Source organism: Phaseolus vulgaris, unplaced genomic scaffold, assembly GCF_000499845.2.
Source record: "Phaseolus vulgaris cultivar G19833 unplaced genomic scaffold, P. vulgaris v2.0 scaffold_12, whole genome shotgun sequence".
NCBI classification, from domain to species: domain Eukaryota; kingdom Viridiplantae; phylum Streptophyta; class Magnoliopsida; order Fabales; family Fabaceae; genus Phaseolus; species Phaseolus vulgaris.
Window position 1 is genome coordinate 497,426 of NW_027174081.1, and position 72,089 is coordinate 569,514.

General features: G+C 40.3%; 1 protein-coding gene across 3 annotated transcripts; it reads right to left on the reverse strand.

Annotated features, from left to right (window-relative positions):
• Nucleotides 1–27,527: 27,527 nt before the first annotated feature.
• LOC137816880 (protein neprosin-like) lies at nucleotides 27,528–32,086 on the reverse strand. 3 transcript variants are annotated; one of them, XM_068620041.1, is made up of 8 exons: nucleotides 31,916–32,086; nucleotides 31,198–31,830; nucleotides 30,954–31,040; nucleotides 30,537–30,809; nucleotides 30,246–30,416; nucleotides 29,966–30,019; nucleotides 28,216–28,362; nucleotides 27,528–28,076 (listed from the first exon to the last, which is right to left on the reverse strand). In XM_068620041.1, the coding sequence occupies exons 2-8, from the start codon at nucleotides 31,423–31,425 to the stop codon at nucleotides 27,696–27,698; spliced, it is 1,341 nt and encodes a 446-aa protein (XP_068476142.1). In that variant the 5' UTR covers nucleotides 31,426–31,830; nucleotides 31,916–32,086; the 3' UTR covers nucleotides 27,528–27,695. The 3 variants fall into 3 exon arrangements, with proteins under 3 accessions (XP_068476142.1, XP_068476144.1, XP_068476143.1); XM_068620043.1 differs by having other exon boundaries at nucleotides 31,934–32,073; XM_068620042.1 differs by lacking the exon at nucleotides 31,916–32,086 and having other exon boundaries at nucleotides 31,198–31,906.
• Between the last annotated feature and the right edge of the window lie 40,003 nt (nucleotides 32,087–72,089).

Consider the following 72,089-nt stretch of genomic DNA (forward strand, 5'->3'; position numbering starts at 1 on the left):
ATATGTTAACATTTGCTCATCAACTCGTTTCTGATGGAGCAACTCAGTCTAAATTGTCAATAACCATAAGGCTTTTAGGTGCTAGAACCAATTGGACACAACTGAAAAGTGTTTAGATTATTTCATTGAAATGTTACTTGATGTAGCTCCAACAGAGAATTGGACCCTAGACTTATTATGAAGCAAAAAAAAGTTGTCTCTACTCTCGGCATGTTGTATTACATGTTGATATCAGTGTCCAATGCACTGTATATGTGACATGTGAACTTTATTGTTTAAACTTAATATGTAAATATTTTAAACATACTAATTCATGTAATTAATTATCAGTGTTAGTATAAGAATTTTGTATTTGTAAATCCTAAACGAATAAGATACAATAATGTTCCAGCTAAATATAATACAATAATTCATACATTGAAATTAATTATCGTGTTAGTGTAAAATTTTTGTATTTGTAAATCCTAGACGAATAAGATATAATAATAATCGAGCTAAATATAATACAATAATTCATAGATCATCATTCATACATCGAAATTTAAGTTAACGCGTACATATAAATATCATAATTTCATTTAACGCATACATATAAACACCATAACTCATACATCATAATTTCATTTAACGTGTAGGTATGAACACTAAAAGTCATGCATCATAATACATACATTCTGATTACATTTAATGTGTACAAATAAATACCGTAATTCATAAATCGTAATTCATAGATCATAATTTTATTTAACAAGTACGTATAAAAATTAATGAAAAACATGAGCCCATTATGCCGCCCATGACTTTTAGCCTATGGCGCCCATCATCTCTTTTATTCTATGTAGCCCCTATTTAATTTATACAACCCCACATCACTATTTGTAACATTTTCTTGAAAAACATTGTCTCATTCTGCTGCCCTTTACTTTTATTCTATGAAGCCCCTATTTAGTTTATACACCCCCACATCACTACTTGCAACATATTAATGAAAAACATGGGCCCTTCTGTTACCCATGACTTTTAGTCTATGCTGCCATCACTTTACCTATACAGTCCCTTTTTAATTTATACACCCCCACATCACTATTTGTACCATTTTCTTGAAAAACATGAGCCCATTCTGCTGCCCAAAACTTTTACTCTATGCAACCCCTATTTGTTTTCAACACCATCAATTTACTATTTGCAACATATTAGTGAAAAACATGGCCCATTCTGCTGCCTATCACTTTTACTAGTCCCTATTTAGTTTATACACCCCCACATTACTATTTGTAACATTTTCGTGAAAAACATGGCCTTATTACAACATAACCATTAATTAAAACATAATCAATGGAAAAAATAAAAAAAAACTTCTAAATATACAATGTAGTTAATTATTACAAGATAATCAATAAAAGAAATTAAAAACGCAATTTCCTAATTCATTAATAAGTTTATTGCCTTCTCAAATATCACTTCTCTTACTAATTACCTTTCCTTATTTTATTAATTACCTTTCCTTTTATTCTTATTTCCATTTTTTTATAAGAAAACTTTAACCTTCACATCCTATTAAATCAATTTTAGTCAAATTGAAATGATAAATTCTATTAAACCAGTTTTAGTAAAATTGAAATGAGCGTTTTGTAGATCAATTTTGTACACGCACAACAAATTTCTTCTTCCTTATTTTCATGCACATAAGCTTTCAAGATGTTCCATTACAATTTTTTATTTTTTTAACTTCAAAACAAAATTATGTTTAAGTAAAATCATTCAGATAAACTCAACAACAGTCACATACATTCACATAAACAATAGTAATCATAAAATAAAATAAAAAACTCATAAATTTTAAAAATTTACCTCAGAATAATCGCGTTGGAGCAGCGACGATGAAGCCACTAGGAGTTGAACGTGGTGGAGCAGGAAGTGGAGTCGGACTTGGTGGAATACGATGGTGAAGGCAAGTTGGAGCAGCAATGAAGAACAACAAAAAAATTTAAGAAAAATCATAACATACAGAGAAGAGAATAGAAAAGGAGAAAGAAGACAATCGACGATGATGGAGGCGAGATTGGGCATCAGAGGGCACTGAAAGGCGACAATGGAGGCAGTGAGGGTCGCAGTGGACTTCGAGCTGAAATGGAGAAGAGGAACAAAATATTACGAAGTGGACTTTAAGCCTAACTCAACCCCATAAAACTGGCTCAATGAGGTGAGGTTTGCACCCACTTATATACTATGAAAGGCTCTAATCTCTAGTCGATGTGGGATCTCCAACACACCCCCCTCACGCCGAGGCTACTAACTCGTGCGTGGAGATATATATTATGGGTGGTCCGATAACGACCCGATAGCGGGTGGCCTGCTAAACCCAACAAATACTCGCTAGGATAAGCTCAAAATTGCTCTGATACCATATTACGAAGTGGACTTTAAGCCTAACTCAACCCCATAAAACCGGCTCAATGAGGTGAGGTTTGCACCCACTTATATACTATGAAAGGCTCTAATCTCTAGTCGATGTGGGATCTCCAACACAAAATAAAGAACAAAATGTTAACAAAATAAAAGGAGAGAAGACAACCGGAGAAGAAAGAGCACACCGACGGTGAAGGATGTCAGAGCAGTGACGATAAGGTGGTGAAGAATGCTAGAGCAGTCACGACAAGACGGAGGACACTACAAGGCGAAGACTGAGGAAAAGAAATTAGGTTTCTCAATTTGGGGAAAGAGGAAAACTAAGGACGGGACAACAAAGCGAATTTTGCGTCGGCTGGCTGACGCTAACCCTACATATATAAAAAAGTTAATTCACCATTTTAAATTCAAGACATAATTAACAAATATTACTTATAAATTTATATTTTTATAAATTCTTTCAAAAATACATAAATCACTAAATTTAATAGCTATTTAATTAACCGTTTTCGTAATATTTTAAACATTTAATTAAATCTTAATAAACTTAAATAAAGCTTTAAAAAAATTAATTTAATTTATACAACAAAAAATTAATTTAATTTACAAAACAAAAATAAATAAATAATTTAATTAAACTTTGGTTTGGAAAACTATTTATCTTTACAAGTGTTGTTTTTATCTACTATTATCTAAAAATAATCAATTTATTATTGTCTGGACGAAACCAAAAAATAACTCTCAAGGTGCAATATGAAAAAAGGTTCCCTTTCTGATGATACAAGTCTATCGAATTAAGTATAATTGTATGTATGATAGCATGTACTACCACGAATATCAATGAATTATTGAAATTGCTTAGGATACCCATTTTTAGCCTTTACAATCTATTTCTTAGTTCAACTCTTACCTTACTAACTGCAATAAAAAAATTAGTACATATGCTCCACTCAAAATGGCAATAGGCTAGGGTTGGTTCGCCCATTCTCAAGAGCTACATCAAATTTCAACTCACACCAAGTGGTTTCCACTAAAAACAAAATTCCTTTACAAGAAATACAACAAACTGTTCTTGAACACTACAAGAACAAAAATACACACTGCAAAACGTTTTCTTGTTCATGTATGGATTTGCTACTTCAGATTGAATGGCTCTACTCTTGCTTTGCTATGGTATCTCATCTTGATATCCACCTCGTCCTTATCCACCTCTTCGAACTCGAGCACACCCTCTGTATTGTCTTATTCCTTGGTTATCATGTTTGGCTTGGTGTATAAATAAATTGAGAGCTATCGACCTTACAATCTCTACTATGAGGTCTTTTTCCTTGAAACACTCCTTTGTGGCATGACCTTGGTTTTGATGGTAGCTACAATGCTTTGCCATGTCACTAGAGGGATTGTTAGGAGTCAAGGATGGCAGTCAGATAAGCTCGAGGTTATAAGCTTCTCTGAGTACCACCTTCTGAGCTGTGTTGAGGGGAATGTAATTGTAAAACTTCTCAGAACATATTTGTTAGAATATATGGCCTTAAACAAGAGGGAGGGTGAATTGTTTAAGAAAGATTTTCTCAAACTTTGAAGGTATAGTGAAAGCAAATGAAGAATCACAACCAAGGAAACTAAGGAAAGCAAAGCACAAAGTTGCTTTAGTTGATTTCCAGAAAATCAACCGGTTGTTTTTGCGATTCAACCGATTGTTTTTATCAATAGTTAATAAAAACAACTTAAAATAGATATATGTGAGATCAGGAAAAGAGAGAATCACACAAACAGATGTATACTGGTTCACTCTTACATCAAGAGCTACATCCAATCCCCAGAAATCACTGGGTATTCCACTATGCAATCAAAACCAGATTTGAAACACCACACACCAAAGTAGTGACCTTGAACCCCTCAAGAAACACACTACCTTTGGCAAACCACACCAAGAGTGTTGATCTTGAACACCTCAAGAACACACAACACTCATTGCCAACACAAATACAAAAATACAGTAATCAAGGAAGAAGGGAATAAAATGCACCTGGGTATTACAAAGCTTAAAGTTCAGAATTACAACCCAATCTTATTCCACATACTTAAGAATGATCCAAAGCTCTTTCAAATATTGGAAAAACTGTTTTTGATAAACTTTTTTTCTTACTCCAAGATTAGGAGCATAAAACCACCTTTATATAGACCAACGAAGTGGTCAAAAACATTTAATAAAGGAGCCAAGGTAGTTAGGATAATTTCAAACATATTAAAACCACTTAACAAAATTCTGTTAAGGTTTTCAGGAAAAACAATCAATTGATTTGTCGAAACAATTGATTGGATTGGCTTGACAGCAAAGTCAAGCTTTTCAAAACCTTTTTAAAAAACTACTAAGGTAAAACAACCTGTTGTTTCAAAATTTCAACTTGTTGAAATTTCAACAGCTTTTTAGAAAACCCATCTTTTCAAAAGGTTAAAGATTCAAATGAACTTGGATCATCTTAAGGAGTGAATTAACAAGTTTCAAACAACTAGACAACACACACACACCCAACAACAAGGTTTTCAAGCTCAACCTCCCATGAAAGACAAGAGCCAAGCCAAGAGCGTCTAGAGCTAAGTCGTGAGCATCCAAAGGCAAACCAAGAGGGTCTAGGGCAAAGGGAAGAGCGTCTAGGACCAATTACTAGGTCCATGGCCAAGAGAATCCATGAAGACTTGGACCAAGCTACAGATGGAAGAGAGAGCTATTTGTATATGCTACATGAAGGCCCATCAAGAGTAGCTTAGTATTAGTTATGGTGTAAATAGCACAAACTTGATTCCATGAGGATTTGACCTAGATTTGCTAGATTTGCTACATTTCTAGAAGGTCTCCTTATCTAGGGCCGGCCATGTGCCATGAGTTCCTTGTGATGTCATTTGGGTTTCATTTGGATTGCATTTGTTTATCATTAGGGTTAACCTTTATGGTCTTCCTTGGCCTATAAAAGGAGGAGCCAACAACATGTATTTTTAAGATTGAATAGAGTATTGTTATGCTGCTAAATTTGTGCCATACACTACTCATTGCCTAGCATCTAGGTTTTAATCTTCACTTCATCACTTTCAAAGGGGCTGGCCGAACCTCCCCAATTCCCCACTCTCATGCACCTTCAAGGCACCCATACTTCCTAGGAAGGCCTTGCTTCATCTCCTCCACTAGCTTCCGCAAATTCATCACCAAAACGCAAAGAAGAGCTCATAGGAATGCCATCATTTGGTATCTAGAGCTATGGTTCTTCAAAGATGAGTATCTCTTTGCATTTTTCTTTTTGAGTTCTTCTTTCTCCAAGTTGTTCATCTTTATTCCAAGTTGTCTTGCTGTTTTTGTGTTTTAATATGATTTGAATGCTTGTTTATTCATTTCAATCGGTGGGTTTTGTTTAAAATTGTGCTTGAACATCCATTTTCAATTTTGTGTAGGATTCTTGATATCTTTGTGTTGCTGTTTTTTTTATTTATTTTTAGGTATTTGAGTCTTGCTTCAAAGTTCATTTGGGTCATATGATGTTCTTGAGTCTTTTCATTTTATGAATCCATAAGTTTGTCTAAGTCACGTGTTTCCATATTTGTCAACAAATCCTAGTAGTACTCTTCTTGATTTATTTGTTTCTTATTTTGTTTGTTTGGATGCTTGATCTGAAATCTATATTGTTTTGATCCTTTGGTGCATTTTTCTTTTAGTTTGAGTTCATATTTGTGTGTTAGATCCACACAAATTCCATTACTCTAATTCCATTGTGTTTTTGTTGGTATATCATTCTGTTTTTGTTTCCAGATTTCAGAATCCCCTGTTTTCACAAATTTGTTTTGGCTGTTTTGCTTCATGAAAATTAAATACTTCATAAGAAAATTCTGAGCCTCTGGATTTCACTAGATTGAGGTGTTATCAAAAGAACAAAAAAAGAATCAGTTGAAAAAAAGAAATAGAAAAAAAGATAAATCTTACAAAAAAAAGTGTGCAATCCTGACGTTACATCTGGCGGTTATGAGCACTGATTTTAAAAAATTATTAAAATTAATTGGTGCATGCGTTTGGAGTGAAACCAATGCCAAAAGTTTGTTAAGATCTTGATTTGTTTGTGTATCAATTTTCAGAAGCAAATATCAAAGAGCCAGCTCAGCATAAATCTGTAAAAGTCACGCATTCTGGACCACAACATTTTGTTTCAGTGGTGTTGTTTTTGGTTTTTAAATCAAATCTAGTGCTATTCCATAGGTTCCTTTTTGTGTGCCATCCATTTCTTTGAGTGCCTTTTTATTTGTTTGTCTAATTTCATTTGAACTCTTTCTAAGTTGTGTCACATTTAATTCCATTTGTGGGGTACTGTTTTTTTCAAATTAATTTGTTTCTTGCTTTATTTCTTTGACCTCTAAGTTTGGTGGTGGATTAATATCAATTGGTACTTGTTGAGTGGGAATTGACTTGAGGGGAGTCTAGTTTTGCTTAATAGGTGCTGGATTGAAGAATTTAATTACCTAATCCCAAGAGGATCAAAGGCAAGGGGCAGCAACAAACACATACTAAATACACCACACACCTTGGAAGGCCCAACAAAGAAGAAACAACAAAACGGAGTGCAATTAGAAAAACAACAAAGGGAGTGCCATTTGATTTCTTTGCAATTTAACTCTTGTTAATTACTTGTTAATCACGCAATTAGACGGTGAGTGTGTCTTCAAGGGCTCCAAGTGTCCAAGAAGCCTCACCTAGGGCCAACTAGCTTAAACTTTCTAGCTTAGCATTTGTTAATTGCTTTAATTACACCAATTGCCTTTAGTTAGCCACGCTTAATTGCTTTTGTTTTTGTCTTGTTTAAAACTTTGATAATTTGCTAGATAGCTTGCATTGTTTTGTTCCTAAAAATTTGATTTCTACATCCTCATTGTGATTTAATTGATTTACCTAAAGAAAGGTTTGTGTGAAGATCTTGAGGGATAGTTTTTGGTTAAGGCAAGACTTGGTATTTAAGTAGTCCATTGTGACTCACCTCTCTTACCTGGAAAACTACCTTCATTAGCTTCCCTCATTTTTCTTAAAGTAAAACATTTCTATACACAAAGTTCTAGTCATGTCTTCTCATTCTGCAAAGTCTATGGAAAGTGATGTGAAATCCCTCAAATCCCTTTTGAAACAACTTGCAAAGGATGTTCAATTAATTTCCTATAGACAATTGGAGAATGAGTCAAAAATCAATGAACTAACTAGAGCAAAGGAAGAGAAATCTCAAAATTCCAAAAAAACACACACTCATGCATCTCACTCTAAAGATAATGAGTCTCTAGGGGAGGAAAGCCTTAGAATCAATGATTACTACCAACCACCCCTAGAAGAACTAGGCAAAGAAAGCAAGAGAATCCAAGGGAGGTTAGGGTAGACCTACCTCATTTCCATGGTAAAGAAAACGTTGAAATTTATCTAGATTGGGAAATGAAAGTAGAGCAACTCTTTGCTTGCCATAGGGTGAGTGAAGAAAGAAAGGTGCCCTTAGCCACCCTTAGTTTCCAAGGAAATGCCATGTATTGGTGGACCTCTCTAGAGAGAGAAAGACGTCTTCATAGGGAGCCTCCCATTGAATATTGGAATGACCTTAGGGGAGCCCTAAGACGTCGACATATACCCTCCTACTACCATAGGGAGTTAATGGACAAGCTCCAAAGATTCCAACAAAAGAGTGTGAGTGTAGAGGAGTATAGGCAGAAAATGAAGCTCTACATGATGAGAGCATCTATTAGAGAAGAAGAGGACACCACCATAGCAAGATTCCTTAGTGACCTCTCTCTTGAGATAAGAGATAGGGTTGAACTCTTTCCCTACCAAGACTTGAATGACTTGGTTCAACTTTGCATTAAAGTTGAACAACAAAATTTGCGCAAAACTTCAAGTCAAAGGGTGGGTTCATACTCCAACTTTTATCCCAAGAAAGACTATAAAAGGGAAGGTAGCACATCTAGAGAAAAACCAAAGGAAACTACCAAGCCCTTAGCAAAAGATGCCTCCACCCCACCCATCCGAACTAGGGACGTCAAGTGCTTTAAGTGCTTTGGGAGAGGGCATGTGCAAGCACAATGCCCAAACCAATGATCTTTGTTCTTAAAAGGTGTAGACGAGTACACTAGTGGTGAGGATGAGCCAAGTGAGAGAGAGGAAGGGGGAGAGGATGAGAGGGTAGCTCCATTAGAGGGAGAATTGTTAATGATTAGGAGAACCCTCAACAATCAACCTAGCACATCCATGGAAACACAAAGGGAGAACATCTTTCATACAAGATGTAATGTTTTAGAAAATATATGTTCCCTCATTGTGGATAGTGGATCTAGTTGCAATTGTTGTAGTGCTAGGATGGTTGATAAGCTCAATCTACAAGTAGTTCCTCATCCCAAACCTTACAAACTACAATGGATCAATGAAAATGGGGAACTAAGTGTAGATAAGCAAGTGGAAAACAAGTTTTCCATAGGAAACTACAAAGACAAGGTTTTATGTGATGTAGTACCTATGGAAGCTTACCATATCTTATTAGGGAGACCATGGAAATTTGATAAGAAAACCTTGCATGATGGTCTCACTAACGAGATTTCCTTCACCCATAAGCATAGGAAGTTTGTACTTAGTCCTTTACCACATTCTCAAGTGGTAAAATACCAAGTACAAATGAAACATAAGAGGGATGAGGAAAACAAAAAAAAAGAGCGCTAGAAAAAGAGAAAATCCTTAGGGATAGAAAGGCGTGGGAAAAGAGTGTTCCTTCCCACAAGGTTACTCAACAAGAAAAGCCTTTTGAAAACATCTTGGAAAATTTGCTTCTTGTTGAACAACCTAGCCTAATCTTTTGTAAGGGAACACTTGCATGCACTGCCACAAGTAATGAACCCATGAGTCTACCTCCTCAAGTAGAAAATCTTTTGAGTGAATTTAAAGATATATTCTCTAATGAGGGACCCAATGGACTCCCTCCCATTAAAGGTATATAGAACATCAAATTGACTTAATTCCGGGGGCAAGCCTACCAAATAGGCCCGCTTATAGAACTAACCCCGAGGAAACCAAGGAGATAGACTCACAAGTTCAAGACTTGTTGGAGAAGGGTTGGGTTCAAAAGAGCCTAAGCCCTTGTGTTGTACCGGTCTTGTTGGTGCCAAAAAAAAGATGGAAAATGACGTATGTGTTGTGATTGTAGAGTAATCAACAACATCACCATCAAGTATAGGCATCCAATCCCAAGGCTTGATGACATGCTTGATGAGTTACATGGGTCAACTATATTTTCCAAAATTGACCTTAAAAGTGGGTATCACCAAATTCGAATCAAAGAGGGTGATGAATGGAAAACCGCTTTTAAGACCAAGTTTGGATTATATGAGTGGTTGGTGATGCCATTTGGGCTCACTAATGCCCCTAGTAAATTCATGAGGCTCATGAATCATACCTTGAGGGATTGTATAGGTAAATACGTAGTAGTTTACTTTGATGATATCTTAGTGTATAGCAAAACCCTAGAAGACCATCTAAGTCACCTTAGGGAAGTTCTTCTAGTGCTTAGGAAAAATAGTTTATTTGCCAATAGTGATAAATGTACCTTTTGTGTAGATAGCATAGTTTTCCTAGGTTTCATAGTTAACAAAGGGGGGGGGGGGTGCATGTTGACCCCGAGAAAATCAAAGCCATCCGAGAGTGGCCAACTCCGCAAAGTGTAAGTGATGTAAGAAGCTTCCATGGGCTAGCTAGCTTTTATAGACGTTTTGTACCTAATTTTTCAAGCTTAGCTTCCCCTCTCAATGAACTTGTCAAAAAAGATGTTGCATTTTGTTGGAGTGATAAGCATGAGCAAGCCTTTCAAAGGCTAAAGGCTCAACTCACCAATGCACCAATTCTAGCTCTCCCAAATTTTTCTAAAACTTTTGAGATAGAATGTGATGCATCGGGAGTGGGCATAGGTGCGGTATTGTTACAAGGTGGACACCCCATTGCGTATTTTAGCGAAAAACTCCATGGTGCCACCCTTAACTACCCCACCTATAACAAAGAGCTTTATGCTCTTGTGCGAACCTTAAAGACTTGGGAACACTACCTTGTGTCCAAAGAATTTGTAATCCATAGTGATCACGAGTCTTTAAAGTATTTAAAAGGCCAGCACAAGCTCAATAAGAGACATGCTAAATGGATGGAGTTTCTTGAGCAATTTCCTTATGTAATCAAATACAAGAAAGGAAGCACAAACATAGTGGCAGATGCTCTCTCAAGGAGGTATGTGCTCTTTTCAAAATTAGGTGCCCAAATTCTTGGATTTGATCACATAAGAGAGCTTTATGAAGAAAATCAAGAATTTTCATCCATCTATGCTCAATGTCAACATAGAGCACAAGGAGGTTACTATGTGGCCGAGGGATATCTTTTTAAGGAAGGAAAACTTTGTATTCCCCAAGGCACACATAGGAAGCTCCTTGTAAAGGAATCACATGAAGGGGGTCTCATGGGCCATTTTGGAGTTGATAAGACTCTAGATCTTTTAAAAGAAAAATTTTATTGGCCATACATGAGAAAGGATGTCCAAAGACATTGCTCTAGATGCGTATCATGTTTAAAAGCAAAGTCTAGAACAATGCCTCATGGACTCTACACCCCCTTGCCGATTGCAAATGCTCATTGGGAAGACATTAGCATGGACTTCATTTTAGGACTTCCTAGGACTGGAAGAGGCCATGACTCTATCTTTGTGGTAGTGGACCGTTTTAGCAAAATGTCCCATTTTATTCCTTGCCACAAGGTAGACGATGCTCAAAATATTTCTAGGCTCTTCTTTAGAGAAGTGGTGAGACTCCATGGTATACCTAGAAGTATAGTATCCGATAGAGATCCCAAGTTCATAAGCCACTTTTAGAAAACTCTTTGGGGCAAACTTGGAACAAGACTACAATTTTCAACATCTTGTCATCCTCAAACGGATGGCCAAACCGAAGTAGTCAATAGATCTCTTGGAACTATGCTTAGGGCTATCATGAAAGGAAACCACAAATCTTGGGATGAGTACCTTCCCCACATTGAGTTTGCTTACAATAGAGTAGTCCACAAGACTATTAATGCTTCTCCTTTTGAAGTTGTATATGGATTTAATCCTCTCACACCTATGGATTTGTTACCTCTTCCTAACCCACAAGAATTTGTGCATAAGGAAGGAGTAATCAAAGCCGATTTTGTTAAGAAAATTCATGAGAAGGTTAAACTCCAAATACAACAAAATGAAAAGTATGCAAAATACAACAATAAAGGTGATCCTGCCTGTTGACCAGGACGCGAGAGCCTTGCCTCGTCAATTATGGATCGACTTTGCACCGTGTTAGCTTCCGTCCTTCGCCTTGATTCACCTCAAGAACTTGCAAAAGACAGAACGGCGCCGACGCCCAAGTCAGCGACTGAACCACCAAAATACTAAGAGAAAACTAAGAACTTCAGGAACCGTGCAAAATTCTCTCTCAGCGTACTCAAGTTCTCGCAAGCGTAAAAGAAGTATTCTAAAACGCGCGTACCTCAGAAGTTCGTTAGAATCTCTTATATACCTGTGCACTTTCTCTCTCCTGACAGTTACACATCTGGACACGTGGCTCGCATCCAGCTGTACACGTGTCACCATCTGGAGCATCCTTGACTTGGGCGTCACCTCTTACTCTTCAGGCTTTCGGCTAAGTCATTTATGCAGGAAACAACTCAGCGCATAACTGCCTTGGAGTATGATCTCTTCTGCGTGGCGAGTACGGGTGTCATCATACACACCTTCCCTGTGGTCTCGCCGGCCGCCATCATGATCTACTTCACTTGCTTCATCGTACATGCCCGGGTAAGCTGTTCCCTGACCTCGACCTCTGGCTAGCTAGGGAATGACCATCTGACGACTTCATCCTCTGCTTCGAAAGCCTGGAACAAGCTTCCCTGATCCCTCGGCGATGTCCTCCTTTCGGCGATCTCTGACCACTTGGTCGTCTGGGTTCGCATCCGGCGACTTCATCACAAACCTGGTGATCGCCGGTTTAGGTATGCTAGAGATCAGAGCACGCCAACTTAATGACTGGCGACTACACGAGCCCCCCGACTTCCTTCCCTTCTGCCAGCCAGGTACCCCGTTCAACACGCCTATATAATAGCTTGCTGCCACGTCATCACTTCCGACTACCTGGGCGGTACACAAGCCCCCCAGTCTTAAGCGAAGACTTGTCCAGCGAAAAGACTAAGAGGTCACGTCACTGCCGATCTACGTGGCGCTGGCAAAAAATTCCAAACGCTCGTACCCTCTGCTTTTCTGACGCTCCACCAAACACCTTTTTCCAATCGCTCGACACGTGGCTTCATCAACGGTCATCTTCAGCTGTCATTTGCGCTTCCAAAAACGTTTGAAAAACCCTTAAACCCCTTCATTTCTACTGTTTCATCATCTCTCTACATTCTCAAAACACTCTGAGTTTTCTCTGCAAACCCACAGCGCTTCTCAGCTCCCACAATCTTCAACTCCCTTCAACGCTAATCCGATCATCGAAAGGTACCTCTTTGATCTCTTCTGTTGATACTTGCTGCATTTTAACTGATTCGCATCATCCATTATCTGTCTGGTGCATACGCTGTGGGTTGTTTCCTCTTCTTCTTCCTTCTCGTAACTTAGAGCTTCGTCTTCCATTACATTCATCACAACGAACCTCCGTTCGTTCGTTCTCCATTCTTCGTCCACAATCGAGTCGATCTTTGTAACCTTTTGTTCACCCTTCTTCCTCTTTCCTTTGCAGTTCCCGTGATGGCTCGCCTGAAAACCACCGCGAATCCTCCTCCTTCATCACGAAACCCTCCATCCCAAGCGCATAACCTACCACGAGCATCTGGTGCTCCTTCCTCCCAGGTTGAGAGGCCTGCAACCTCTCGTCCCAACCTCGCTCAGGCAACTCCACCAGTCGCCGGAGGAGCCTCCATTCCCACACAAGACTATAAGAAACTCTACCCGTGGGCCACCCCAACTTTGCTGAAGGAGACCTCTTCAGTAAACTCTGCGTTGGCGGTGCTACGGTTGAAGAAGGGGGACGAACCCAACCTCTCGTTCCACAAGGAGCATGACGACAAACTAATGGTGCTGCCTTGCCCTCCTGACGTGCCAATCTGCGCAGATGACAAGGGGAACAACGACGAGTTGTTCTGCTTCGTTTACACTACCCTTTTCAAGAAGGTGAAACTCAGGCTTCCCTTCACCCGTTTTGAACGGGAACTATTAACCGAGCTTAACATTGCCGCTGCCCAGCTCCATCCCAACAGCTGGGCATTCGTGCGGGCATTTCAAATCATGTGCGCGCACTTGGGACTACCGGCCTCGATAGACGTCTTCCTTTTCTTGTTCGAGGCCAAGAATCCTGGAGACCGCCCCTGGGTGAGCTTAAACGGGATTGCTGGGAGGTCGATCCTCTCTATCTTCCAGCAATCTTACAAAGATTGGAAAGGAAAGTTCGTCCAAGTGCGCCAAAACGATCAAGACCCCTCGCTGCTCGATGGCTTTCCCTTGTACTGGGTAAACAAGGGAAGTAAGGACTCCAAAGAAAGCTTCAGAAGGCCAAGAAGTCCTGACAACATGGGCAAGTTGGACAAGGATCTATGCCTCTTCTGGAAGGGAGTAGCAGCCGCCAACATCACCTTTCCCACCTCCGCAATAATCTCCTTCGAGTTCCTCGAGGGCCAACTCGAAGCTCACATAGGTCAGCACTTACCTCGACATTTAGGTTTTCGTCTTGTGTTGGAGTTGATTGCACATCTCTGTTATCTATTATTGGGCGCCCTGCTTGTTGCGCACTGGACTTGGTTCTTAATTCATGCACCATTGGTTTGCATCATTCGCACACGTACTCGTATATTTCTCCTTTGCCTTTGCGCTTATTTTGTATATTTTTACCCTGCGCAGATCTCATGTTGGGCAAAGGCAAATTGGCTGAGCTGAGGGCGCTCGCCCGAACCCACAAGTTGGCGTCGGGTTCTCAAACCGTGCCCAACTCGGTGGTGGAGATCGCCGCTGCCCAGGGCAGATCGCCCCCTCAAGGCCCAGCTCCTCCAGAGGCACTGCCCGCCCCTCAACGAAAGAAGCTCATCTTAAGGAAACCAAAGAGGAAAACTCCTCAAGTGGTTCAAGAAGATGAAGATGAGGATGATGAGGCGACTGAGGATGACCTTGTCACCAAAAGGAAAAGGGTGGCACCTTCTTCACCACCCGCTCTTCCAACACCAATGCCGCCCTCTCCCCCAGCTCCAACACCGCCCTCTCCCCCAGCTCCAACACCGCCGGTCCAAGCAATACCCTTGGCAGCTGTGCTTCCTGCGGTTGAAGGCAACGAGCCCAACTTCATGGAGAACCCTCCTAGCGCCTCCACGCCATTCGTATCTGCTGGAGAGGGTCCTCCTTCAACTGCCTCAATCGCTGAAGCTGCACCAGGTGGGGATGAAGGCGCTCACAACTCACCAATACTCATAACCGAGTCCCCCACTTCACCACCACGCCAGGAAGCCCAACTTCATCAACCAATTCAAGAGGGTGGTGGTGAGAGTCAGCACCAGGCTCCTTCAGCGCCTCCATCAACAGCGGCTGCAAGCCTTCCCCCCGCGGTCAAAGAAATCTGGGGGCCCTTCACAGCTAAACTCAAAATGATGGCAGAGGACCTCCCCTCAATCATAACAAAGGCTGTGAAGAGCTCCAACAAAAAACTTCAAGACGAGATCTCCACACTCCAGGAGGAGAATCGCCTGATAAGAATCGAGGCGGAGAAGTTGTCTTGCAACCTGATGATGGCGGAGATCGACCACTCAAGGGTGGAGGACGCCATGAGTGCCGAGCTGAGGGTTGCACGCAAGGAGGCCTCCGATCTACGCCAGAAACTGCACCTCCTAGCTCAAGAGAAAATCGAGCTGGAGAGTAAGCTGGTTCCCTACAGGCTCAAGGTGGCTGACTTGGAGGCATCAATAAAAGCGGATGCAGCCAAGGTAGAGAACCTTGAAAAAAGGTCGGTTGATTGGGAGGTTTTCCTTGGAAAGGTCGAAAAGGAGAGGGATGATGTCGTGGCTGAGCTCGCCGAAGCTAGAGAGGAAAACAAGAGAACTGTTGCAGAGCTGGCCCAGGCGCGGGAGGAAAGCAAAAAGGTTGCTGAAGACCTCGTTCTAGCTCGTGGGAAAACTGAAGAACTGAAGAAACGAGCTGACGAGCTGAAACAGCAAACCGAGGGGCTCAAACAACAAAACGAAGAGCTCGAACTAAGCTTCGCCCAAGTCCTCGCCGCTGGGTTCGACGCCGCCCTGGAGCAAGTCGCTTGCCAGTACCCCGAGCTCGACCTCTCCATGGTGTCAATATGTAATGAAGTGGTGGATGGGAAGATCGTTCCTTCTGAAGATTAGTCGTCTCCCTCCATTACTTATTCACTGGGACCCCATGCTTATTTCCTTTTGTACAAACTTTACCTGTAATTTTCTTTCCTTTGTATTCGAACTGATACATGGTTTCACAATTTATTATAACTTTTTCTGCTTCCGCATATGATCTCTCTGTTTACTTTGCTTTTCCTAGCAGAAACCGCTTAAACAAATTAACTTAGCGATTCTGAGGGCTCAACCGTTTACTTACTGCTTCAAACTCGAGCAAACTATCAATCTTACATCAAGTCATCAACTGTTAACTCAAAGTAAAAACTTGAACAACTCATTAACCTTCAAGCGACGACATTTAGCATAACTTGCAAACTTTAAGGCAATTAGCTACTTACCAGGCAACAGGTTTTAACTTAAACTGGTATTACAATACAGTTTACCTGATCTGCCTGGCAAGGTTAGCCTTTACTCCTGTCATCGCCTGGAATTCTTCTGATCGCCCTAGGGTCCCGGCGATGTAAGCTTCCTTTTACCTTCATAACTGGGCTATTGTTCCCTCATTTGGGGGTAGAGGCGCCTTTCGGATCCTTCTCTACCTCCCTGAGTTTCAAAACAATTAGCCGGATAACTAGGCGTTCTCTTTGAACCTACCTTAGCCATCCTTTAAACTTCTTCCACCCTCTACACCATACCTGAACTCGTTCAAGACGAGAAGGATTTTATCTTGCCTGAACTCGCTCGACGGCGAGAAGGTCTTTATCTTGCCTGAACTCGTTCGACGGTGAGAAGGTCTTTATCTTGCCTCAACTCACTCGACGGTGAAAAGGTCTTTATCTTGCCTGAACTCGCTCGACGGCGAGAAGGTCTTTATCTGGTGCCTCTACTTTGCCCAGGGATTACATCTCCTCTTCCCTGGATGCACTGAGGACTTTTGACTCGTTCTCGCCTGCACTCGCACAAAGTCGAGGAGGACTTTAATCTCTTTCTCGCCTCAGAACGCGCGAGGGCGTTGAGGTCTTTTAAACGTTGCTGGTGCCTCCGATCGCCGAAAGACGATGAGGACTTTTAACTTTAACTGATGCCGCCAATCGCCGAAAAGCGATGGGGACTTTAAAACTTTTTAGAAAGCATGCAGCATATCTTCAAACTTGCCTTAAATCACATACGAGTGACAAGGTCTTTTCTAAAACTTTCGAAACGACGAGCATGCAATCTTAGAAACTTTAATCTTAAAAAACTCTTCTTTATTGGGTGGCCTCATTAAAAACTCTCCTTAGGGAAAAAAGAGTGCCCCCTTCAAACTGTTTTAACAGAAAGTTTGCAAAACTCTTCGTGTTTGTTTTTACTTACAAAGCTTCAACTGTAATATAACTTGAGGTGCGTGGCGTTCCAAGTGCGAGGAATCGCCCCTCCTTCCAATGTTTCTAAGCGGTAAGCGCCGTTCCCGAGCGCCTCGGTTATTTTGAACGGTCCCGTCCACTTAGGCGACAACTTGTTCTCCATCTCGTACTGGTGGGCCTTCCTCATCACCAGGTCGCCTTCTTTAAACTGCCTTGGCATCACCTTCGAGTTATACCTTCGTTCAATCCTTCTTTTCACTGCCTCGGCTTTTACTCTCGCCTCCTCCCTGAACTCATCCAGCAAATCCAGATTCAACCTTCTTTCCTCATTCGAGTCTTCCGCTACAAAGTTCTGGAATCTCGGCGAGCTCTCCTGGATTTCTACTGGAATCATTGCGTCGCATCCATAAACCAAGCTAAACAGGGTCTCATGGGTTCCTGACTGCTCGGTGGTGTGGTACGCCCAAACTATGCGGGGTACCTCCTCAGCCCATGATCCCTTGGCTTTCTCTAGCCTTCTCTTCAAGCCTCTTAGCAATACCCGATTGGCGGACTCTACTTGGCCATTTGTCTGGGGGTGCTCGACGGATGCAAATACTTGTTGAATTCCCACCTCTTTGCACAGCTTCTTCAACAGGTGACTTGCAAACTGAGTCCCGTTGTCTGACACCAGGCGCTTAGGCACACCAAAACGGCACACGATGTTCTTCCACACAAAGCTCTCGATCTTGTGTGCGGTGATCTGGGCTACTGGTTCTGCTTCGATCCACTTGGTGAAATATTCAATTGCCACCACCAAGTACTTCATCTGCCTGATCGCCAATGGGAAAGGTCCCAGAATGTCGATCCCCCACGTATGAAACGGCCAAGGGCTGTAAATCGACTTTAATTTTTCGGGAGGCGCCTTGTGCCAATCGGCGTGCTGCTGACATTGCTTGCAACACTATGCATACTTCTTGCAGTCCTCCCTCATTGTTGGCCAGTAGTAACCTGCACGGAGGGTTCTTGCGGCCAGAGCTCGACCCCTGACGTGACTTCCGCATATCCCTTCATGGAGCTCGGCCATAATTCTTGTACATTTCTCTCCGTGCACACATTCCAGGAGTGGGTGTGTGAACCCAAACCTATACAACTCGCCATCAATCATTGTGAACTTGCTGGAGTTCTTCTTTATCTTCCTGGCCTCCGTCGGATCCAGCGGGAGAAGGCCATCTGCCAGGCATCGCTTGTACTGTGTTATCCACGTGTCTGGCTCATGCGTAGCGCAGACCTGCGTCATGTTCACCCTCTCCCCCCGACATGCTCTTATTCTCGGCGATCTCAAGGTTTCCTAAGTCAAAGACCTGGACTCCTCGCCGCTTTCTCCGTCGACTTGCTTATCTGAAGGACCAGGTGGTCTGCCAAAAATGCTCTAGGCGTCTTCAGAGTTTCTTGGATCACCGTCCTCTGCCTACCCCTATTGCCCGAACTGGCGAGCTTAGCTAGCAAGTCTGCTCGGGCATTCTGCTCTCTGGGCACATGCACCACTTCAAAGGAGGCAAAGGAACTCTTCAACTCCTGCACATACTCCAGGTAAGCCGCCATTTGTGGATCCTTGGCCTGGAACTCGCCTGTTACTTGTCCCATGACCAACAGCGAGTCACTCTTAGCCATCAGCACCCTAGCTCCCATCTCCTTGGCCAGCAAGATTCCGGCGATCAGCGCCTCATATTCTGCTTGATTGTTGCTGTCTTTGAAGGCAAACCTCAAGGACTGTTCAATCAGTACACCGTTGGGCCCTTCCAGGATGACTCCAGCACCGCTACCCTGCTGGTTCGACGATCTGTCCACCGAGAGCACCCAACGAAAATCATCCCCCTAAACTCGTGCTGCTTCTGACGAGAGCTCGACCACAAAATCGAAGAAAATCTGCCCCTTGATCGGACCTCGGGGCTCATACTTGATGTTGAACTCCGACAGCTCTACCGCCCATTTCACCATCCTCCCAGCTACATCAGGCTTCTTCAGAACTTTTTGGATAGGCAAGTCGGTCATCACCAGTATTGTAAAACTGTGAAAATAGTGGCGCAACCTCCTCGCCGAAAATACCACAACTAGTGCAGCTTTCTCCAAGGCTTGATACCTCACCTCCGGGCCTTGCAACACCTTGCTGACGAAATAAATAGGCTTCTGAGCCTGGTCTTGGTCTTGGGCGAGCACCGCACTCACCGCCCTCTCAGTCACAACAAAATACAACCTGAGAGGGGTCCCCACCAACGGTTTGCACAAAACCGGCGGGCTCGCCAGGTACTCTTTAAGCTTGACGAAGGCCTCTTCGCACTCCTTCATCCAGGCAAACTTATTGTTCCGCCTTAAACACTGAAAGTACGGATGGCCTTTCTCTCCGCTAGCCGATACGAAACGAGACAGGGCGACCATCCGACCTGTAAGTTGCTGCACCTCCTTCACAGTGGCCGGGCTCCTCATCGCCAAGATGGCAGCACACTTATCAGGATTTGCCTCTATTCCTCTTTCAGTTAAGAGGAATCCCAAGAACTTCCCTGCCTCCACGCCAAAAATGCACTTCTCGGGGTTCAGCTTCAACCTGAACTTGGCGATTGTGGTGAACAACTCCTCCAGGTCCGCGACGTGCTTGCTCTTTTCTGGCGAGGTCATGACCATATCATCCACGTACGCTTGCACATTCCTTCCCAGCATTGGTGCAAGTACCCTATCCATCAATCTTTGGTACGTGGCCCCCGCGTTCTTCAGCCCGAAGGGCATTACCTTGTAGCAATAGCACGATCTCTCGGTCATGAAGGCGGTCTTCTCTTCATCCATGTTGTACCCCGAGAAGGCGTCCAGGAAACTCAGCAACTTGCACCCTGCGACACTGTCGACCAGGGCGTCTATGCTTGGCAAAGGATACGAATCCTTTGGGCAAGCCTTGTTCAGGTCAGTGAAGTCGACGCACATGCGCCACTTCCCATTGCTTTTCTTCACCAGCACGACATTGGCCAACCACTCAGGGTACTGGATTTCTCTGATATGGCCTGCGGCGAGGAGCTTCTGTGTTTCATCCCTGATCGCCTGCCTTCTCTCCTCGTTAAACTTCCTTCTTCTCTGTCGCACTGGTCTGACCTGGTTGTCCGTTGCTAGATGGTGGCACAAGAAGTCGGGGTCGATTCCCGGCATGTCTGAAGCAGACCATGCGAAAGCATCCAGATGCCGCTCTATCACCTTGGCGATCTGGTCTTGGAGCTCAGCCTCCAAGGATCTTCCCAGCTTGAAGACCTTTCCCCCGATCTCCCTTTCGAGCCACTCCTCGACGGGTTTGGGTCTAGCTTCCCTGGCGATCACCGCCCTGGCGATTCCCAGGTCCCTCGCTTCCTCTGGGCGGTTCCTCGCCTCTTCTTCCCGATCGGCGTTCTCTTCCTCAACCTTAGCATCCAGCATGGTGACATCGCCTCCGGCGGCCACCTCCATCGCCGTATTAATAACTCGCCATTCTGTTGGCTGGGGCTTCACACCGGGAGGCGGCGTCATTGTGATGTAACTTACTGACCTCTTATTCTTGAGGCTATTCTCATAGCATTTCTTCGCTTCCTTCTGGTCAGATTTGATGGTGATCACCACCCCCTCCATCGATGGCAACTTCACCTTCATGTGCCTGGTTGAAGGCACAGCTCCTATTCTGCTGAGTGTTGGTCTTCCCAACAGAATGTTATATGCCGAGGGAGCGTTCACGACGAGGTACTTGATTTTCTCTGTCCTCGAGCCCGCCTCATCCGTGAATGTAGTTCTTCATTCTATGTACCCCCTGACCTCCACCTGGTCGCCAGCAAACCCATACAACCACCCTCCATAGGGCCTCACATCTGCCGAGCTTCCTTGGTCCACCAGAACCCTGTTGACCTTCCTTTCCGCTGTGACAAGCGAGATGACTATAGGATCGTTGTCATGAGGCACAACGTCCCTGAGATCCTCTCTTGTGAACGTAATGTCCACATCTGGCGAGTGATCCTCGAACATGTCCACCGTCATCACAGACCTTGCATATTTCTTCCTCTGTGACGCGGTGCATCCACCACCCGAAAAACCCCAGCGATGGTGTGGATCTCTCCATGAGTGGGCATCTCGTGCTGCTGAGCCTCACCACCCGCCGGCTGGGAGCTCGACGCGCCCCCCGTCCTCCTGTCCAGCAGGTAATCATTCAGGAAACCGCTCTTGACCAGGTCGTCGAGCTGGTATCCCAATGCCAAACATGAATCGACGGTGTGACCAAAACCCTGGTGGAATTCGCACCAGGCGTCTGGCTTTGGTCCCAACACCTTGTCGCCCACTTTCTCGGGTGCCTTCAGCCTGGCTGCTATATTGGGGATAGCGATCAGGTCCGCCAACCCCATGACAAACTTATGCTTCGGTGGGCGATTGTATTCCCTGGGGCGCCCTGGGCCCCTGCCCTTATTTTTCCTTGGATCATAAGGATGGCGGGTCCTTTGATCCCTCTTGGCCGCCGCTGTCTCCAGCACCCTCTGTGGCTGGATCCTGGTCTGGGCACGTGGCCTAGTGGGGGCCACGCTCCCTCTCTTCTCGGCGACTTCACTCTCATCGGCGATGTGGGCCACCGCAAGTCGCCTAACCTCAGCAAACGTGGCGGGGTGAGGCCTGATCAGTGCCTCGCAGAAAGGTCCCGGCAGCACGCCCTTTTTGAAGGCGTATACCAGCATCTCATCGTCCTTGGCCGGCGAGCGGACCATCTGCGCCCCAAAACGATTCAAGTAGTCCCTGAGGGACTCTCCCTGGTACTGCCTTATGTCGAACAGGTCATAAGACACCCTAGGTGGCGCCTTGTTCACTATGTACTACTCGACGAAAAGCTTTGAAAACTGCTGGAAATTGGTTATGTGACCTGTAGGCAGGCTCACAAACCATTCCAGCGCTGTTCCCTGGAGCGTGCTAACAATCATTTTGCAATACACAGCATCCGAGCCTCCTGACAGCATCATCTGCGTGTGGAACGTGGTGAGATGTGCCTCAGGATCCTCCACGCTGGTGAAAGTAGCCTTCACGGGTACCACACTCGCAGGGATAGGCGTGTCTGTGATCGACTGTGCAAATGGCATGGGAAAAACGCGAGGTGGCGACGACGGTGCGACCTCTTCAGCGACTGGGCGCCCTCTCTACTCCTGAAGAGCTTGGCGCAACTCCTCGGTCACTTTGCTGAGCTCTTCATTCCTGGCCTGAGAGGCGACTAGGTCCTCATGCATCTTTGCCTGCTCTATGCGCGAGGCCTCCACATTCGCCTGCAGCGCACGCATGATCTCCATCATCTGCGCCATAGTCATGGCGCCTTCAGCAGCAACTGGCACAACTGGACTTGAACGGTTGCTTCTCATCTTTCTCATGAAAAGTAAGCAGAACACAACGAGCGACGAAACAAAACCTCCTTCAGCAACGATCGATCCAGCAATCAACCGGTTAGAACTTCGTGAACTCCAAAGAACTTCCAAGAACGCAATCTCAATCAGCAAAAACCTTCGCAGAAACTCGCAATCTCAGCACGAACCTACCACTCCTCCACCAAAACTTCTTATTCACCGGTCGAAAATCCGAACGAACGGCGAAGCTTCGATCTCACCGATTGAAACTCGCGTAAACGGCGAAAAACTTCACCTCACCGAACAAGAACTCAAACAAACGGGGAAAAACCTGAATTCTCCGAACAAAACTTCGAACGAACGGTGGAAACACGAATTTACCGAACAAAACTTCGAACGAACGGTGGAAAACACGAATTTACCGAACAAAGCTTGAATGAACGGCGGAAAATGGTTGCACCAGCACACAACCACACAGAAACTGCAGAAACTCCAAGAACTCACGCTGTGGATGGGGACAGGTTTTACACGGCGCCACGGTGGGCGCCTGATGATCCTGCCTGTTGACCAGGACGCGAGAGCCTTGCCTCGTCAATTATGGATCGACTTTGCACCGTGTTAGCTTCCGTCATTCGCCTTGATTCACCTCAAGAACCTGCAAAAGACAGAACGGCGCCGCTGCGGCCGATCACGCTCCGACGCCCAAGTCAACGACTGAACCACCAAAATACTAAGAGAAAACTAAGAACTTCAGGAACCGTGCAAAATTCTCTCTCAGCGTACTCAAGTTCTCGCAAGCGTAAAAGAAGTATTCTAAAACGCGCGTACCTCAGAAGTTCGTTAGAATCTCTTATATACCTGTGCACTTTCTCTCTCCTGACAGTTACACATCTGGACACGTGGCTCGCATCCAGCTGTACACGTGTCACCATCTGGAGCATCCTTGACTTGGGCGTCACCTCTTACTTTTCAGGTTTTCGGCTAAGTCATTTATGCAGGAAACAACTCAACGCATAACTGCCTTGGAGCGTGATCTCTTCTGCGTGGCGAGTACGGGTGTCATCATACACACCTTCCCTGTGGTCTCGCCGGCCGCCATCATGATCTACTTCACTTGCTTCATCGTACATGCCCGGGTAAGCTGTTCCCCGACCTCGACCTCTGGCTAGCTAGGGAATGACCATCTGACGACTTCATCCTCTGCTTCGAAAGCCTGGAACAAGCTTCCCTGATCCCTCGGCGATGTCCTCCTTTCGGCGATATCTGACCACTTGGTCGTCTGGGTTCGTATCTGGCGACTTCATCACAAACCTGGTGACCACCGGTTTAGGTATGCTAGAGATCAGAGCACGCCAACTTAATGACTGGCGACTACACGAGCCCCCCGACTTCCTTCCCTTCTGCCAGCCAGGTGCCCCGTTCAACACGCCTATATAATAGCTTGCTGCCACGTCATCACTTCCGACTACCTGGGCGGTACAAAAGGGAAGAGAGAAATAATTTTTGAGAAGGAGACTTAGTTTGGCTTCACCTTCGAAAAGAAAGATTTCCCACTCAAAGGAAGTCCAAACTAAGTCCCCGAGGTGATGGACCCTTTCAAGTCCTCAAGAGAGTCAACAACAATGCTTACAAATTGGACCTACCTTTTGAATATGGAGTGCATGATACTTTTAATGTAATTGATCTATCTCCATTTGTAGGCACCAATGAAGACAAGGATGACGTGGATTTGAGGACAAATCCTTTCCAAGGGGGAGGAGATGATGGAAGAGGGCCAAGCTCAACCTCCCATGAAAGACAAGAGCCAAGCCAAGAGCGTCTAGAGCCAAGACGTGAGCATCCAAAGGCAAACCAAGAGCGTCTAAGGCAAAGGGAAGAGCGTCTAGGACCAATTACTAGGTCCATGGCCAAGAGAATCCATGAAGACTTGGACCAAGCTACGGATGGAAGAGAGAGCTATTTGTATATGCTACATGTAGGCCCATCAAGAGTAACTTAATATTAGTTGTGGTGTAAATAGCACAAACTTGATTCCATGAGGATTTGACCTAGATTTGCTACGTTTCTAGAAGGTTTCCTTCTCTAGGGCCGACCATGTGCCATGAGTTCCTAGTGATGTCATTTGGGTTTCATTTGGATTGCATTTGTTTATCATTAGGGTTAACCTTTATGGTCCTCCTTAGCCTATAAAAGGAGGAGCTAACATCATGTATTTTTAAGATTGAATAGAGTATTGTTATGCTGCCAAATTTGTGCCATACACTACTCCTTGCCTAGCATCTAGGTTTTAATCTTCACTTCATCACCTTCAAAGGGGTTGGCCGAACCTCCCCAATTCCCCACTCTCATGCACCTTCAAGGCACCCATACTTCCTAGGAAGGCCTTGCTTCATCTCCTCCACTAGCTTCCGCAAGTTCATCACTAAAATGCAAAGAAGAGCTCATAGGAATGCCATCAAAGAGGATCTGCATAAAGGTGTTGAATAAAGTGTGATCAAAAGCTTTGAAGAATCCAAATCCTAGCATTTGATGGAAGGCTGAAGTTGCTTGAAGTTGCTGCTGTGTTTTTAGAGTAGGATCTGGGTAGTTATCTTTGTAATCCACTCTTTGTTGAATCTAAAGCTTAAGTGTTTTCAAATATTTTAAGTTTAAAGTGTTTTTCAAACTAAGTCAAAAACAACCTGTTGTTTTGTCGAAACAACTGATTGTTTTACACTTAGGTGTTTTTGAAAAGGTTGAAAACTGTTTTGGTTGGTTGACTTGCTGTCAAACCAAAACAATCGATTGTTTCGAGAAATCAATCGATTGCTTGTTTGAAAATCTTAACAGAATTTGTTTTGTTAGTTAAGTGTGCTTTAAATGATTTTCAAACTGAGTGCGCTCCTGTTTTAAATGCTTTGACCAATATTTGAAAGCTATAAATAATTTGTTAATGTTTTATAACAAAAAAAAAATAGATTTGAGTTTTTCAGAGATTGCTTTCAAGATTTGAGTTTTCACCTTTGAGCTTTGGTTTTCTCAAGAGAGAGTGGAATAAGATTACATCTGTATTGATTTCAGTTCATTCTGTAACAAGTGTAATTCGTTCTGAATACTTTGTACATTCTGGTGTTGTAAAGCCAAGAAGGGTTGTGTGCTCTTGAGGTTGTCAAGATCAACATTCTTGGTGGGTGTGTTGAGCCAAAGGAAGTGTGTTTCTTGAGGGGATCAAGGTCACTTCTTTGGTGGTGTTTGTGTGTAATATGTAATTGATTGCTTAATGGATTGCCCAGTGGATTCTGGGGACTGGATGTAGCTCTTGGTTTAAGAGTGAACCAGTATAAACTGTTTGTGTATTTCTTTCTTCTCTCAAACTCTTTTAAATTCAGTTGTTATTATTTTACTGGTATAAACAATCGATTGTTTCGTAGAAACAACCGATTGTTTTTCTGGTGCTTTGCTGTTTTGAGCTTTGTTTCTTAGCTAACTGAATTCCTAATCTGGTTTCTTGCAAAGAATTTCATTCTAGCTTAAAAAGTTTGCGAAAACCCCCTTTAAACAATTCATCCCCCCTCTCGTTTAAAGCCATACATTCTAACAAAAGGGTATCCAAAAACTCCCCTGGACGAAATCCTATGAGAAAAGTGTGAATGGTGACTATCGGGTGCAAATCAGGAATATTTAGTGTAGCCTTGGCGAACCGTGTCATGTATTGTCGAATACGTTCTTCTTCTCCTTGCACCATGTTGCGTAATGATGCCAATGTTGCAATTATAGATTTGCAATCGGCGAATCTGGCTAGAAAACGTGCACAAAAGGTGTTGAAGGAGTCTATTGAGTTCCTTGACAAGGAATAGTATCATTCCAAGGCTACCCCGACTAACGTGGTTGGAAAAAGTTGGCTATGCACGATCATGCATTTGGAGAACAAGTTTGCTTGGGTCATGTATGCTTTGACATGAGCATTGGGATCTATGGTCCTATTGTATTTTTCTAGGCTCGACCACTTCCATTTTCGAGGTAACTGAGTTCTTATGACTCTGGGTGTGAAAGGGTGGAAACCTTCCAAATTGGCCTTCATTGTTTCGTTAAGGGGAGGATTGGGTACTGCTTTAAACAATTGTTGCTCATACCCTCGAGTTTCTCTCCACGAGGATCTCGGTATTGGCGTGTAACGAGTCTCTCTCCATGATGACCTTGGTGTGTGTACAAGAAGGAGTACGTTCTTGTCGGACAGAGGACACTAGTGATCGTGATTGGGATTCCGTTGTTTGTTCGGTAATATCCCTACCATTCCAAATATAATCATCATTCCTCCATACGAGCTTGTCCTACAATACTTGTATTTCAGCTCGGTGTTGTTTGGTTTCCACTCTGTGTTGTTCTTTCAAAGTATCTTTCTCCGTCTTGTCTTGCATATGTCTGAGGACTTTCTCCATGATTTTTTTTTTTTGCATATTCTCCTCATTTCTTTGGAGAATGGCTTCATGTTGGGCAGTCATGTTGTTTTTGTGTATGGCCCATGTTGATAAAGAGTATCTAACGTTGTGATGGTTCACCTGAAAAATGGTGTTTAAGTAAGATAGTATGTAGTAAAATGTGAGTAAGAGAATTGTGTCTACTTCCTTGAAAATATTCATATTTATAGACTCTTGGATAATGGTTATTAATGAAACTTTAAGATAATCATTATGATAATTAATCAGCTATTTGACTTCAAAAAGAGTCATCATTGTTTCGTTGTGACATTAAGAGTTCGAATACGAATTATGAACATTAAAACGAGTTAAGGATGTATCAGGCTATTATTCGGGGTAGTTACATAAAAGTCTTTTATTTATAAATAAAACTTATAATTATAAAGAAAGAGATCGTCCGTGAGTAAAATTTCAGATATCATGTTTAAATTCAAAACCTGTCATTTGCAATCATTTTTTTTAAATCCATGTCTTCGATTCCTTATTTATATTGTTGACTACATCTCAAAATTTCCTTTCCCAGCCTTGCGGCGATTGAAACAAACAAAACAGTGAAGTGGTAGAAACAAGAAGGGAAAAATCAGAGTATTAATTCTATAATTACGTACAAATAAAGAATGAAACAGAAAGATATATGAGAAGAACTTGTTTTTTTTTGGTACTTAGATATGGAGCAATTTGAAAGAAGTGTATTTGTAGTCCATGACAATTTATATGTACTTGTGTTGTACTATGAGGGGCACTGTGGATTGTTCCCTGGCCCACCATAGTAGAAGTAGGTGCCCCATTCTTTGCTGTAGAAGCTCTTGATGTCGTAACAGTTTGTGTTTTCGGCCAAGGTTGAGATGCTCTGCACAGAACTCAGACTGTTATCCATGTCTACGATCTGAAGGTTCCTGAAGTAGCTTGCTTTTCCGAAACCATCCTCCGCAAAGTGTCCAGACCCCATTTGGGTGAAGGTGTGTTGGCCATTGCTGCGTGAGTTCACCACCTCCCCTCCCCACTCCACCATCGTTGCGTGGTCTGCTAAGTGTGTGAATAGCTCTGCGGGCCAATACCCCACCAATGTCTTGTCACCAAAACTCATCCACCAATTCCCCACTTTTGGATCCTTATTCATAACAAAAATTAAACATGTCAAAAAACTATCCTTTTCAACCAAACATTATATGTTATAGATATTTTTTCTTAGACTTTGTCATGTCTATGAAATGCACACTCATGAATTTGTGTGTAGAACAAATACTGACCTTCCAGATGAGAATGGTAATGTCATATTGGTTGCCATCATAAGAAGAGACGGGAGAAATGGCAGCTCCAATGGCTATTCTACTATTTGTTTGAATAAAGCCAGCACACAGAAGGTTGTAACATCCGGTTGCACGATATGAATCACTCTGCGTCACCAAAAAAATTCATATATAGTTATATGGGATTACACTTAATTCATATTAATTTACATGACATGATAATGTTAGTACAAAAAATATATTTATTGAGATATATACTATTAATAAATTAATTCTAGTTCTATAATTTAATCATATATACATATTTTTTGGATTATTAAGATCTAAATTCTTCAGCTATATGTACACTTTTCTCCATCCAGCCTTTTCTTTTTCTTTTGGGTATATTAAGTGGAAATCTGACTAATTATCACTTTACCTTCTAAGTTGCCACTCTACACGATATATTATTATTATCTAACTCTACTCGAAGAAAAAAAATAAGTAACTACGTAGTGTATTAATTCACCATGGTTGTTTCTTCATGCACCCATAATTTCTTGTGATATCCCATACTTTTTAAAATATAAAAAATGCTCTTTATATTGATTTTTTAAGGACAAATTGTTGTTTTGCCTGAATTAGGAGTGCCAGAAGAAGTTATGGATGTGCTGGAAGAAACAGCCATTCACCATAGCTAGGCCATTTACAAATTTTCACCACATATAGTTTTGGTTGTTAAAAGATCAGACCCAAGTCATAGCCCAAATAAATAATCTCAACTGAAGATTAAGTTAGGACTCTTTCTTCCTACACCTCCATACCTTCTCCCACTTCCATATTAAATGTAAAAATACCATTTTCTCCTTTTTTGTGCCACCTCCATACATAATCCGGAAGATGTTTTGGATCCGGAAGTGTTTGAGATTTATAAAATCCAGAACTATTTTTTGCATTTGAAATAAGCCTATGGATTATGTAATCTGGATATATTCCGGATTACATAATCCGGAATCCGGAAGTTATTCCAGAATATGTAATCCGGAAGCTAATCACACATCTGATAAAAAAGACTTCCGGATTACATAATTTAGAAGCTAATCTTATGTATAGAAAAGATTTTTGGATTATGTAATCCGGAAGCTAATCACAAAAGGCTTCCGGATTACATAATCTGAAAGCTAATTCTAGATGTAGAAAAAAAATTTCGAATTATGTAATCCAAAATATTAAAAAAAAATATTTTTGAAATATAAAAAATATATGAGATCAAATAAGAAGGTATGGAAGTGCAGTCTTTAAGTTAGTTATATAAAAAGTTCGTAAAGTCAACCTTTGATTGTTATCCGGCTAGACTAATTAAGGACCACAGTAATTAATGTCATCAAGTGAGTCATATTAACAAAAACAAAACATGCAGAAAACATACTAGAAAAATGAACTATTGTGTTTCTTTACTAGGACAGTCACGTTATTGAATAATATATGATACGGTTATAACAATGAGAAGAAAACACAATTTTTTTATCTCATAAAGATCTACCATAATATTATATGACCCATTAACTAAATTTTATTTTTATCTTTCTAAAATAAGCATGCTATGTGACTGAACATTATGAGAAGAGTGAAGTTCATAAAATATCCTAAAGAAAAACTAGCGATCAGAAAATGAAAGTGTTGTATTCTTTTAGGTTAAAGGTTTTATAAGATGTGCTGAAGAATACATATATAAATTGATGAGAATGAGGAAAAAGGAAGAAATGCTAACCGTCCAATAAGTGAACAATCTGGGTCTGCTGTCACCATAGAGCTCCGGACTGACCTGACTAGTACAATGATCAAAGCTTCAGAGATCCAATATTTCACAAAATTAGAAACTATTTCCTACCATTAATTGCATTAATGTAATGTGTCGTGTATCACATGCATTCCAATTAATTGATGATATTTTAATGGGAATTCACCCTTTTCCTAAGATTAAAGAAAGGGTATATGATGATGATAAAATAGATAGGGGGACAAAAGAGTGTTGGAATTGGAACAAGTACCTGCCATCCAGCTTCGATGCTATTAAGATCAGTGCCATCGAAGGATCCTGAAAGAATCCAAAGCTGTGATAGACTAAATTCGTTCATCACTTGAATTGATGGATCCCATACGTTTATTGTTGCCTTTGCCCCGTACATTTCTTGCGATGATCCAGTATATGCGATTGCATGCTGCTTACCACAAATTTATAATCAATAATAAAACCTAGGCACATGGACTGGATACCACACTTCAATGACATATGATATAGTATTAAAAGTATAGATGTTAGAAGATAGAGACGGAGGCACCTCATGGCCATTGGCGCTGAGAACATCGGGGGCATCGTTGCGCCGAGAGAGAGGAAGTTGTGAACGTTTCTTCCCATAATCATACAAAGACTTTGCTCTCACCACGTCATGCACTGTGCTCCGTCGTATTGGAACCGTTCCCTTTGGACACCGTGTCCCATTCAAGTGCCACATTTGCCATGCGTCTTCTCTCACTCTCATGCTTTCTCCTTCCTCTTCATTATCACTCCTACTATTCACTTTCATCCCTCTTGGCATCTCCGTTGGCATTTTCTATTACATCCATCAAATATTTAACACCATACTTTTAACAAATAGCAGTGCTTTTGGGGATCACCACAAGTAGATGAACATGAGTGAAGTACAAGGAAAGCAAATAAAGAGGAGAAATTAATTAGGTTTGTTGTACACGTATACCTGGATCTTGTGATTCTTTAAAAGGGGGTGATCTAAAGCCAGTTGTTTTCTTTTGTGAACACAATCGATAAGATCTCCATCTGGACTCTGCAATGCGATCCCACGCCAAAAGAATACTTAATGTTACGTAATAATGAACATTTATGTGGCCATTAAAATCTCAACCACTCATAAACGTACCCTAAAATATATGTATATAAAAATATAAAATAATAATAATATATATTAACAATATTATTAGTACCTCTATGGTGAGCACAGGAGGCTTATTGATCTTGTCCAAGTGCCTGCTAATCCTTTCAAGTCTCAGGGTACTGGTTTGCCTGTGTCTGGTGTAATTAAGCGGTCTGGATTCAACCATAGCCCTTTGTAGAAGCATGGCAACAAATAAAAAGAGAAGAAGAAGAAGACGTTCCTCACAAGGAGAAGGAGCTGAACAGGAGCACCTTCTCTTTCTCCCAGTAATACCCATATCTTTTTCAGCGCCAAGAAAAAAAAGATGGGCAAAACAAAAACGTAAAGCTAGGAAACCATTACTAGCAAAGCAAACGGCACAAAGAAAATCTGACTTTCATGGTTATTTCCAAGCCTAAACACTGAACCGAGAAAAGAAAGTTGGACAAGGACTTGTTGAGAGAAAAGAAAGGAGAGAAGGCTCCCTCTATCTCTCTCTAGTTTAATAATATTAATGGCAAGGAGGGGAGTTGTTGAGATCAATTAAGGTGGAGCTGCTCAGATACCCTTTTGAAGCTTCACCGTCATCATCATGATTGCCTGCTTATGCACTGATGGCGCATGATGAAGCTAGCACCACCACACATGCAGTTTCAACACTTCTGGGGTGGCACAAAAAACTTTGAACCAACGAGGAGAGAATCTGTGAGTGAGGTGGAAAGAAAGGGAACTTGGTTAGCTCTCAAAGTTGAAACTTAAATGAAAGCATTATAAAAACTGAGACCTACCCAACTGAAACAATCCACCTTTTATTGCACTTCTTCAATGTACATCTGCCACCATACACTTTGCCATTAATATTTGCCTTCAACCACACCTTCCCTCCCTCCCTCGCTATAGCTTGCTTTCCTTCACAGTCTCTCCATTCCTTTGCTTAACCTTTTTTTAAACTCTGACAAATTAAGTACCACTCAATTGGTGGAGAGGTGCCTTTTAACCTTTTGGTTTTTCCACGTGGGGCAACCCCTACTTTTCAATTTCATCACCTACATTGCTCTAGGTGTATCCGAATTTATGTCAACACATAATTTACTTTTCAAAACTTTACAACTTTCTTCAAACAATTTACAAAATAATCTTTTTTAAATCTAATTATTTTCAATTAAACATAAATCTTACTGGCCCAATAACATATATATATATATATATATGAATAAGAATTATAACCTACAGTTTCAAAAATTAAAATACTATCATGTAATATTTACAGCTTAATTATTATAACACAAAAATATAGCTAGCATCTACTATTTAAGTATGGGTATATGTAAAAAATAATAATTAATGAAACTTGAGTATAAAAAACATCAAGAATTCGGAAGAGGCTAAATATCAAAAGTTTGGGAAGAGAGAAATTATTATTAACATACATTTATTGTATTTTTTTTTATCGTATTTTCTCCTTTTTTTTATATTTTTCTCTTACATTAAATTTTAATCATATACAACTATATATGTATAGTTAAATTAAAAGTTCGCAATTGCGCAAATTTAAATAAAATTATTATGTGAACATAGGAACTTGTGAAAAAAATTGCTATGGTGGCCTACTCAAATTTAGCAGGGACGATGGAAGGGATATTGTAGAAGACTTGCATAAAAACTAAAGCAATTCATTCTTTTATATTTTTTTTTCCCGTAAAAGTGTAATTTTCTTTTAGAATCTACCATAATAATGGATAATTTTTTAAAATATTACGAAATTAGACAATTCATACTATAAATCACGATTTTACTTTAATAGAAGTTTGGTTAGTAACAATCGGCCTTATAGATTTTTTTTATTATTAATGTTAAGTCGCGACACGACTTTACTTTTTCTAGTTTTTTAATTTTGTAATTATATAAGTTTATTTGATTTTTTTTTTTATGTAGAGATAGGTAATATTTTAAAAAAAAAATTAAGTATATTTTTATTTAAGATTTTATAAAAGAAACTTTTTGATCAATTTATTCAATTAAAAATACGATTAAATATAAAGAAAAAATTAAGTATGGTCGATCAAACAAGAATTCATCTTTCCTATTTTTTTTTAATTTTTTAATTTTTTTATGTTCAAAAATATAATTATTTTTTTAAAATTAATTATAGTTTGTACTCATGCAAAGTAAAAAAAAAATTAAATCATATTTTTGGTCAATTTATTAATTTTTTAAAAAAGTTTATTACATATTTTAACATAAAAAATTTAAAATAAATTGAAAAATCAAATTTTTAAAAAACTGCACTATTGCAAAAAAAAAAAGTGCGAATTTTTGTTTGTAAACACGAGTTCAAATCAATAAAAAAAATTATACTAATTTTTATAAGAAGCACAACTTCCATGAAAATAAAAATTTTAAAAAAAACATAATAAAAGTCATGTTTTAAAATATCACTTTTATACCTTTATAATGAAAAAAACTTACTTTTTCGTAATATATTTTACTTAATAGGATGTCTTTAAAATCATTCTATATATAGACGATGAAGTGATATAATATCACTCTACGTGTAGAAGATGAAGTGAAATTGTTTGATCCACCAATAAAACTTTATGAGAATTTTGAATTAACTAAAAGTTAAGTTTTTTGATGTCTGAAAAAATATAAATCCTTCAAATAACTATATCGAATACTAAGAGCATCGCGTTATTAAGTATTTTTATGGATCTAACTCCTCAATACAACCTAAAGAGTATAAATTGTTTAAAATTATTAAGTATCTAAGAGTAAAATAGCTTTTATAAAAGAGTGTGGAAAGAGATTTTTTGTACCATACATGTATGGTTTGACCTCGCAGTAAGCTTTCAATTACAATACTGGTCACTCCCTACAACACCAAGTGTCCCTCCTCCCTCTCCTTATTTTCAAAACATTTAATGATAACCATAGCATATAAAATAACAAATCATTTAAGAAAAAAATAATAATAATGATGTGCAATAATATTATAAAATTTTATTATTATTGTTGAATAAATAAGAATCTATCATATTAGATTTTTGAGATATTTTTCTTTGTTGTGTTTAGAAGTTATGTATTATAAAATATTTTTTTGTTTATTTTCTTATTTTTATATATTTATTTTTTAGTTTAAATTTTCAATATAATATTGTTTAGATTGTTCTTAAAAGTTTTTTTTTATATAGATTTGATTTAGTTCCTTTATATTTTTGTTTATTTTTTAATTTTATATTATTTTTTATGAGATAACACATGTTGTCTAACATGAATTTTATTAATAAAATAAAATAAAATAAACTTGTCTCTTGAAAGCCCTTATACATGCACTAAAACCACATCAATAAGTAAATCAATGTTATAATAGTATATGAACAAAAGTCTTCATAGTAGTGGTAAAAGAGAAATCTCCATTTTATAGGGCTTAAGGGTAAGTCATTGCTATTATGAGAGTGCATCCACAAAATAAATTTGGTGTGGCATAATCTCTATAACCATTGAATACTCTAAAACCTCTTCGTGTGAATAACATGAGCAAGAATATGCAAGTCAATTTATTTTATTAGACGACTGTTCAATCCAATCAATAGCTTGTATATGTGAATCACATGGTACTTTAATGCTTTCTCTCATGAATGTACCAATCAATTTAGTATCATTATATCTTGTCAAACATGCATTTGGCCAACTTGCCCTTTCCCTCCTCGAAGAAAAAAAAAACACAAAATATTCATTATTTCATGCAGATAACACTTGGTCACTCTGTATAACTTTCCAAATATGAGGCTTGGTATTGACAAGTTTGATTTTTTGAAGCAGTATTTTAATTTTGACATGGCTAAAATTATGGAACCTGAATTAAATTATAAGGGTCCCTTGGTTAAAAAATATTTCCAATTTAAAAAATTAATGCTAATATTTCTATTGTTTAATATGATAAATACTTTTATTAAATACATAATATATTTATTTCTTGGAATTATACTTGAACAGACATTATGATCAAACTATAACGATTAGATATAAATAACTGAATAGAAAATAATGAAAAGAGGTAGCGTCTATTAATTATTTGAGAAGTTAGTTGATTTGTCAGCAAATTCATTCTATAGTTGAGAGATCTCTTTCTGGATAGATTAATGATAGTACTCTTACATTTATTTTGATACTTAAATAAATTATTATTTTATTATAATGTAATAATTTATTTTAAAAAACAGTAAATAGGTGTAAAGTAGTTGTTTTTACTATTTTTTAGGATATGATACAAAATGAAGACAAGTTTAGAATTTTTGTTTACGAAAGTTTCGTTATCTGTTTTCTTATAAATATTATTATAGAAATATTTCATTATTGCGCTAGGGTCCCGATTTTTGGACAACTCTAAATGAGTTGCTTCACCATACAACTCCCAACGTGACACAAAAAAATATTATTTTATTTAGGTTGTGGAGTCCACGTAAAAGTTGAACATTTAGTATTTGAGTGCTTCAGAATGTGAAATTAGGTTTTAAGAAAGAGAAATTGGGGTTGAATTTACGTTTCTGTTTGTCCTCTACATCTTTGTCCTCTACATCTTCTTCCAGTTCTCCGCAAGGTATTTCTTCCAAGTTCAATGCAAGGCATTTCTTCCAAGTTCTCCGCAACGTTTTTCTGCAGCAGTGTTTGTCGTCCTCATGGTCCATCTGTTTTCAGGGTGGTTTGGTGGCGAAGACATCCTCCTTTCACGGTGGTTGGGTGGCGTTTTCCTCTTGGGCATCCTCTTTTCAAAGGTAATACATTTATTTTTTTCATTTCTTTAGGGTTTAGGATAACATTGATCTTGTGTGATTTTTGTTGTTGGGTCATTTGGGTTATTTGTTCTGTGGTGACCCAAAGCTAATTTTTTGCACACACTGTTAAGATAAATGTATATTCGTATTTCACGTTGAGTTTACTTTGTGATTATGTATTTGACTAATATTGTAGTATTTTATTTTATAGTAGCATGTTATGATACACAAAGAAAAGGGATCGGTAGAGCAACTCATTTAGAGTTGTCCAAAAATCGAGACCCATTTTTCTTGAGTATGACTAAATTTTTTGTTGAAAATATTGTTGTTGGAAATATGTGTCTTGGTGTATAAATAATGAAGATTTTTTGTTTAGAATGTTAAGTTGAAGAGGTACCAAAAATTTTAAGGAAATTTTGTAATGTTGACATGGATAAGAAAGGTAAAAAGAGAGTGTTAGTGTTGATGTTGGTTGGGGAGGGGCAGGAGGTGGGGAGAAAGTGGGTTAAATCAGTTTTTTATAGGCCATGAAAGTAGGACCGTGTGAAGTAACGACATTGTTCAGTGAATTTTGAGGGTTGCAGTATGTGGTGACCCTAGCAGGAGTATGTGGTGACCCACTTTACACTTCCTGCACAAACCCAGTGAAACTTTTTTATAGAAATATGAAGTGAGTGTTGATGTTTGTTGGGATGGGCATGATGTGGGGAGAAAGTGTGTTAGATAAGATCTTTAGAGGGCATGAGTGCAAGGCTGTTTCAAGTGAGCAATAATTCAGTCAACTTAGAGGGTTGTAGTACGTGGTGACCCTAGTAAGAGTATGTGGTGACACACATTACACTTCCTGCACAGACCCAACAGTGGAACTTTTTATGGAAATGGGAAGTGAATGTTTGTGTTGGTTTTAGTGGGGCATGAGCATGGGACAAAGTAGTTCAATTGAGGTGTTTAGAGTCCATGAGTGTAGAGCACTGTGAAGTGGGCACAAAATTCAGTAAACTAAGAGAATATCATCAAATGGTGACCCTATAGGGAATATGTGGTGACCCAGATTACACTTCCTGCGGGAAACTTTTTTTGGAAATGGGAAGTGAGTGTTCATCTTGGTTGTAGTGGCTAGGGACAAAGTGGTTTAATTGAGGTCTTTAGAGGCCATGAGTTTAGAGTAGTGTGAAGTGGGCAGAAAATTCTCTCAACTAAGACAATATCATCAAATGGTGACCATATAGGGAATATGTGGTGACCCACATTACAGTTCGTGCACAGACCCAGTGAATTTTTTTTCTAGATATGGGAAGTGAGTGTTCATGTTGGTGAAGGGTGGGCCATGAGGTGGGGAGAAAGTGGGTTAAATGGGTTCTTTAGAACCCATGAGAGTAGGAAAGTGCGAACTCACCACAAAATTGACTCAACTTAGACCGTTGCAGAATGTGGTGACCCTAGAGGGAATATATGGTGACCCACATTATAGTTGTATCACAGAGGCAGGGTAACTTTTTGTTAAAATGTTAGGTTTGTTTTGTTATTGGTTAGGGTGGGGTGGGGAATAATGGATGTTTTTTGTCCTTGTTATGTTCCTTTTGTTGACCCAAAGTCAGTTTATTGCAGAAGCACATTTACAGAATACATTAATTGTGAATTGTTTGATTTTGTACCGGTATGGGGAGGCCGGGACCCACCTGGATGCCCGAGGTCGAGTCCACTTGGCCGAAACCAGGGGAACCTGGCTGAGACTTGAGAAGTTTGGCCGGATGACGAGGCCGATGACCCACTTGGCCGAGACCTCAGAAAACTTGGCCGTGGCGGCAAAGACCACAAGGATTTAGCCGATGGCCGACCCATACCATGGGAGCTTGGCCGACGACTGAACCCTATTACAATTAATGCTCAAACCGAGATCAATGAAGCTAATCCATCATCAAGAATTAGGTAATGCAACCCTAAGCGGTATCCACCTCGATAAACGGGCCCAACAAGGTAGGCCCATTACAATAATATAAATAGTGCACATCCCAAGGAGCAAGGTATGTCATTTATTACTGTTCACCTACCTAAGAGCTGACCACCCGCTTTACTGACTTGAGCGTCGGAGTGCCTTCGCAGGTACCCCCATCATCCGGTGTTCAGCCGAGGCCGAGTGCCAAAGGAGAAGCAGGAGGACGGGAAGAATCCCAGCTCACCACCCAGTCACTTGACCGATCGAAGGGAGGAGAAGAAGACTTCAATAGTTCTCTAGGTCCCATCTCCCTTTTCTTGGACTTGCGGGAAGGGCCGGCCGGGTCCCTCTCAGCTGGGGTGGCCGGAGTGTTTGCAGGAAGAACGTCGATGCTTCGACGTCCCTTTCGTTCGGCCGCCCTCTGTCGGTATTCATCGAGGACGCTAACGCCGGCCGGTTTCTCTTGAATCATTGTAGCTGCACAACAAAAACACAAGTTAGAAAACGTAAAAGAAAATATCGACCGGCACAACAAAAACGCGAACCCATACCCCTAATGGCCGCCCAACGCGCTGTCTCGGTATATGCACCGATCAGCGATCGACAAGGAAGCTTCCTTGGGAGTGCGTCGAAGAAGGACAGAATCTCCAACTCCTCCTCACTCTCCGTCGGCCTCGGCCAAAACTTAAATCCTGTGGGTTTGGAGGTCCAATGTAAGGGGAACCGAGACCGACCGGCTCGGTCAAAGAAAAAAGCCGTCGCCTCGGGCCGAATGACGACCTTGACAAACCTTTCCTTAAACCGCTTATACGAGACCGCAAAGGGGTCGAACAATACACGTCCCGGCTGCTCGGCCAAAGAGAGCCAAGAGGCTAGACGACCGGGGTAAGAACCATAATAACAAAGAAAAGAAGAAGGGTGGGGCGAAGCCACATGGCGTCACACAGCAAACGAAATGCTTGAAGGGACGCCCACGTATTTGGGTGCACTTGGGTGGGCGCCACGTTGAGCGCCCGAAGGACGCCCATTGTGAACTCGTCGAAAGGGAGGGACACATGAAGATCTGAAAAAAGCAAGTATACATGTAAAAAAAGGGAGGACTGGCATTAGCCCGATCCATACACACCCTCTCGGTCGGACCACAAGGCAAGATTCTAAAGTAATCTGGATCCCTAGAATCGTCGGAGTCCTCGCACGCTTTCAACACTGGGTACTTGGCCAAAAACTTGGCCACAGACTTCTCGGTATCATAAGAGGACGAGAAATCAACAACACTAGGATCCACCCAACTAAAATCCGCGAGTGGAACGGCCGTCGGGGGTGATCCCGGCCGGTCGCCAACGCTGGCGGGGGGAGAGTCCGGCCGAGCGACCACGGTGGTAAGGGGAGAATCCGATCGGTCAACAGCGTTAACCGGGTCGTCCCCCCTAACCACCTCTACCATGGGTGGCACCTCGGCCACCCCAGCCGATAAAGAATCGGTGGCAGATGAAGAGGTTGATGAAGAGGAAGTTGACGAAGAAGTTGACGAAGAGGAAGAAAGCCCGAGGGCACGAGAGGGGCGACCGAGAGAGGGAGAAGAATGGCCGGACGAAGAGGATGTTGGCCGAGACACGGTTGACATCACTAACCTTTGTGGAAAAAAGAAAGGGGAAGCGAAGGCAAAGCTTGCTAAAGAGGCCGAAGGGTCACTCGGTTCTCAGAGCAGTGGACGAAGGAAGGCTCGACTATTAGATAAACTCACTTAGAAAATGCAAGGTTTCGACACTGTTAGAGACCCCTATTTATAAGGCCCATGGGCCTCGGATCCTGAACCAACGCGCCAATCTCAACCGTTAGATCCAAGAGATCCAACGGTCCACTACGCTTCCCGCCCAAAAAACCCCTCATTAATGCCAATCATGTCACGTCACCTAGGGTCACGTCACGCCGCCTAGGTCACGTCACACCTCGACAAATGAAATAGCCGCACGATTAAGGGAGGCCGACCGACATTCATCATTAAAGACTCATCGAACATATTTAGCACATATGCCCTTGAGCCTGGGGGCAAGTGTACCGGTATGGGCGAGGTCGGGACCCACCTGGATGCCCGAGGTCGAGTCCACTTGGCCGAAACCAGGGGAACCTGGCTGAGACTTGAGAAGTTTGGCCGGATGACCTCAGACCCACTTGGCCGAGACCTCAGAAAACTTGGCCGAGGCGGCAAAGACCACAAGGATTTGGCCGATGGCCGACCCATACCATGGGAGCTTGGCCGACGGCCGAACCCTATTAAAATTAACGCTCAAACCGAGATCAGTGAAGCTAATCCATCATGAAGAATTAGGTAATGCAACCCTAAGCGGTATCCACCTCGATAAACGGGCCTAACAAGGTAGGCCCATTACAATAATATAAATAGCACGCATCCCAAGGAGAAAGGTATGTCATTTATTATTGTTCACCTACCTGAGAGTTGACCACCCGCTTTACTGACTTGAGCGTCGGAGTGCCTTCGCAGGTACCCCCACCATCCGGTGTTCAGCCGAGGCCGAGTGCCGAAGGAGAAGTAGGAGGACGAGAAGAATCCCAACTCACCACCCAGTCACCTGACCGACCGAAGGGAGGAGAAGAAGACTTCAATAGTTCTCTAGGTCCCATCTCCCTATAGGCATGAATATTGTAACAAAAGGCACAGTTGTTTGTACTATAGTTATAATGATAGCCACATACCTTAACAATGTTGTTTACGGTTATATTAAGGTAGAAAGCCATTTTAGCTTGTACGAAAAGTTTTGGATTGAGCGAAAACGGGGCAGTGCTGAAGGGGTCCATTTTAGCTTGCACGAAAATAATTTGGATTGATCGAAAATAAGACAGTGATGAAGAAGTCCATTTTAGCTTGAACGAAAATTGTTGGATTGAGCGAAAACGGGGCAGTGTTGAAGGGGTCCATTTTAGCTTGCACGAAAATAATTTGGATTGAGCGAAAATAGGGCAGTGCTGAAGGGGACTATTTTAGCTTGCACAAAATTTTTTGGATTGAGCAAAATAGTCCAGTGCTGAAGGGGTCCATTTTAGCTTACACGAAATATTTTGGATTGAGCGAAAATAGGCCAGTGCTGAAGGGGTCCATTTTATCTTGCACAAATTTTTTTGGATTGAGCGAAAACGGGGCAGTGCTGAAGGGGTCCATTTTAGCTTGCACGAAAATAATTTGGATTGATCTAAAATAGGGCAGTGCTAAAGGGGTCAATTTTAGCTTGGACGAAAATTTTTGGTTTGAGCGAAAATAGTTCAGTGCTGAAGGAGTCCATTTTAGTTTGCACGAAAATTTTTGGATTGAGCGAAAACGGGGCAGTGCTAAAGGGGTCCATTTTAGCTTGCGCGAAAATAATTTGGATTGAGCGAAAATAGGACAGTGCTAAAGGGGTCCATTTTAGCTTGCACGAATTTTTTTGGATTGAGCGAAAATAGTCCAGTGCTGAAGGGGTCCATTTTAGCTTACACGAAATTTTTTGGATTGAGCGAAAATAGGCCAGTGCTGAAGGGGGGTCCATTTGAGCTTGCACGAAAATTTTTGGATGGAATGTTGCTTAGGCATATTATCATGAAATTTTGTCTTCCTCGCTTTGATCGTAGTTGTTTATGTTTTACCCAAAGACTTGGTAAAAAAGTTGCCAAATTTTGAACTTTAACTTAATATTGTTAACTTTAAACTTATTTTAGTGTAGCAAAATGGACAAATGTAAATATTTATAACTTTTTTTTGACTGAGTCCAACGAACTAAGAACGAAGTCATACTTAACCACGAAAGACCGTTAAATTAACCTTTCACAGTATGTGACACTTGCTAATGGACCCTTTGGGTTTGAATACGAATAAAATCATTTCTGGAAAAACTTGTCATTATAATTACAAATGATGGAAACTAATTTTAACTGTAATTAGAAGGTTTGTTGCATTATATGGTACAACAATATTCGTCTTCAATTCTTAGCATTAAAAAGTTCGCACATTGTTCAACTCAATGGAAGTGTACGTAATCCATTATGTTTCTACAGTTATGAATGCTCCTAGGATACACTAAAACATGTAATGAATAACTACACAATTGCAGAACATGCAGATTCACATGCAACGCACTCTCAACCACCATCATTCTGATGTTCCACGAAAGTTGAACTCCCTCAACAAATTTTCTCGTTCTGCATTACGTGCATCAAGGACCCAATTAAAATCCATTTCCTGACGAAATGCTTGAAGCTCGTCCTGAAATTAATTTTGAAAATCAATTTTCAGTGCAGAATAAAACTTATAACTTGTACTCTACTAGTGAAGGGAACAAATACGTACGTTGTTGTATTCAGGCATCGTCTTCCCGTCATAGTCAACCGTACCATTCCACAACTCAATATATTTCTAAACCAATACTCCACAATCATAACTACATACAGGAAAACACATAAAAATATTTACATATGAATATTCATAAAAATAACAAAAATACTAACCCGTTTTCCCCTTCTATGGCCGAGGGGGTCCAAGACATGCAATTCCCTACTATGAAAATTAAACGCGTAGACCCACCAATGGTCATTGTGCACCGTTGGGATGAATAAGTGAATAATGTAACTTAATTAAACACATAAAAAATTATGCCCCAAAATCATTATAGAAAATTATATAATACAAACTTATAAAATCGCAATATGATAGTGATTCAAATGGAATCAAATCTTTTGCAAACGAACAGTAATCCTTCGTGTCTCACTCTTTCTTTTCTGAAGTTGTTTTCATTTCTCCAATAACACGATCCTTTGTGCAACAAAAAATGTAGTGTTATTAATAGAAAGTATACATATGAAAACAACAACTTAAATTCCACAGTCCACTCACAACAAAAAAAGGATTAAAGGAAAAACGTTGGGCCCTTCCATTCTTTTGAAGTTGATCAACCATGAACAACCCCGTTGCAAAGAACATCACCTAAAAACAGATTCCCACGAATTAAGTTTTCACTGGGTGTGTACAAGAAGTCTAATGTGGGTCACCACATGTTCCTACTTTGGTCACCATATACTGCAATCCTCTAAGTTGAGTGAATTTCTGATCACTGGACACTGCCCTACACTCGTGGACTCTCAAAATCTGATATAATACACTTTCTGCCCACATCATGCCCAACTCAACCAACACTAACACGCTCTTCACATTTACATAATAAGTTTGCACAGGGACTGTGTAGGAACTATAATGTGGTCACCACATACAACAATGCCCTAAGTTGAGTGAATTTGTGATCACTGGACACTGCCTTACACTCATGGACTCTAAAATCTGATCTAACGCATTTTCTGTCGACATCATGCCCATCCAAACCAACACCAACACACACTTCACATTTCCAGAATAAGTTTGCAAAGGGACTGTGCATGAAGTCTAATGTGGTCACCACATATTCCTACTAGGGTCACCACATACAACAAACCTCTAAATTGAGTGAATTTGTGATCACTGGACACTGCCCTACACTCATGCTGCATACTGTGATTTCGGTATATAGATGGATAACAAGAACTCAACAGAAAGGATATGGTGCAAACTATTTTTCTTCATATTTATTGGGTTTATTGAACGGCCATCCAACTATATATAACCAGGGCCAAAATCACAGGAAAAAAAGTATTGTTGGAAATCATTAACAGTAAAATTGGAAACAAAAAGATCTTATTGTAATATGACATTTTACCCCATGGGCATGTTTGGTTGCATTCTGCTGCCCTGCTTCACAGAAATAACATGTTTTATACATACAAAAATGCAAAGTCACACATTCATATTTTTACAATCATGCTATACAAAATTAAGAGCATCTCATGGTAATTTCTTAAATATAGATTACAAATTCAGATTCTCATTCGCTTTTGTCAACCACCCTCTGTTTTGAGCATTTTATAACAATGATTGGTTAAAAAGTATCTGCTGCTTAGAACAGTCTATGTCACATCTAGGTAACAAACAATTACAATGACACTTGAGTTGTTTAATGTAATGTTTATTTTTTATCAGGGTATTGACAGCATGGCGCCAACTTCCACAGATTTTGGAGTTGCAATCGCTTAATGACTTGGGTTTTTCTGAAACATATGTGAGATGTTTGCAGGTATGGTATTAAATTCTACCTGAAAGTGTATGTCAAATGTTGAGTACTATAAAGAAAACCTTTGATTTGTTATGCTTTGTATTTTCTCATCCAATATATTACATGCTACAATGCTTGACAAATTTCGGAGGTTGTCAACAATATGAAAGACCTAATACATATCTGCGCACAACACATAGTTGGGGTAATAAGTAATTTGCGTGTAGTTTTTATGATGAGGTTACCCTATCGTGTTCTATTTTCAATTAATCTAGTTGTACGAAGCTGTTTTAATTTGGGCTTTTGGAATTATATTCTTACATTGGCCATTGGCCTTGCCTGCAAAGTGTTTCAAACAATTATCCTCTACTAACAACAACCTCAAAGCTCAACATGCAATAGATGCAGGAAATGGAGCACATGCTAAATGTTCATGGTCTCCCAACTTATACAATCACACTCAATAAGCTGATGGACTCTAAAAATTTTATCTAACACACTTTCTGCCCACTTCATGCCCACCCCAACCACATATTCCTACTAAACCCTAAACCAACAATTACCAAACTTGTTTGTTCAACGATTAGACCATACAATTTATATACTCTAACTTCATCACTGTGAAAAAAATTTATCAATTTTATATCAATGTGTCTAGTAATAACAACAATACCAACAATTCAACATTCAAGGAAGAAAAGCTTCAAACTTCCTTCAACACGAAACTCAAACTAAAATTGAATCAAAATAGGCTCTACAACAACATCAAAATCACACAACATCATCAAAATCACACAACAACAATGTTTCACTTCATAATCCATTGAATAAAAAATATATTACCTTTATCACCTAACCACCGTGAAAAGAGATGGAGGGCGTCCACCGAGCAAACACCGGCCGACGACGACGACGAAGAACAAGGAACCATGGCACAGGAAACCAATACAACAACAAACTGCAAGAGGGAACGGTGCACTGGTGAACCATGGGACCAAAAGAAGAAGAAATTGAAAGAGGGAGTTCAACCACCAAAAGAAGAAGAAATTGAAAGAGGGAGAGTTTCGTAACCCTAATGGAAATTTGAACCAAAGATTTAACCTTTTGAAAAAAAATTGTGGGCCCCGCAACAACAATTTAATATTTGTTTTTTTGCCACCTGGACAGTTGTACACTGGAGCAATGAGATAAGCGGTTGTTCGACCAACATTTTCCATATATATACTATATGCATGGAAGCTAAGCAAAGTGCCATGACTATATTAGCATGAATACATATAATAATGAAAGAAATTGATGACACAAGAAGAAGATAAATCTGACATAAAATTATTTAACTAAAAAATTCAGTTTAAAAATTATTTTTTAATATATTTTGAGAAAAAAAATTCTGTAGCAAACTTGATCCGATCGGTCATCGGTAGTCGATGACGTCAGCAGCAGAGGACCACGTGGACCACTCGCAGGGTGACACGTGGAGCAGGTGACAGAGAGATCAGGGAGACGATCGCCAAGAGCGGTGATCGGGGGGTCCGTAACCAAGGGACCACCGACAGATCAGGCGGCAGAGAGGTCAGGGGACAGATCACCCAGTACGGTGATCGGTGGTCAGTAACCGAGTGGCCACCAACAGACCAGTTCCCATACGAACGCCTGGGGACAGAACGCGAGAAGCAATAGAGCACTGATCAGTCATCGGGGTCTCGTGTTACACACAGTTAAACTGGGACTGAGGTTCCCAGCGAGAGCGTTACGCATGGACCTCGCATGAGCACATCTCAGGGAATCATGCACGAGAGTGGCCTGAGGGAACTAGTAAACCAGTCAGTGATTGGTGATTCCCTCAACCCATTACGTGCGTGACACCGTGAAGGGTAAGCCGTTTACGCAGAGAGCAACGTTTGGTGAGTGTGCCTAGACCAGCCACACCTGGCGTTCTCCTAAGAGTATGCGATTTACCCAGATGGGAGAAATATCCTAAGTTACTCCGCAAGGGCGTAACTTAGGCACACACAGAGAAGCGCTAGAGCCCTTCCAGTAAGTGACACGTGTGTGGTTAGATGTGAGTTGCAGGCCTCCACGTGTCATCATCTGAGAGGGGTGCGGTCCAGATAAAAGTGCACTCCGTACCACTAAGGGTACAGACAGGCGCAGCCAAGCGCAGAGACGCGCAGACACGCACAGACTCTCACGCTCTCACTCTACTGATTCTAGACGTACGTTGTCGCAGAAAAGCATAACAGGGTTCTGACACATGCCAGAAAGCATAACAGAATTCTGTTAGGCCCAGATACAGAGAGAGACATAAAATAGAATCAGGGAGAGATTGAGAGGGGGAGATACGAGAACAGAGAGAGCAAGAGTTTTTCACACACACTACTAGTTTTTCTCATTTGGTGGTTCTATGGTCTAACTTGATCGTCGGAGTGCAAACGGCCGCTAGAGGCGCCGTCTGTGTGTTTTGCAGGTCGCGTTTGGAGATCCAAGAGAAGGTTCTGAGGGTGACTTTGCAGAGAACACAGTCGCGTAGACGGGACAGAGAGTGCTACAAAGCGATTCCTCCACGTTCGAGTTTTCGGCAGGATCATTTGGCGCCCACCGTGGGGCTCGAGTGAATCGTGGTCCCATATACACCACAGTTTTTGAAGCTTACCAGAGTTTTACCAAGTTCTTTGCTAGGGAAAGATGCCAAGAAACAGACAACCATCACCTGCACCATCTGCTGACGAAGGAGCTGTGACAATGGCGCAGGTCTAGGAGATGGTGCGCACGATGCAGGATAACGCCGCAGCATCGAGAGTTGAACAAGAAAGGATGCAGACGGAGTTGGCTGCGTCGCAGAGTAGGAACGACGAGCTGAATCGCGTCAATGAAGAGTTGAGGAGGACGTTGCAGGCGCAGAGGGAACACGCGGTTGACGAAAGGATGTCTAGGCAGCCGTCACCTCCAAGAGCGTTCCCCATGCCATTCTCCCCTGAAGTCATGGGAACCATGGTGCCTCCCAACCTGGTGGAGGTAAAGGTGTCGTTCACAGGAGTAGAAGATCCGGAGGCGCATCTGACGGCGTTCCACACCCAGATGATGTTGTCTGGCGGCTCAGACGCTGTGTACTGCAAAATGTTCATGAGCACACTAAGCGGAATCGCCATGGAGTGGTTCGTGAGCTTACCAGAAGGACATATCACGTCTTTCCCTCAATTTTCAAAGCTTTTCATTGAGCAGTACATCGTCAACAAAGCACCCGCAGTGGTGTCATACGATTTGTTCGATGTACGACAGTACCAAGGCGAGTCGCTGAAGGACTATCTCAACCGCTTTGGAGCACAAGTGGTTAGACTGCCCAGCAAGGATGAGGATATGCTGGTGCACGCGTTTAAGAAGGGAGTGCTGCCTGGTCCCTTCAGTGAGTCCCTCATCAGGAGCCATCCCAGCACCTTTGCAGAGATCCGACGACGCGCGGTGGTGCACATAGTGGCAGAAACAGAGGTTTCTGAGAAAAGAGGAAGTGCCGCACCATCAAGACCGCGTGGGGGGCAAGGGAAGCCGCAGCAGCAAGCAAGGGTGCATGAGGCCAAGGAGGGGAAGAAGGTGCAGGGAAAACCTCGTCCCTATCCACCAGGCAAGGATCAGAGCAGGGGGCGTGCAAGGGAGAATAACGCACCCCCATGATACAATTTCATGGTGGGATTGGCGGATCTCATCGTGCTTCCTGCTGTGGCAGCGAGATTACGAGTACCGGAGAAGACAGATAAGGTACTGGGAAGGAAGAAAAACGAATGGTGTGAGTTTCACCAGGCCTTTGGCCACACACTCCACTCCTGTTTGGCGTTGGGACACCAACTGGCAGAGTTGGTGAAGTCTGGATTCCTGGCAGACTACCTGCGTGAGCCGCAGAGTGATCGCACGTCAGGATCCCAGGCTAGAGAGTAGCAGCATGAAGTCCCTGTACACGGGGAAGTGCAAACAATTGCGGGGGGCTTCTCTGGTGGGGGATGCACCGCGTCACAGAGAAGGAGGTACGCTCGATCGGTCATGGCGGTAGACTCGGTGGACGAAAGCCATTACCCTGAAGTAGATATTGTCTTCAGGAAAGCTGACCTACGGGACGTTGTCCCGCACGATAACGACCCTGTGGTCATTTCCCTCATCACAGCAGGAAGACGAGTGCACAGAGTGATCGTAGATCAAGGAAGCTCGACAGACGTCATGTTCTGGCCGACGTTTAACAAGTTGCAGCTGTCCCCTGATCAACCGAGGCCGTATATCGGGTGTCTCTACGGTTTTGCAGGAGATCAGGTAGAGGTGCGGGGATACATTGAGCTGAGGACAACGTTCACTGATGGAATGACAGCCCGCACTGAAAGGATAAAGTACTTGGTGGTGAACGCCCCTTCTGCGTACAACATTTTGTTGGGGAGGCCAACCCTCAATAGGTTGGGCGCAATACCATCAACGAGGCACATGAAGCTGAAGCTGCCGTCGATGGAGGGGGCCGTAATAACCATCAAGTCGGATCAGGCTGAGGCTAGACGCTGTTATGAGAACAGCCTAAAGCAGAAGAGAAGCGTATGTCACGTCACCACGACACCCCCACCAGGTGTGCGCGAAGAGCGATCGGTGGTTAGGGAAACACAGGGTGCTCAGAGGATGGAGAACGCTACGGTGGGGGGCTCCCAGGTAGCTCAGGTGGAAGAGGAAGAGGAAGGCGCGATCGCTTCTCGCGAGTCAGGGATCGCGAGGGCGGTCATCGCCAGTGAGAGAAGGCCCCACCCAGCTGAAGGATGGGTCGAAGTGGACATAAGGGGGAAAAAGTTCAAATTGGGGGGATCCCTCGTTGAAGAAGAGCGAAAGCTGATTGTTGGTGTTATCGAGAAGCACATGGGTGCCTTTGCATGGTCAGCGTCCGACATGCCAGGAATCGACCCCGATTTCCTTTGCCATCGTCTGTCGATGGATCCTAAGGTTCGACCTGTGCGACAAAGGCGAAGGAAATTCAATGAGGAAAAGAGAAAGGTGATCCACGATGAAGCGCAGAAGCTCCTTGCTGCAGGGCACATCAGAGAGATCCAGTACCCCGAGTGGCTAGCGAACGTGGTACTGGTTCAGAAGGCAAGCGGCAAGTGGAGAATGTGCGTGGACTTCACTGACCTCAACAAGGCATGCCCCAAAGATTCTTACCCCTTACCCAGTATAGACGCCCTAGTTGATAGCGCATCAGGGGGGAAGCTACTCAGCTTCTTGGATGCTTTTTCAGGGTATAACCAGATCAGGATGCACCCCATGGATGAGTGCAAGACCGCGTTCATGACGGAACGGTCTTGCTATTGCTACAAGGTCATGCCATTCGGGCTAAAGAACGCGAGGGCCACCTACCAGCGGCTCATGGATAGGGTGCTCTCGCCCATGCTGGGAAGGAACGTACATGCATATGTGGATGACATGGTGGTTACGTCCCAAGAGAAGAAGCATCATGCAGCTGATCTGGAAGAACTATTCACCACCATCGCCAAGTACAGGCTGAAGCTCAACCCTGAGAAGTGTATTTTTGGCGTGGAGGCTGGGAAGTTCTTGGGTTTCCTCTTAACAGAGCGGGGAATCGAAGCTAACCCAGAGAAGTGTGCAGCAATCGTGGCAATGAGGAGCCCGACGACGGTGAAGGAGGTGCAGCAGCTCACCGGTCGCTTGGCAGCCTTGTCCCGGTTTATGTCCGCTGGAGGGGAGAAAGGTCATCCGTACTTCCAGTGTCTTAAACGCAACAGTAGGTTCCTTTGGACACAGGAGTGCGAGGAGGCCTTCATCAAACTGAAGGAGTATCTGGCGAGCCCACCAGTCTTGCGAAAACCTCAGGTAGGCATCCCTCTTCGTCTATATTTCGCTGTGACGGAGAGAGCAGTCAACTCAGTCCTGGTGCAAGAGCAAGACCAGGCCCAGCGGCCTGTGTACTTCGTGAGTAAGGTGCTGCAAGGCCCTGAAACAAGGTACCAGGCCCTCGAGAAGGCTGCCCTGGCGGTGGTATTTTCAGCAAGGAGACTCAGGCATTACTTCCACAGCTTCACAGTGGTGGTAATGACAGATCTGCACATCCAAAACATGCTGAAGAAACCTGACGTAGCAGGAAGGATGGTCAAGTGGGCGGTGGAATTGTCAGAATTTGACATTCAGTACGAGCCCCGAGGACCGATCAAGGGGCAGGTGTTCGCGGACTTTGTAGTCGAGCTGTCGTCGATCGCGACACCTGCAGAAGGGTTAGATTTCCGATGGGTGTTATCGGTGGATGGCTCCTCTAATCAGCAGGGGAGCGGCGCTGGAGTCATTCTGGAAGGCCCAAATGGGGTACTGATCGAGCAGTCCCTCCGCTTTGCCTTCAAGGCTAACAACAATCAGGCGGAGTATGAAGCCCTGATCGCAGGAATGTTGCTAGCAAGAGAAATGGGAGCAAGAAACCTGCTGGCCAAAAGCGACTCTTTGCTAGTCACCGGGCAGGTTACAGGGGAGTTCCAGGCAAAGGATCCCCAGATGGCAGCCTACCTGGAGTATGTACAGCTCCTGAAGACGTCCTTCACCGAGTTTGAATTGGTGCACGTGCCAAGAGAGCAAAATGCCAGAGCAGACCTGCTTGCCAAGCTGGCCAGCTCAGGCAAGGGGGGGAAGCAGAGGACCGTCATTCAGGAGACCTTGAAGGTACCGCGAGCGTTTGTGTCAGACAACCAGGTACTTCATGTGTGCAAATCAATGGAGCGTCTGACGATCGGTCATCGGTCGTTGACTCAAGAAACGTTGAAAGCACCGAGGGTGAGAGCGCGACCGTCGAAGATCGATGAGTCGATGGAGGTCCGCGCGGTGAAGGAACCCGACACCTGGATAACGCCATACCAGTTATACTTAGAAGATGGTGTACTCCCACATGACGTGGCAGAGGCAAAAAGGATAAAGAGGAGTTCAAGTAAGTTTACTCTAATTGATGGAAGCCTCTTTAGATTTGGATTTTCTCACCCTGTGCAGATCTGTGTGCACGGCGAGCAATGCACCAGACTCATGTCTGAGCTGCACGAGGGGGTGTGCGGAAGCCACGTAGGCGGTCGCACTTTGGCAAGTAGGGTACTCCGCGCGGGGTACTACTGGCCAAAGCTGAAGGAAGACTGCGTAAGGTTTGCTCAGCGCTGCAAACAGTGTCAACGGCACGCAGACTGGCACAAGGCACCTCTTGAGGAGTTGAGGTCCATCCATAGCCCGTGGCCATTCCACACATGGGGGATCGACATCCTAGGACCTTTTCCCCTGGCGATAAGGCAGATGAAGTTTCTCATCGTGGCCATCGAATACTTCACCAAGTGGGTGGAGGCTGAACCAGTCGCACACATCACCACGCAGAAAGTCGAGCACTTCGTCTGGAAGAACATCGTCTGCCGTTTCGGAATACCCAAGAGGTTGGTCTCCGACAATGGCACCCAGTTCACGAGTCATCAGCTGAGAAAGATGTGTGAAGAGTTGAAGATACAACAGGTTTTCGCTTCAGTGGAACACCCACAAACCAATGGGCAGGTGGAGTCGGCCAATCGAGTACTGCTCAGGGGGCTGAAGCGAAGACTAGACAAGGCTAAAGGAGGTTGGGCAGAGGAGGTTGATGTGATTCCAATAGCCACATAGAACAAGATTCTTGACATTTTTAGGAATCACCTTGAGCTGGAAAATATAGAGGCACTTTTCTTAGAGTTGGATCATTGTTCTAAGACAAGAACTCACCAATAACTAGTACCAAATCCCAAACTCATTTGGATGAACCAAATATTGTCAAATTGAATCAACAAAGAGATTAAAACTGGAATTGACCGAACAGAATTGAACAAATGATCAAATGAACCGAACCAAAACAGAAATTAAAAACAGAAACAGAACATAGTGCTGGAAAAAATAGAAAAACCGAAACTGAAAAATTCAAGAACACAAAGCAACATGAACAATTGAAGAAGAAGAAAGGAAGGAGAAGAGAATGCTCATGAAGATGGAAGGAGGATGGATGATCTCGCCACTAGAAGTGTGGAATGCTCCTAGATGAGAGTGATGCCGCCACTTGAGGACTCCATTGATCCATCAAGATAAGACTAGAGAAGAAGGCTCCAAAAGCTCTCCAAAGGTCACTCAAAATTTGAGTAGAGTTTTCTTAGATTAATTCCAGTCTGAAAAATACAAAGAGAGCACCTCTATTTATAGCCTAAGGTGCTGAAATATAAGCTACACAAATTCAAAAAAAACTCCCTCCCAAAAAGCTTCTAGAATTTGCGCCTAAAACAAAGCATGAGGAAGGTGTGACCTCTTCCTTCACTTTGGCACCTCCTTTTCTACTCCTACACCTATCTACTAACACCCCCCCTAAGACTCCTAACTAAAGAATAAAAGATGCTAAAACAAAAGAGGTTTCTAATGTTTCCCTCTAAGCACCTTCAACTAAAGAAATTACAAAAAGAGAAAATAGATGTCCTCTAGCTCCCAAAGCTTTGAACATGCTTCTTGTAATCCTTTGAGGTGGACTTTGACCTCCATGGGCGTCTCCTATTTGTGCCTCCACCTCCTCTTGATCTTGTTGATTGGCCTCCATGTCCTCTTGGGCTTGATCTCCATCATACTCCCCGAGTTGGAGAGAATTCGACCACGAATTCTGGAGACCTACAGAAAAAGGAGTTAGATCGCTGACATTAAAAGTATGACTACCTAAGAATGTATCAGGCATATCTAACTCATAAGCGTTGTCATTAATCCTCTTGAGGACTTGGAAAGGTCCATCCCCTCGAGGCATTAGTTTGGACTTCCTTTGAGTAGGAAAACGATCCTTCCTCAAGTGAAGCCAAACCCAATCGCCCTCATCAAACAACAATGCTTTTCTCCTTTTATTGGCAAGTTCAGCATACTTGCCAACCTTCTTCTCAATTCTCTTCTTGATGTCTTTATGCAAATTTTTCACAAAAGAAGCCTTTTCATCCCCATCTTTGCACAAGACATCTCCAAGAAGGGGAATAGGAAGAAGATCAAGAGGTGTTAGGGGATTAAACCCATAGACCACCTCAAAAGGAGAATGGGAGGTGGTAGAATTTACCACTCGGTTATATGCAAACTCAACATGGGGTAGTAAATTCTCCCACACTCTAGGATTCCCCGAAATAAAGCATCTCAATAGTTGTCCCAAAGTTCTATTTACCACCTCGGTTTGACCATCAGTTTGTGGGTGACAAGTGGTAGAAAATAAAAGCTTAGTTCCAAGCTTGCCCCACAAGGTCTTCCAAAAGTGACTCAAGAACTTAGGATCTCTATCGGACACTATAGACCTAGGAATCCCATGCAAGCGAACCACTTCTTGAAAGAAGAGGTTTGCAATGTGGCATGCATCATCCACTTTGTGGCAAGGAATAAAGTGAGCCATCTTTGAAAAACGATCCACTACCACAAAAATGGAGTCCTTTCCCTTTGATGTCTTGGGTAAGCCTAAGATGAAATCCATAGATATATCTACCCAAGGCATTGAAGGGATAGGAAGAGGAGTATAAAGACCATGGGGATGCATTTTAGACTTAGCTTTGCGGCAAGCTATGCATTTATCACACAAACTATGAACATGTTTATGCATATGTGGCCAAAAGAAATGTTCATGCAACACATCCAAAGTTTTAGCAACCCCAAAATGTCCCATTAAACCCCCCTCATGAGCTTCTCTAACAAGAGATAATCTAATAGAGCTTTGGGGAACACAAAGACGTTTTCCTTTAAAAAGAAAGCCATCTTGAATAAAAAAATCTTTGTGTCCTCCTTTAAGACATTCTTGATAGATGGGAGAAAAATCAAGGTCATCATGATAAAGTTCCTTAATGTGATCAAAACCAAGATATTGAGAGGTTAAAAGATTTAGCAAGGTGTATCTTCTAGAAAGAGCATCCGCCACAATATTTATTTTGCCTTGCTTGTGTTTGATCACATAAGGAAATTGCTCAATGAATTCCACCCACTTAGCATGCCTCTTGTTAAGTTTGTTTTGGCTTTTCAAATATTTAAGAGATTCATGATCACTATGTATCACAAACTCTTTGGGAAAAAGATAGTGTTGCCAAGTAAACAAAGCCCTAACAAGTGCATATAATTCCTTATCATAGGTGGAATAGTTGAGATGACTTCCCTTCAATTTCTCACTAAAATAGGCTATGGGGTGGCCCTCTTGAAGGAGAACAGCCCCAATACCTATGCTTGAAGCATCACACTCAATCTCAAATGTCTTAGTGAAATTAGGAAGGGCCAAGATGGGAGCATTAGTCAATTTTTCTTTCAAAGTATCAAAAGCATTTTGTTGTGCTTCTCCCCAATGAAAGACCACATCCTTTTTCACTATGTCATTGAGTGGTGCGGCAATGGTACCAAAGTTTGGGACAAATCTTCTATAGAAAGAAGCAAGCCCATGAAAACTTCGGACCTCATTCAAAGATTTCGGTGTAGGCCAATTTTGAATGGCCACCACCTTTGTTTTGTCCACATGGACCCCTTTACAACTGACAACAAACCCTAGGAATTCTATATGATCAAGAGCAAACATACATTTAGCAAGGTTAGCATACAAATGTTCCTTCCTAAGGGTTTCCAAAACTTGCCTAACATGCAACCTATGGTCATTCAAAGATAAGCTATAAATGAGAATGTCATCAAAGTAAACCACAACAAACTTACCAATGAAAGGTCTAAGAACATGATGCATGAGGCGCATGAAGGTACTTGGTGCATTAGTTAAACTAAAAGGCATAACTAACCACTCATATAAACCAAAGTTGGTCTTAAAAGCCGTCTTCCATTCATCACCCGGTTTGATACGAATTTGATTGTAGCCGCTTTTAAGATCAATCTTTGAAAAGATTTTAGAACCATGTAATTCATCCAACAAATCATCTAGTCTAGGTATGGGATGCCTATACTTAATGGTTATGTTATTTATGGCCCTACAATCCGAACACATTCGCCATGTGCCATCCTTTTTTGGCACTAAGATGATAGGCATAACACAAGGACTCATGCTATCTTGCACCCACCCTTTCTCAATCAAAGCCTCAACTTGTTGGCGAATTTCCTTGGTTTCACTTGGATTGGTCCTATATGCTGGACGATTTGGTAAAAAAGAGCCCGGTATCAAATCAATTTGGTGCTCAATCCCTCTCAAAGGTGGAAGTCCTTTTGGAGGATCTTGAAACACATCTTTGAACTCTTCTACCAAATTTTCCAAGCAATGAGGACTATCAACAAGTGATTCTACTCTAAGAGTTCTAGGGATGGCTAAAAAAAGAGGATGATGAGCCACTATTTCCCTTTCAATGTCACGCCTAGACACAAGGAGTGTAGGCTTAGAACTCTTATCTTTTTTATTTTTTTGATCTTTTTCACTCCTACACCTATCTACTAACACACCCCCCCTAAGACTCCTAACTAAAGACTAAAAGATGCTAAAACAAAAGAGGTTTCTAATGTTTCCCTCTAAGCACCTTCAACTAAAGAAATTACAAAAAGAGAAAATAAATGTCCTCTAGCTCCCAAAGCTTTGAACATGCTTCTTGTAATCCTTTGAGGTGGACTTTGACCTCCATGGGCGTCTCCTATTTGTGCCTCCACCTCCTCTTGATCTTGTTGATTGGCCTCCATGTCCTCTTGGGCTTGATCTCCATCAGAGGTCCCCAGAATTGTATGGTCTTATCATACCACCCCACAGTCCAGCACCCATGAGACACCCTTCAGCCTTGTCTACGGGACAGACGCCATGATTCCCGTGGAGATACAGGAGAGCTCTCCAGATTCTTGAATTTCATTGCTGAAGGGTCCAATGATACATAATATCATTCCAATTATCTTCACCCTACATCCAAAAAGGAGTAATATATCTATAACAAGTCATGATATCTCACTAAATACACAACAAGAAAATTACATATTACTGACGAATTTATGTTCATCGGTAAATTTTGTATTATCGATGAATTTTTACCAACAAATTCAATTATCGATGGAGTTTACCGACGTATTTGTGTTTGTTAGCAATTACCCTACTTTTCTATGTTAGCTAAAACTACAACTGAAATAGAAAATAACTTTCTATTACAAGTATAATGTTAACTCATATAGAGGTGTATGTTGTTTTTTAAAGGTTTAATTTAAATAAAGAAATTTGTGTTAATTCCACGCAGGATTCTTGCAATTTATCCAAATACCCTTATGCATGCATTTTATTACAATATATAATATACAAAATTAAATATTACATAAATTTATTTAACAATTTCAAAAATATTTAATTATACTATTAATAACAACATATAATTTATAAATAATGAAAATAATAAAATAAAATTATAATATCAACAAAACATATATAATTATATAAAATAACAAATGTATATAATAATAAATATTATTTTAATAAATTTTAATATATTTAATAAATTTATTTCGATTTAACACAAAATTATTTTTTATTATATTTTTTTACTTTTTTTATTAAAAAATACAAGTAATTATAGATATTATATATTAGAAAAAATTTAATTAACTCAAATCTACACAAAAAATATATCATAATTCATTATTCAAATATTTTTTAATAACAAGGATAAATTTGCATTTTACACCTTTAAAATAATTTATAAATTCCCTGGCAACTATCACATAACTCACAAATTTCAATAAACCATCCTCACATATCCATTATATTATCCCTCAACCCAAACACCCTCACACATCCTATCTAATTCTCACAAATCTACTCTCTCTGATGGAAGAGGCCCCAACACCAACCCTTTGAGAGGCCACCAAAATGCTACCTTGAGGCAACCACTAGAGTCATAGTCAAAGAGGGGTCAAGAGGACACATTTTACATGTCATAGACTCTAGTGTGTCATAGTTTTTCTTATTTTACTAGTCAAAGTAGCATAGTTTAAATATTTTTGTAAATGTGTTGAAACATGCAAAGTGGTACCTAAAATACTATCCTAAGTTTAATTAGAGTTTCCTACTCCTAATTAAACTTAGGTCCAGCCCACAATTAGCCTAAGTGGAGCATAAGGTTCTAGAACTCCTAGCACATGGAAGAATTCTAGAACCTACCTCACATGTGCTGAATTTTGGAAGCCACCATCCCATGTGCTACCATGTGCCATGTGCTCCATGTGCTTCCATGTGCTCACACTTGGATGTAATTTGGCTAGCATTTCATTTGTATTTGGCTCTTCAAATTCTAGCCCTCCAATCCTATATAAGGAGGTGCTTGGCTCTCATTTTGGTAAGATTGAATAGAGTATTGTTATGCTGCCAAATTTGTGCCATAAACTACTCTTTGCCTAGCATCTAGGTTTTAATCTTCACTTCATCACCTTCAAAGGGGCTGGCCGAACCTCCCCAATTCCCCACTCTCATGCACCTTCAAGGCACCCATACTTCCTAGGAAGGCCTTGCTTCATCTCCTCCACAAGCTTCCGCAAGTTCATCACCAAAACGCAAAGAAGAGCTCAAAGGAATGTCATCATTTGGTATCTAGAGCTATGGTTCTTCAAAGATGAGTATCTCTTTGCATTTTTCTTTTTGAGTTCTTCTTTCTCCTAGTAGTTCATCTTTATTCCAAGTTGTCTTGCTGTTTTTGTGTTTTAATATAATTTGAATGCTTTTTTATTCATTTCAATCGGTGGGTTTTGTTCAAAATTGTGCTTGAACATCTATTTTCAATTTTGTGTAGGATTCTTGATATCTTTGTGTTGCTGTTTTTTATTTTTAGGTATTTGAGTCTTGCTTGAAATTTCATTTGGGTCATATGATGTTCTTGAGTCTTTTCATTTTATGAATCCATAAGTTTTGTCTAAGCCATGTGTTTCCATATTTGTCAACAAATCCTAGTAGTACTTTTCTTGGTTTATTTGTTTTTTTTTTGTTTGAATGCTTGATCTGAAATCTGCTTTGTTTTGATCCTTTGGTGCTTTTTAATTTTTAGTTTGAGTTCATATTTGTGTGCTAGATCCACACAAATTCCATCACATTAATTTCATTGTGTTTTTTTGGTATATCATTCTGTTTTTGATTCCAGATTTTCAGAATCCTTTGTTTTCCACCATTCTGTTTTGGCTGATTTTGCTTATGAAAATTAAATACAACATAAGAAAATTCTGAGCCTCTGGATTTCACTAGATTGAGGTGTTAGCAAAAGAACAAAAAAAAAAATCAGTTGAGAAAAAGAAATAGAAAAAAAAGATAAATCTTACAAAAAAAGTGTGCAATCCTACGCTACATCTTGCGGTTCTGAGCACTGATTTTAAAAAAATTATTAAAATTAATTGGTGCATGCGTTTGGAGTGAAACAAACGCCAAAAATTTGTTAAGATCTTGATTTGTTTGAGTATCAATTTTCAGAAGCAAATATTAAAGAGCCAATTCAGCATAAATGATGGATTTCCTATGAGCTCTTCTTGGATGTTTGTTGAAGATGGTGCGAAAGCTTAATGGAAGAGATGAACAAGGTCCTCCTAAGAGGTGTGGTGACCTTAAAGGTGCATGAAGAGTGTGGAAATGGGGAGGTTCGGACAACCCCTTTGTAGGTGGTGAAAGGAAGATTAAAACCTAGAAGCTAGGCAAGGAGTAAAGTATGGCACTAAATGGGCAGCATAACATTACTCAATTTAATCTTGAAAATACAAGGTGTAGGCTCCTCCTTTTATAGGCTAAGGAGGACCATAATGCAACCCTAATGCTAATCAAAATGAAATAAAAATTTACATCACATGGAGCACATGGCCATGTGGAGAATCCTTCTAGAAAGTGACCAAATCTTTAGCAAATCTAGGTCAAGTCTCATGGAATCAAGTTTATGCTATTTACACCACAACTAATACTAAGCTATCCTTAATGGGCCTTCATGTAGCATATCCAAGTTGCTTCTTCTCCCATCCATAGCTTGGCCCAAGTCTCACATCCGTAGCTTGGTCATGGACCTAGTAATAGGTCCTAGATGATCTACCCATCCTTCTAGATGCTCTCCCTTTAGACGCTCTCCACCTTGTGCTAGACGCTCTTCACTTTGGCCTAGACGCTCCTTCCTTTGGCCTAGATGCTCTTGGTTTGGCTTTGGATGCTCACGTCTTGGCTCTTGTCTTTTAATATGAGGTTGTGCTTGACCCTCTTTCATCATCCCCTCCCTGTTGAAAAGGATTTGTCCTCAAATCCAATGCTTTTTCTTCAACTAGGGGAATGGATGTGGCTGGATGGTGTCCATCATCTCCTCCTTCTTGAGAAGATCTATCCTCAGATCTACGGACTTGATCTCGAATAGCAGCCTCTTGTTTCGCCAAAGCTTGTCCTCTTGGATCAAACGTCCACCTATAGAAATCATCAATTAAAGCATAGGTGTTAGTTTGAAAATCAATTTTACTATGTTGCCATTTTTGTTTTTCTTTTGGTTTTGGGAACTTTGGACAATGTTTCTCTTTTGATTGTTGTATGTGTTCTCTAATCATCTTATGCATTTAGAAATGTTCATTTGTGGTTACTTTCTCTTTAGGCATAAATCCTATAAGAGATGGTAACAACTTAAAAGGAGAAAGATGATTTAGCCCACATATAACCTCTAAAGTAGAAATACAAGTAGTTTTGTGAACTACTTTATGGTGTGTATGGTCAGCTCTAGAGTTGTGTTTGTCCTTTATGATTATTCTAGGCATAGAAGAAAGAGCTAGATTTTCAAATGTATTTTGACCATGCCTTTGAGGATGATAAGAATTTAAAGTGTACAACTTAGTTGCAAGTTTTCCAAAGAGAATCCTCAAATCATGGTTTGCGAAATTTGGAGCTCTATCCAACACTATGCTTGAGGATAAACCATGAAGATGTAGCACTTCTCTAGAGAAGAGTTTATCCATGAAAATCGAATCAAAACCTTTTGTTGTCCTAGGAAGCTCTAATATGAAGTTTGTGTCTTCCCAAGGATCATTTACAAAAGGTGAAGGAGTATAGAGTTCTTGAGATATTGCCTTAGGTGTAGTTTGAAAACAAGAATTGTACCTAAGGTAATGTCTTTGAACCTCTTTTCTCATGGGTGACAAAAGTTTTCCTTTTAAAAGCTCTAGAGTTTTATCAACTCTAATTTGGCCCATGAGTTCTCCTTCATGAAGACTTTTTCTCTTATGTGTAAAGATAGTCTCGTTGTTACAACCATTGTTTATGAGAATTTGTACATTTTGGAATGGTTGTCTCAATAAGACATGACAAGTTTCTTTAGGCACTACTTCACATAAAAATTTGTTTTTGTAGATGCTTATAGATAACTTGACATTCTCTTGGTGATATCCTAGCACATATGACAAATAGTCTTTATCTATGCAAACTTCTTTTAAAGACTCTTCTTTTTTTCTTATGCTTGCAAGTGTTCCTTTACAAGAGGTAAGGCTGGGTTATTCAACAAGAAGCATGTTTTCAAGGGTGTTTTCAATGTGCTTGCCTTGTTGAATGACCTTGTGGGAAGGAACACTCTTCTCCCACACCTTTTGTTTCCCAAAAGTTTTCTCTTGCTTTTCTATTTTAAATATGCTTGTAAGGGGTGTTATAAGATATTCCTCATTCTTTCTAGATTCACACCACCCCTCACTTGGCTTTTCTTTTTCTTTTTCTTTAGCTTCCCTTTCGTTTTCCTCTCTTTTCTTTTGTATCTTTCTTTCCTTCTTTTCTTTATGGGAAGCAAACAATTTTTCTACCCTCATTTCCCAATCTAAGCAAGCTTCTACATTTTCTTTTCCATGGAAATGGGATAGGTCTACCCTAGCCTCTCTTGGGCTTTCTTGTTCTCTTCTATCTCTTCTATATCTTCTAGGGGGTACTTGATAATAATCTTTTATTCTAAGGCTTCCCTCCCCAAAAGAATCATGATCTTTAGAGATAGATGCATGAGAAGGTAATTTTTTTGAAATTTGAGACTTCTCATCCTTTGCTTTAGTCAATTCATTAGTTTTGGTCTCATTCTCCAATTGTTTAGATGAAATGGATTGAATATCCTTGGAAAGTTGTTTTAAAAGGGATTTGATGGATTTCACATCACTTTCCATAGACTTTGAAGAATGAGAAGAAGAAGACATGACTAGAGCTTTGTGTATAGAAGTGTTTTACTTTGAGAAAAATTAGGGAAGTTAAAGAAGGTAGTTTTCCAGGTAAGAGAGGTGAGTCACAATGGACTACTTAAATACCAAGTCTTGCCTTAGCCAAAAACTATCCCTCAATGTCTTCACACAAATCTTTCTCTTGGTAAACCACTTAAAACACAATTAAGTTGGAGAAATCAAATTTTTAATGCAAGAAAACAATGCAAACTATCTAATCAACCAAGCAAAATTAACAAAGCTTTAAACAATACAAGACAATTAATAAGCGTAGCTAATTAAAGCAAAGAGATGCAATTAAAACAATTAACAATTGCTAAACTAGATAGTTCTAAACTAATCGGCCCTAGGTGAGGCTTCTTGGACACTTGGAGCCCTTGAAGACACACTCACCGTCTAATTGCGTAATTAAACAAGTAATTAACAAGAGTTAAGTAGAAAGAAATTAGATGAACTCCCTTTTGTTGATTTTTCTATTTGCACTTCTTTTTGTTGTCTCTTCTTGGTTGGGCCTTCCAATGTATGTGGTGTATTTAGAAGGTGTTTGTTTCTGCCCCTTGCCTTTGTTCCTCTTGGAATTAGGTGATTAATTCTTCAATCCAGCACCTATTAAGCAAACTAGACTCCCCTCAAGTCAAATCTCACTCAATCAAGCACCAATTGATAATTAATCCACCACCAAGCTTAGAGGTCAAAGAATTAAAGCAAGAAACAAATTAATTTGAAAAACAGTACCACACAAAAGGAATTAAATGTGACAACTAGAAAAAGTTCCAAAGAAATTAGTCAAGCAAATAAAAAGGTACTCAAAGAAAGGATGACACACAAAATGGAACCTATAGAATAGCACTAGATTTGATTTCAAAATCAAAAACAGCACCACTGAAATAATTGTTGTGGTCCAGATAGCGTGATTTTAACTGATTTATGCTGAGCTGGCCTTTTAGAATTTGCTTCTGAAAATTTATATGCAAATAAATCAAGATCTTAAAAAAATTCTGGCGTTGGTTTTACTCCAAACGCATACACCATTTTTTTTAATAAATTTTCTAAAATCAGTGTTCAGTTACGCCAGTTGTAGCGTCAGGATTGCACACTGTTTTTATAATATTTATCATTTTTTTTCTATTGATTTTTTTGAACTGATTCTTTTTTTGTCTTTTCCCTAACACCTCAATATTGCAAAATCCAGAGGATCAGAATTTTCTTATGTGGGAAAAAACTTTCTTAAGCAAAACAGCCAGCACAAAGTTATGCAAAACAGGGGATTCTGTAAATCTGGAAAAAAACAGCTAGATATACCAAAAGAAAAACACAATGGAATTTGTGTAGATCTAAACACAAATATGAACTCAAGCTAAAAATAAAAAGCACCAAAGGATAAAAAACACAGCAGATTTAGATCAAGCATTTATACCAAAAACAAGAAACAAATAAGCCAAACAAAGTACTACTATGATTTGATGACATTTTGGAAGAACATGACTAGACAAAACACACATAGATTCAGAAATTAAAAGACTCAAATGAACACAATATGAACCAATTAAAATTGCAATAAGGACTCAAATACCTAAAATAAAAACAGCAACACAAACTATATGGAATCCTACAAAAAATTGCACAAAGATTGCTCAAGAACAATTGAACAAGATGCACCGATTGGAAATTCCAAACAGCACACAATTCAAAACGAAAATTAAAACAACAAGACAATATGGAATCAAGATGAACAACTAGGAAATAAGAAGAACTCAAAAAGAAAATGACAAAGAGATACTCATCTTTGAAGAACCATAGCTCATGATACCAAATGATGGATTTCCTATGAGCTCTTCTTGGATGTTTGTTAAAGATGGTGTGGAAGCTTAATGGAAGAGATGAACAAGGTCCTCCTAAGAGGTGTGGTGACCTTGAAGGTGCATGAAGAGTGTGGAAATGGGGAGGTTCGGCCAGCCCTTTGTAGGTGGTGAAAGGAAGATTAAAACCTAGAAGCTAGGCAAGGAGTAAAGTATGGCACTAAATGGGCAGCATAACATTACTCAATTTAATCTTGAAAATACAAGGTGTAGGCTCCTCCTTTTATAGGCTAAGGAGGACCATAATGCAACCCTAATGCTAATCAAAATGAAATAAAAATTTACATCACATGGAGCACATGGCCATGTGGAGAATCCTTCTAGAAAGTGACCAAATCTTTAGCAAATCTAGGTCAAGTCTCATGGAATCAAGTTTATGCTATTTACACCACAACTAATACTAAGCTATCCTTAATGGGCCTTCATGTAGCATATCCAAGTTGCTTCTTCTCCCATCCATAGCTTGGACCAAGTCTCACATCCGTAGCTTGGTCATGGACCTAGTAATAGGTCCTAGACGATCTACCCTTCCTTCTAGATGCTCTCCCTTTAGACGCTCTCCACCTTGTGCTAGACGCTCTTCACTTTGGCCTAGACGCTCCTTCCTTTGGCCTAGACGCTCTTGGTTTGGCTTTGGATGCTCACGTCTTGGCTCTTGTCTTTTTATATGAGGTTGTGCTTGGCCCTCTTCCAACAATAAATCTGTGAAAGTCACGCATTCTGGACCACAACATTTTGTTTCAGTGGTGCTGTTTTTGGTTTTTAAATGAAATCTAGTGCTATTCCATAGGTTCCTTTTTGTGTGCCATCCATTTCTTTGAGTGACTTTTTATTTGCTTGTCTAATTTCATTTGAACTCTTTCTAAGTTGTGTCACATTTAATTCCATTTGTGTGGTACTGTTTTTCAAATTAATTTGTTTCTTGCTTTCTTTCTTTGACCTCTAAGCTTTGTGGTGGATTAATTATCAATTGGTACTTGTTGAGTGGGAATTGACTTGAGGGAAGTCTAGTTTTGCTTAATAGGTGCTGGATTGAAGAATTTAATTACCTAATCCCAAGAGGATCAAAGGCAAGGGGCAGCAACAAACACATACTAAATACACCACACACCTTGGAAGGCCCAACAAAGAAGAAACAACAAAGGGAGTGCAATTAGAAAAACAACAAAGGGAGTGTCATTTAATTTCTTTGCAATTTAACTCTTGTTTTACTTGTTAATCACGCAATTAGACGGTGAGTGTGTCTTCAAGGGCTCCAAGTGTCCAAGAAGCCTCACCAAGGGCCGACTAGCTTAAACTTTCAAGCTTAGCATTTGTTAATTGCTTTAATTACGCCAATTGCTTTTGTTTAACTTCGCTTAATTGCTTTTATTTAGTTTTGTTTTAAGCTTTGATAATTTTGCTTGGGTTGTTAGATACCTTGCATTGTTTCTTGCATTAAAAATTTGATTTCTACATCCTCATTGTGTTTTAAGTGATTTACCAAGAGAAAGATTTGTGTGAAGATCTTGAGGGATAGTTTTTGGCTAAGGCAAGACTTGGTATTTAAGTAGTCCATTGTGACTCACCTCTCTTACTTGGAAAACTACCTTCATTAGCTTTCCTCTTCTTTCTTAAAGTAAAACATTTCTATACACAAAGCTTTAGTCATGTCTTCTCACTCCTCAAAATCTCTTAAAAGTGATGTGAAATCCTTGAAATCTCTTTTAAAACAACTTTCCAAGGATATTCAATCAATTTCATCTAAACAATTGGAGAATGAGACCAAAACTAATGAATTGACTAAAGCAAAGGATGAGAAGTCTCACATTTCAAAAAAATTACCTTCTCATGGATCTATCTCTAAGGATCATGATTCTTTTGGGGAGGGGAGCCTTAGAATAAATGATTATTATCAAGCACCCCCTAGAAGACATAGAAGAGATAGAAGAGAACAAGAAAGCCCAAGAGAGGTTAGGGTAGACCTACCCCATTTCCATGGAAAAGAAAATGTAGAAGCTTGCTTAGATTGGGAAATGAGGGTAGAAAAATTGTTTGCTTCCCATAAAGTAAAGAAGGAAAGAAAGATACAAAAGAAAAGAGAGGAAGACGAAAGGGAAGCTAAAGAAAAAGAAAAAGAAAAGCCAAGTGAGGGGTGGTGTGAATCTAGAAAGAATGAGGAATATCTTATAACACCCCTTACAAGCATATTAAAAATAGAAAATCAAGTGAAAACCCTTGAGAATCAAAAGGCGTGGGAAAAGAGTGTTCCTTCCCACAAGGTCCTTCAACAAGATAGAAAATTTGAAAATACCTTTGAAAACATGCTTCTTGTTGAAAAACCTAGCCTTACCTTTTGTGAAGGAACACTTGCAAGCATAGTCACAAAAGAAGAATCCTTGAAAGAGGCTTGCATAGATAAAGATGTATTAGATTATTTCTCATATGTGCTAAGGTATCACCAAGTGAAGGTCAAGTTATCTATAGGCATCTACAAAGACAAATTTTTATGTGAGCTAGCGCCTAAAGAAACTTGTCATGTCTTATTGAGACAACCATTGCAAAATGTACAAATTCTCATATACAATGGTTGTAACAACAAGACTACCTTTACACATAAGAGAAAAATTCTTCGTGAAGGAGAACTCATGGGCCAAATTAGAGTTGATAAAACTCTAGAGCTTTTAAAAGGAAAACTCTTGTCACCCATGAGAAAAGATGTTCAAAGACATTACCCTAGATACATTCCTTGGTTTAAAAATACATCTAAGACGATGTCTCATGAACTTTATACTCCTTTACCTTTTGCAAATGATCCATGGGAAGATATAAAACTAGATTTTATATTAGAGCTTCCTTGGACCATAAAAGGTATTGATTCCATTTTTGTGGATAAGCTCTTCTCTAGGGAAGTAATGAGACTTCATAGTTTACCTCTAAGCATAGTATTGAAAAGAGCTCCAAACTTTGAAAAGCATTTTTTGAGGATACTTTTAGAAAAACTTGGAACTAAGTTATACTCTTCAAATTCTTATCATCCTCAAAAGAATGGTCAAACTGAAATTGAAAATATAGCTCTTTCTACTATACCTAGAGTAATCATGAAGTGCACACACAACTCTAGAGATGAGCATGCATACAATAGAGTAGTCCACAAGACTACTAATATTTCTACATTTGAAATTGTATGTGGACTTAATTCTCTTTCTCCTTTTAAGTTGTTAGCATTTCCTAAAGGATTTGTGCCTAAGGAAAAAGTAACAAAGATTGAAAATTTTAAAATGAGGATTAGAGAACACATACAACGATCAAAAGAGAAATATTGTAAAAAGTTTCCAAAAGCAAAAGAAAAACAAAAATGACAAGTTCATAAAATTGATTTATATATAACTACTTCAACTAACTCATTTGCTTTATTTGATAATTCCCCTAGATGGAAGTTTGATCCAGGAGGACAAACATAGTTATAGAAGCAAGAGGCTGCTATCCGAGAAGAACACTGTGGATCTGAGGATAGATTTTCTCAAGAAGGAGGAGATGATGGACACCATCCAGCCATATACATCCATCTCCCTAGCCATGAAGAAGAAGAAACAACGGATTTGAGGACAAATCCTTTTCAAGAGGGAGGGGATGATGAAAGAGGCCCCAACACCAACCCTTTGAGAGGTCACCAAAATGCTACCTTGAGGCAACCACTAGAGTCATAGTCAAAGAGGGGTCAAGAGGACACATTTTACATGTCATAGACTCTAGTGTGTCATAGTTTTTCTTATTTTTCTAGTCAAAGTAGCATAGTTTAAATATTTTTGTAAATGTGTTGAAATATGCAAAGTGGTACCTAAAATGCTATCCTAAGTTTAATTAGAGTTTCCTACTCCTAATTAAACTTAGGTCCAACCCACAATTAGCCTAAGTGGAGCATAAGGTTCTAGAACTCCTAGCACATGGAAGAATTCTAGAACCTACCTCACATGTGCTGAATTTTGGAAGCCACCATCCCATGTGCTCCCATGTGCCATGTGCTCCATCTGCTTCCATGTGCTCACACTTGCATGTAATTTGGCTAGTATTTCATTTGTATTTGGCTCTTCAAATTCTAGCCCTCCAATCCTATATAAGGAGGTGCTTGGCTCTCATTTTGGTAAGATTGAATAGAGTATTGTTATGCTGCCAAATTTGTGCCATACACTACTCTTTGCCTAGCATCTAGGTTTTAATCTTCACTTCATCACCTTCAAAAGGGCTGGCCGAACCTCCCCAATTCCCCACTCTCATGCACCTTCAAGGCACCCATACTTCCTAGGAAGGCCTTGCTTCATCTCCTCCACAAGCTTCCGCAAGTTCATCACCAAAACGCAAAGAAGAGCTCAAAGGAATGCCATCACTCTCCCTCCCGACAAATCTCCTCCTCAATCCAAACACAACATAAAAAGTTAATGTGGTCAATTATGTAAAAAAATTTAATTATAGAAATTTTGTTAATCCTAACATGATAATTTATAATAAAGACTTAAGAAATAATATTCACTTATGAACCTCTCATAACACTTCATTTTTCATTGAAGATGGGTCACTAAATATCTACACAAATATTTACTTGATAAATAAAAGATGAAACTAAAATTTAGATATTTAAGATACTTAAGTTAATTGTATATTACCACCCTTCACAAGTCACTAATGTGTGTAGATACGATTGCATCCAAGTGTCTCATCACATAATACTCGTGCTCATAACCTTGTTGGTGTGAGCACTACAAGTTAAGTACTTTTAGAGAAAATTTCAACACTCATGGTTTTGATTAAGTGTTAAAAATAACTAGATGTAAAATATGGTCATGCTTTGTCTGTAAGACGATAGCATTCGTTCAACAACAGATCAAGTAAGACACAAGTATTTTATCTGTCAAACAATACAACATTGTGTTGTCTTTTTTTATGTATGATAAAGCATGAATATGCTTAGACAATACACACATAGTTTTAGGCTAACCTTGTACTTCAAGAATATCTATATGCTTATTTTATGTTGCAATATATGTTCGTTACTTTTGTTTGCCAAGCAAATTTTTTCAATCACAAGCCGTATCAAATCTCTCTAAAGTTATATCATTGTCAACTTTGGAAAGACTATATGTTTCATACGACTTTGCACTTTAGAAAAATTCAATTAAGGCACATTCCCAATAATATATAAGTACATTTAGTTATTGGAATATGTTAGAGCAAAAGCCCAACACCTTACAATTTTGATTAAGTGCGTAAACCAAAAAAGCATGAAGTTGCATTTCATAAGACAAAGATCAATGGCATCGTATGACAAACGATAAGAGCACAATGCATACTACCAATTACATTTGATAGAAGATAGATGAAGATCAAATGATACGTACACATGAAGACTATAAGCTTACTTAAACACAAAATATTCTTGAAGCTTAAAGTTTGTCACTCAACCAATGGTTTTTAGGTAAAAAAAAGACTTAGGAGTTGGTGCCTCGTCCCCTGATGTAAATATTATTCGTCTGATATGGATTTTTCATCTTAAATATAAATCTGATGGTTCTTTCGAGAGGTACAAAACTTGTCTTGTTAGTGATGGCAAGTCTCAACTGGTTGCATGGATTGTGATGAAAGCTTTAGCCCAATGGTGAAACTAGCCACTATTCGAAATATTCTCAATATGTATCCAAATCCTAGCTCATTGATATGTTGGATGATACAAAAACATTCTTGCATGGTCAACTTCATGAAACCATCTACATGTATAAGTTAATGAGTTTTTGAGATCTTGTTCATCTGCACTAAATGGACTCAAATAGGCCCCCGTGCTTCGTATCAATGATTTTCTAATTTTTGTCTCCATTATCATATTCTCACATAACAAATATGATCATTATTTATTTATATATTGACAAGGAAATGACATGGCCTACTTACTTCTTTATGTTGATGAAATCATTCTCATTGCATCATCCAATGATCTTCGTTAGTCAATTATGACACGCCTTTCTTCTGAATTTTCTATGAAGGATTTAGGCTTTTTCAACTATTTCTTGGGCATTGTAGCTAGACGACATGCAAGTCGATTATTTCTTTGTCAAAGAAAATATGTAAAGGAGATTATTTAACAATTTACATGGCCTATTGTAAACCTGCAACCACACTGGTGGACACTAAGGATAAACTCAATGTCTCTTCAGGATATTCCTACAAAGGTCGTGCACATTTTGACAATTTATTAGGAGCTTTGCAATATCTTATAGTCACAAGACCAGATATATCTCATATTGTGCAACAAGTTTGTTTACATATGCATGACTCGAAGGATGACAATATTGTTAGAATATATGACCTTAAATGAGAGAGGGGGTGAATTGTTTAAGGAAGGTTTTTGAAATCTTTTTAAAGTTTAACAAAATTCTTTGTATGAATCCAGAACAGAAATCAGGTTAGCCAAGAACAAGAGCAATAAAACAACAAAGCAACAAAAAAACAATCGGTTGTTTATATCAGTAAAGCTAAAAACAAAATGTAAATGAGTTTAAGGGTAAGAGAAAGATACACTAACAATTTATACTGGTTCAATCTTAAACCAAGAGCTACATCCAGTCCCCAGAAAACCACTGGGTAATCCACTAAGTAATCAAACCAGATTACAACTCACAATCCACCAAAGCAGTGACCTTGAACCTTTCAAGACACACACTCACTTTGGCAAATCACACACCAAGAGTATTGATCTTGACCACCTCAAGAGCACACAACACTCCTTCGCAACACAACACCAGAAATACAGAAGATTGAGAAGAGATTACACTTGTTTACAGAATAATCTGAAATCAATACAAATGCATTTCTATTCCACTCTCTTAGAAAACCCAAAGCTTTGATGTGTATGTTCAAATCTTGAATCAACTTTTTCACATCTAAAAAACTCAAATCTGTTTCTCTTTTTTGTTTGAAAACATAAACACACTATTTATATTTTTCAAAGATTGGTCAAAGCATTTAATGAAGGAGCGTATTTAGTTGGAAATCATTTAAAGCACATTCAACCACCAAAATAGAATTCTGTTAGGATTTTCAAAGAAACTGATGAGAATAAAATAAAGGAGGCTTTTATTAATGGAGGAAGAGGACATCCACCCTCACATTTGAAGTTCTTCCTTCTAGTCTTCTCAAAATTAAAAGAAGACATAAAATAAAGATGAGGCCCAAGCCCAAGCCCAAGAAGGCCAAAGCCCAAAGAGCCCAAGTCCATTCCATGAGGGGCAAGGCCAAGCTTTAAAATACTCTTGTATAGTTTTAGGAGGTGTGGTTATTAAATAAAGGAGTGTGAAAATGTAAAATAAAGTCACATTGTCCATGTGACTTAGGAGAGTGGTGTAGGTGTAGTTTTTAGGAGGTGTCATAGTAGAAAAAGGTCACACCTCCCATGTGACTTGTTTTTGGTGGGAATTTCAAATTAGTTTATTTGAATTTTCCCACCTATTTTTCAGCACCTCTAGGCTATAAATAAAGGTGCTTAGCTTGTACAATTCAAATTGGAATGAGAGTAAAGAAACTATACTCAATTTTTGAGAGAGCATTGGAGAGCTTTGTGCCTTCTTCACTAGTCTTATCTTGATGGTTCAATGGTTACCTCAAGTGGCGGCTTGCACACTTATCTTGGAGTCTCCATCCTCCTAGTGGCGTGTTCATCCAACCATTCCTCCATCTTCATGAGCTTTCTCTTCTCCTTCCTTCCTTCTCTTTAATTGTTCATGTCTTAGCTTGCTTCTTTTGAAATTCTGTTCGGTATTTTCAGCTTCTTTTTAGTTTTGCTTCGGTGCTTATGTTTCTTTGTTGTTCTTCATCTTTTCTTCTTCAATTCAAGTCTTTTGTTCGGTGCAATTTGGTTTTTGTGTTGTTTAATCGGTGCCTTTGCCTTTTCTTCCAATTCAATCGGTTCAATTTCACAATAATTGGAACTTCCATCATGTGGTATCAAGAGTTTAGGTGCGTTCTTATTTAATTGTTGAGTTGTGTAGCACTTTATTTCAAGAGCTCTTTTTAATTTCTTGCAATTTATGGTTATGTTTTTAGGCTTATTTGAGTTTGCTTGCTGTTTTAATTCTTTTGCCTATCATATGTTTGAGTATTTTCCTTTTTGAATCCATACAAGTTTTGTCTTAGTCTTGTTTTTCCATAATTGTCATCACTTCTTGTAGTACTTTTATTGCTTTTATTGGTTCTTGCTTTAGTGTCATATAATTTTTCTGAATTTGATATTGATCCTTTGTGCATTTTCTGTCTTAGAATTGAGTTCATACTTGTATTCTAGACCTATACAAGTTCCTATACATCATTTTCCATTATGTCTTTGCTAGTTCATAATTATGTTTTTCATTCCTATTAGGATTCCTCTGTTTCTGAAAACGTGCTTACTGTTTTTCATTATTGCAATTGTTTTACTCACTGGAAAATTCTGAAATTATGGATTTGTGATATTAAAAGTGTTAGAAAAGAGTAGAAAAAAGAATTACTCAAAAATTCAAAGTACACAAAAAATGATAAATAAAATAAAAAAAGTGTACAATTTTGCCGAAAAGAATACGGTAATCTGGCAACGATTTTGAAAAATTTATCTCAATTAATTGGCTTACTGTTTTTAAGTGATTCTAGTGCCATTATTGAGTTAACATCTTGAAGTTTCTGTGGTTTAAATTTCATAATCCATTTCGCTCTATATCATTCCAGTTAAATCAGTGAACATCAAGCACAGTTTGCATAAAAAAAAAAAAATTTCCAGTAGCTAAATTTTTGTTTTCTTCATCTACTCTAGTGCTTTTCCTTAAGTATTCTTTTGAGTGCCTACTTTCTCATTGAGTTCTTTAATTTTCTTGCTTGTCTTTTGTTCATTAATCTTTGAGTTTGTCAAACATCTAGTATTCCTTTTGTTCTAGCCTTTATCATCAAAATAATTAAAACACAAATAATTAAGAAATGAACTAATTGAGATAATAATAATAATAATTTTCAAGTAAAAATTAATTTAAAATACTCACAAATGGAGCAAAAGAATTATAGAGCTAAAGAATTAAAAGTAAAAAAATTATAGAGTAAAAATAAACGTACTCTAGATCAAATTATAA

Bases quoted from the DNA above. Each gene is read 5' to 3' on its own strand.
- LOC137816880 (XM_068620041.1), bottom strand. From the start codon at position 31,425: ATGGGTATTACTGGGAGAAAGAGAAGGTGCTCCTGTTCAGCTCCTTCT. The intron at 30,417-30,536 runs GTGCCTCCGTCT...TGTGGTAAGCAG, and splicing joins TCAGCGCCAATGGCCATGAG to CATGCAATCGCATATACTGG. The intron at 28,363-29,965 runs GTTAGCATTTCT...TTGGTGACGCAG, and splicing joins GATTGTTCACTTATTGGACG to AGTGATTCATATCGTGCAAC.